At 34.5% G+C, this 72,089-nt stretch overlaps 1 protein-coding gene across 1 annotated transcript; it reads left to right on the forward strand.

The window, feature by feature from the left end:
* The first annotated feature begins 24,347 nt into the window (after nt 1–24,347).
* On the forward strand, nt 24,348–27,636 carry LOC108468829 (rho GTPase-activating protein 3-like). Its single transcript, XM_017769688.2, has 5 exons — nt 24,348–25,137; nt 25,979–26,099; nt 26,188–26,307; nt 26,619–26,849; nt 26,983–27,636. Exons 1-5 carry the CDS (start codon nt 24,692–24,694, stop codon nt 27,292–27,294), a joined length of 1,230 nt encoding a protein of 409 aa, XP_017625177.1. The 5' UTR covers nt 24,348–24,691; the 3' UTR covers nt 27,295–27,636.
* The last annotated feature ends 44,453 nt before the right edge of the window (nt 27,637–72,089 follow it).

Raw genomic sequence — 72,089 nt, forward strand, 5'->3', positions numbered from 1 at the left:
CCTTAAGTGGGAGTGAGAAGCTACGCCTTCGTGAGGTTTTCGCCTCGTGTGCGGATAGTGGATCACTTTCGGGATACATCCGTACCTATGGTTTCGTGAGATTTTCATCTCCATGTAGCCATAGGGAAATGTATTCCCTCGAATCGAACTCGATTCAAATGAGCCTATAATGGGTGAGGATCGAGGAATCTGCTGGTTCGGTACCTCAAACTTTAGAACCAACCCCATGTCGAAGGACCGTATAAGCCCAACTTAGACATCACCCTTATAAGTTATCGTTGAAATTTATTGATATCATGTGATACCGACTATCTCTTTTCTTTTGCTTGCATGTCATTTTGCATTTACAAAGATATCGATTCGTGGTCGGGTTTCTAAGTTAGGAAGTTTTATTATGGAGAACGGACTTCTTGATAAAGTGGAAGGCAACGTTAACGTCCACAAATGGTCCGAGCAAACTCAACTAGAAAAAGGAGACAGATAGCTATAGGATATATGTCTGAGTGCCAGATTATACTCGTATAAGTGTCACAGAATAATCTCCAAGAGCTTAAGGAAATTTGGGATCGATGGGGCAAAGAGACTAAGCAATTATTCTACGGTAACTATGGAGACTTACCTTACTTGCTTGATGTTCAGATAGACGAGCACTTATTGAGAGCCCTTGCTCGCTTTTGGAACCCACGTCAGTTGCTTCACTTTTGGGGAAGTAGACATGGTACCCTCTTGTGGAAGAGTACACTTGCTTTACTTCGTTGTCCCCGGTTTGAAATGATAGGATCTATTCTTGAGCTCCTTGTGTCCCTACCTTTTGGAAGAAATTGATGATTATTACGGGATGAGCGAAGCGTTGGGCCGGCCCAAATTAAAGAAAAGGGTGAGTGCAAGTACATTTCGTGGAATGCTTTGAAAGATTTGATTCTGACACACCCTGATGAGACAAAGAAGATAGATGTTTTTGCCCTAAGTTTATATGGATTGATGGTCTTCCCTAAGGCTTTGGGATATGTGGATGAGGCAACCACGGATCTTTTTCATCGACTCAGTAAAAAGGTCACTTCTGTCCCTGCAATTTTGGCGGAAACATTTAGATCTTTAGGTGCATGTAGGAGGGCTGGTGCTGGCAGGTTTATAGGGTGTGCTCAGTTGCTTTTGGCTTGGTTCTACAGTCATTTTCGGTTGATAGATAGGGTGGTTTGTCGGGTTTACTTTGAGGATTATTCACCGTTGAAAGATATAGTAGCTTCAACCAGGAGAGTTGATGTTCCAAAAGAGAATTGGATAGCGTTACTTCAGAACCTTCAGTCGAAAGATGTCGAGTGGAGAGCTCCGTGGATGATGCCTGGTGAGGTTCTTTACCGATGCGGTAGTTTTGATTGGGTACCCTTATTGGGGATTTGGGGTGCCATTGGCTATGCCCCTTTGCTCATACTGAGGCAGCATAGATTGAGACAGTTCATACCAGCAACTCAGGGGTTGGCTCAAAGTGAGTTTGTATATAGAGGAGCCGATTACAAGAGGAGGGTTAGTGAAGTTTCTAGTGCTTGGAAGAAGACTTGTCGATTGAGAGGAAAAGCTATTAGCCCCGCTATGACACCGGAATACATAGAATGGAGAGGTAGAAGAGTTAATGATAATATCCCTAAGCCAAGTATGGAAGGAGCTCGACCAATGGAGGAATATTTTCAAGTAAGGCCCTCAAAGTTAGAAATTATGAAACAAGAGTTCGAGAGACAAAGCTTGGAGTTCGAGAGGAGGATAGCAAAGCTCGAAGAAGAAAAGATGTACTTGAGTTTGGACATTGATGTTCAAAAGATGGAAGTCGAGAAACAGAGGAAAGAAAAGAGGAAGATCGAGATGATCTAAGGGAGCATTACAAAAGGGCACAAGTAGCCTTGAGGAGGGCGAGAGTAGGAGGATCTTCCAATTAATGGCAGAAGGAGGTTCAAGAAGAAAAGGATAGAGCCGAGTACTGGGAGAGGAAATCTCAAGAAATGCGGGGGCAAAATTTGGCATTAGAGGAAAAGAATAAAGGATTGAAGACCAAGGTAATAGAACTTGGAAAATCCCTGCGTTGGCACCAAAACCATAATTCTACGGTCGAGTTAAAAGAGCTAAGAAGCAAGGTCGAAGATTTGGAGGTGGCATTGTATGACGGTGAACTCCGAGTTGAGCAGCTCAAGGCGCAAGAGGATTATCTGAGGGGAGAGCTATATCAAGCTAAAGAACAGGTCAGAAAAAGGGATCATGTCATTAGTGAAGCCATAGCTCAGATTCGAGAGGTTGCTGAGTATGTGCAAGACTTGGCAATTCGAGCTGACGTATTGAGTCTGATGTATTCATCATCGTCGGATGTAGGACGAAAGTTAGCCCTTTTATTAGATAGAGTTAAAGCTTTGGGCCTTAGGGCGAAATTGTATTTGTAATCCTCTTATATGTAAAGATATTCTTTTTCTAAATAAAATTTTCTAAATGAAGTTGAACCAGAATCGATATTCTTTTTGCATTCATGCATTTTCATCTCATAACATTTCATCACATCATTTGCATTCAAAGTTATAGAAAGACCCTGATTAGTTAAAGTTTACTTTGCATATGCATAAAACAGAGAGGTAGAAAAGAAAATGAAATCACACATCCTTACGGACTTTTCGTACTAAAACTAAGAACATGGATCAAAGGTTTGAGCAATTACAAAAGATATACAAGATCAAATGCAAGAGCAGTTGGCCAAAATACGAGAATGAAATAAGGGAGCGAGATGCTAGAGGCTCGGAGAAACATGATGGTTGAAATGGCTCAATTTCCGAGAGCCACCGATAAAGGAAAAGCTCCCATGGCGATCATCAAGAGGATAATGAAGGTCCTCCGCGGGTTTTACTCGCCTCATGTGCCCCTACAAACCGAGGCACCTCCTAAAAGGCCATCTGTCACAAGAAGGCCTCAATATGAGCCGATGGATACTAGAATCCCCATAAATTTCCCATCCGGGTTGGGAAATAATTTGGGTGATAGCTCGATCAACCCTATTACTCCCGATCCGGATTTAATGGAGAAGGAAAGAATGGCCACGAATCCTCAAAACAATTAGAAGATCGTTGCAGGTGGTTAGAGGAGAAGTTTAGGGTTTTAGAAGGCGCTGGCAATCATCATGGGATTGATGCCAAAGACTTAAGTTTGGTTCCAGATTTGGTGCTTCCTCATAAATTTAAAATGCCAGAGTTTGAAAAATACAATGGGACTACTTGCCAGAGAGGCACACATAACAATGTTTTGTAGAAGAATGACTGGTTATGTGAACAACGATCAACTATTAATCCATTATTTTCAAGACAGCCTGGTGGGAGCGGCGGCTAGGTGGTACAATCAATTGAGCCGTGCAAGAATCAGTTCATGGAGAGATCTTGCACAGGCTTTCATGCAACAATATAACCATGTGACTGATATGACGCCAGATAGGATCACACTTCAAAACATGGAGAAAAAATCTAATGAAAGTTTTAGGCAATATGCACAACGATGGAGGGAGGTGGCAATGCAAGTACAACCACCATTGTTAGAAAAGGAAACCACCATGTTATTTATTAATACTTTAAAGGCGCCATTCATCACACATATGATTGAAAGTACCACAAAAAGTTTCGCGGATATAGTTATAGCGGGTGAGATGATTGAGAATGCCGTGAGAGGTGGTAAAATTGAGGGGGAAGTGGCTAAAAGATCAGCCCCAAGGAGAAAGGATAATGAGGTGAATAGTCTCAACTCGAGGGCAATCACAGTTGGTCAACCCAAAGCAGCTATGGTTGAACAACAAAATACCCAAAGACAGGAATCGAGCATAAGGCAGAATTCGGAAAGAATGCAATTTACGCCTATCCCTGTGACGTATCGTGAGCTTTATCAAAGCTTGTATGATGCACATGCCATTGCTCCATTTCACTTGAAACCACTACAGCCACCATACCCCAGATATTATGATGCAAATGCTAAGTGTGAATATCATACGGGAATACCAGGGCATTTGATCGAAAACTGCACAGGATTCAAGAAGGCCGTGGAGAGGCTTATCAAGATGGGGGTTGTGAAATTCGACAGTACCCCTGATGCTAAAAATCCATTACCGAATCATGGCAATCAAGGAGTGAATGCCATTGATGAAACAAAGATAAGAAAAATCAAGGAAGACATTGTTGAGGTGAAGATACCTAAGAAGGTAATATGGGAGGAGATGGTAAAGAGAGGTATACTGACCTCTAGAAAAGGAGGAGAAGGAATAGAGAACCATTGTGAGTTCCATGGGGAAGTAGGTCATGTAATTCAAAATTGTGAAGAGTTCAAGGTTATGGTACAAGACCTTATAGTTAACAAAGAGTTGCAGGTTTCTGAGGGTAGTTCTTATGAAGGACAAATATGTGTACTGGAGAATGAACGACAAAGAACCAGCCAACCGAGAATTATTATCTCCTTGCTGGGAATAATGAAGAGGGTTACAAACTAGGCCCAAAATAGTCATCCACAAACCCAATCCTTTCCCTTATAAGGATGACGGGAGGGTGCCATGGAGCTATGACGCAATATAACAATACCGAGGGGAGAGTATAGCTAGCGCGTCCAGGGGCACGCAAAATGAAGGTTCTCATACACGAAGTGGGAAACGTTATGACGGGGGGAATATCAGAATAGAGCCCGCAGAGACGAAAGATGCCAAGGCTAAAAAGGAAAAGGAAACTAAAGTACTCATCAATGAGCCAGTAAAGGAGGAAGAGGCTAAAGAATTTCTAAAATTCCTGAAACATAGTGAGTATAGCGTGGTCGAGTAATTGCATAAGCACCGGTAGCATATATCGTTGTTAGCCCTACTCTTGAGCTCTGAGGTGCATCGAGATGCGTTGTTAAAGGTGCTTAACGAAACATATGTTACCCATGACATATCCGTTAACAAGCTAGACCGGTTAGTAAACAACATCAGTGCTGACAATTTCATTTATTTTAACGATGATGAAATTCCACCTGGGGGCATAGGGTCAACCAAAGCCCTACACATCACTACTCGGTGCAAATGATACACACTTCCAAGTGTACTCGTGGATAATGGGTCCGCTTTGAACGTCCTGCCGCTATCCACCTTGAACAGATTGCCCATTGACAGTTCGATATGAAAACGTGTCATAATATGGTAAGAGCCTTTGATGGAACCGAAAGAAAAGTAATGGGCGAATCGACATCCCTTTGGAGATTGGGCCAAATACGTATGAAGTTGATTTCTAGTGATGGATATCAAGCCCTCCTACAATTGTTTATTGGGAGACCATGGATACACTCGGCAAGAGCAGTGCCCTCTTCATTGCACCAAAAATTAAAGTTAGTAATTGATGGTCGTTTAATAACCATCAATGTGGAAGAGGACATCATAGCGGCAGTTACTAGCAAGGCCCCTTATGTTGAGGCAAATGAGGAGGCTATTGAATGTTCTTTCCGCTCTTTAGAGGTCATCAATGCCACCTTTATTTTGGAAGGAAGCAAAGTGCCGGTACCCAAAATGTCTGGAGCCACGAGGATGGCCTTACAAATAATGATGGGGAAAGGAGCATTGCCGGGAAAGGGGCTAGGAAGACGGTTGCAAGGAGAGGTTCAAATCCCAAACCGATTGAGAAGAAGGACCGCTTTGGCTTGGGCTTCACGCCGGACTACAAGCACAAGAGGCGGAAATAGAAAGTGCCAAGCAAGAAGAAAGGCGCGTTTGAATGGAAGAGAAGTGGAGTGGGGACCGATGACATTCCCACCTATATCCAAATCCTTCAAATCGGAGGATTGCCGAGAAAGGAAAGTCATCAAGTTAATCTTGTACACAATGAAGGATCGAGCAAGGAAGCCTCGAGGGCATTCGCCTTACGAACCGAGGAGCTCTCTGAATAATTGGATGCGGAAGACCTTCCTGTAGTCTTTAGGAATTTTTCGAGTAATTCTCAAAACATGTCTCATTACTCTAGGGCCTAGGAGTAATAAGATTATATTCGTGAAATAGGCTTATGTTCATCTATAATTATTTAAATAAAACATAACTTTTATCAATTTAAACGAATATCGTTCTATTTTTATCGACCAATATTCCTCCAAATTCTAGCAATTCTTATTCTTTTATTCATAACACATAAACAATCATTCTTTGATTCATTCATTCTTTGTATATTCTTTTATACCTCCACAGGTCCCTATATATCAATGATATGAGTGCTGATACTACAGCTCTTAATTTCTCTGGCGAGCAAGACATGTGTTTAGAGGAACCTTAGGATTTTGAAGATGTTCAGGATTGTGACGTATCTCTCGATCTGTTAAGAACGGTTAAGCAGGAGGAGAAACAAATCATGCCACATGAGAAAGAGGCAATAGAGAATATAGCCCTAGAGGAAGGGAAGGAGTTGAAAATCGGAACCCTAATTGGCGTGGACACAAGGCATGGTCTAATTGAGTTGCTTCAAGAGTTCAAGGATATCTTTGCCTGGTCATATCAGGATATGCCTGGATTGAGTACTGACATTGTGGTACATCGTCTTCCGATAAGACAAGATTGTAAGCCAGTCCAACAGAAGTTGCGAAGAATGAGGCCAGATATCATCTTGAAGATAAATGATGAAGTCAAGAAGCAGTTTGATGCAGGATTCTTGCAAGAAGTGAAGTACTCTGAATGGGTAGCTAACATTGTGCCCGTCCCCAAGAAGGATGGGAAAGTACGAATGTGTGTTGATTACGAAGACTTGAACAAAGCAAGCCCAAAAGATAATTTTCCTTTACCCCCATTGACACTTTAGTAGATAACACAAGCAGGATATTCATTGTTCTCCTTTATGGATGGTTTCTCAGGATACAACCAGATAAAGATGCATCCAGAGGACATGAATAAAACCACCTTTATAACCTTGTGGGGCACCTTTTGCTACAAAGTAATGCCATTTGGACTAAAAAACGCAGGGGCAACGTACCAAAGGGCCATGGTGAACTTGTTCCACGACATGATGCATAAGGATATCGAGGTATACGTTGATGATATGATTGCCAAGTCGCGTATGGAAAAAGAGCATATTGAGGTCTTGAGAAGATTGTTTGTAAGGTTGAGAAAATTTCAGCTGAAGCTCAATCCAGCAAAGTGTACCTTTGGAGCCAGATCCGAAAAGTTGTTAGGCTTCGTAGTCAGTGAAAAAGGAATTGAAGTCGACTCAGACAAGGTCAAAGCCATACGAGAATTACCCCCACCACGTACTCAGAAAGAAGTTCGAGGATTCCTAGGAAGGTTGAATTACATTGCTCGGTTCATTTCACAACTAACCGAGAAATGTGATCCTATCTTTCGCCTCCTCAGAAAGCACAATCAAGGTATTTGGGATGGGGAATGCGAGTGCTTTTGAAAAGGTCAAGCGATGTTGTTGAATACTCCGGTATTGTCGCCACCCAGCCCAGATAAACCATTAATACTGTACTTATCAGTGTTCAGTAATTCTATGGGATGTGTGCTTGGCCAGCATGATGAGTCAGGGAAAAAGGAGAAGGTAATTTATTATCTCGGTAAGAAGTTCACTGACTATGAGATGAGATATTCACCAATCGAAAAGTTGTGTTGTGTGCTGATTTGGACAACTCGAGATTAAGACAAGACATGCTATACCATACCACTTGGCTCATCTCAAAACTTGATCCGTTGAAATACATGATGGAGTCAACACTCTAAATGGGAGAATGGCGAGATGGCAAATTTTACTTTGAGTTTGATATAGTCTACATAAGTCAGAAGGCTATAAAAGGAAGTGCGGTAGCGGACTTCTTGGCTAGTAGGGCTCTAGAGGATTATGAGCCACTAAACTTCGATTTTCCAAATGAGGAGTTGATGTGTATAGCAATGACTGAAAATTCTTCTTGGAGGCTCAATTTTGATGGGGCTTCTAATGTAGTCGGAAATGGAATTGGGGCAGTCTTGGTATCTCCGAATGGTGATCATTATCCTTTATGTGTAAGTTAGACTTTGATTGCACAAACAATATGGCTGAATATGAAGCATGCATCATGGGACTTCAAGCAGCTATAGAGCGAGGTATAAAAACTCTAGAAGTATACGGGGATTCGGCGTTGGTTGTTTATCAGCTTAGAGGTGAATGGGAGACAAGGGACCCTAAATTGATTAGTTATCGAAAGGTAGTTTTGGGGTTACTTGAGGAATTTGATAGCATCACCTTCAATTATCTCCCACGAGACAAAAATCAGATGACAGATGCTTTAGCAACCTTGGCCTCAATTGTAACACCCCATACCCGAGACCGTTGCCGGAGTCGAACACGAGGTGTTAACGGACTTAATTCATTAATTAAACAGCTCATACAATTCATTTTAAAATTTCCAGACAAGCTGGCTAACTGCATCACAGTCGCTTTAAAAATCATATCTCAAGTTACGAAACTCGAAATCCAATTCCGTAAATTTTTCTGAAACTAGACTCATATATATATCTACTAATTTTTTCTAGAATTTTGGTTGGGCCAATTAGTACAGTTTATTAGTTAAAGTCTCCCTGTTTCAGGGTTCAACTACTCTGACCTCAGTGTATTACGAATCAGATATCTCCTGTACAGAGCTTCAATGACTATGCCGTTTATCTCTAATAAAACTAGACTCAATAAGGAATCTGTACATATAAAGCATGACTTCTAATTATCTTTGTAAAATTTATGGTGAATTTCCAAAGTCAGAACAGGGGATCCAGAAATCGCTCTGGCCCTGTTTCACAAAAATTTAAACATCTCATAAAATATAGCTCATATACCTGTTTCGCTTATTCCATATAAAAATAGACTCATCAAGCTTCGATTCCATAACTTATTCATTATTTAATTCCATTTCTACTATTTTTAGTGATTTTTCAAACTCACGTTACTGCTGCTGTCTGAATCTATTTTATGGTAAATTTTACCTATTTCATGGTTTCCATGGATTAGCTAGCAATTTGACATACATAATACCAAATATGATCATGATTAGCCATTCCAATGGCTAATCATTACCAAACATTTCTATCTCCATACCAATCAATAACCATATCATAAGACCATATATACAAAATGATTATAATGCTATACATGCCATACTCAAAATATACAAGCCATTATGCCAAGATGGTATACGGATAGTGTGGCGTGCCTCCGACCGCTTCCGATTTCGAGCTGGCTTGTCAACACTACAAGGAATGAAAAGGAGGAGTAAGCATAAATGCTTAGTAAGCTCACATGCAAATAGCAAGTAACATAACCATATAAGCAAACATAAAACATCATTTGCATAATCATCACCAAGATATTCATATCACCTTTTCATTTATCATCTTACCATATTGTTGTTATATCGAGTTTTCAACCCGAGGGTTAAGTACATACCTGTTCAAAGTATCCATTTCACAACACTTACCAATACATCCCTTTCATCTTGAGTATTCCTCCATTTGAGTAGAACTTTACCCGTTGAACACATCGGAATATAATTCGGATACATGGAAAGTTTGCACATAAGTGCCACATATGTAGCCAAGCTACCATGTAACCCGCCCATAAGTGAACTCGGACTCAACTCAACGAGCTCGGGCGTTCGCATCCATAAGTGAACTCGGACTCAACTCAACGAGTTCGGATGCCTAGTTACATCTCACGAACTCGGACTCAACTCAACGAGTTGGACGTCGATCCATAAGTGAACTCGGACTCAACTCAACGAGTTCGGATGCCCAAATATCCCAAAGTGACATGTCACTTGTATCCTAATCCATTCCTAAGGTTCAACGGACCTTTTTCCCAATCATGTGTCTCAACCATCTTCTACGGAATGCCGATACCGATACTCGGTAGTATTTCACATTTTCCAATTATATCACATAATTTGACATATTATCAAACAATTATCACAAGTATAATATTTCATAATAATTATCATATCATTTAAAAACATTAAAACATTTAAAATAATAACTATGTTACCAACATTTACATATGAACTTACCTCGTATGCTAAAATGGCTATTTTACCATTTCGTCCACAACTTGGTATTTTCCCCATTTTAGCCAATTTCAGTTTTCCTTGCTCTATCATTTAAAATATAGTCTAATTAGGACTCACATTATTCAAATTGACCCAAAATAATATTTTGGAAAAATTACAATTTTACCCTAAACTTTTGCATATTTACACTTTTGCCCCAAAGCTCGTAAATTAAAATTCAGCCTATTTTCTTATGTTTTATGACATGCTGATCATTTTTCCTTCTATGGCAACATAAAATTCTCACTCTAACATGTACTTATGACTATTAGGTATTTTTACCGATTAAGCCCTTTTGCTCGCTTTCACTTAAAACCGAGTAGCACAAGTTGTCTAACATAATTTAAAACTTCATATTCTATCATAAAACACCAAAATACACAAATTTCACCTATGGGTATTTTTCCAAATATAAACCCTAGGTTAAATTATTGCTAGCATAAGCTAAATCGAGCTAAGGGACTCCAAAACGTAAAAATCATTAAAAGCGAGGCTAGAACGAACTTACAATCGAGCTTGGAAGCTTGAAAACCCTAGCCATGGTTTCTACTTGCTATATTCGGCCATGGGGTTGAAGATGAGCAAAATTGGCTTTTAATTTTGTATTTTAATTCATTTTACCCCTAAATGACCAAAATGCCCTTACTACTAAACTTTCCAAAAATTCCTCCCATGTCCTAATTTTTGTCCATAGACTTAGAAATTGGTAAAATTACTCTTTAAGGACCTCTAATTAATAATCTAATTCAATTTTATGCAAAATACTTCTAGAACACAAGTTTTGCAATTTATTCAATTTAGTCCCAAATTTCAAATTAAGCACTTTATGCATAAAATTTCTTCACGAAATTTTCACACAATCATGCAATCATATCATAGACCTTAAAATAATCATACAATAATTATTTATATCTCGGATTTTGTGGTCACGAAACCACTATTCCGACTAGGCCCAAAATCAGGATATTACATCAATGATCAAGGCAAATAAAAAAGAAGAAATGAAGCCAATTCAAATGAGTATTTACGAGCTCCAGCTCATTGTTGTAACATTGAGAGGGAGGGAAATGACATTAACCCATGGTATCGAGATATATTGCGATACGTGAAAGATCGTAAATACCACTAATGGCCGAAGAAAATGACAAATGAACCTTGAGGAGGTTAGCTTGCGACTATGTTTTAGACGGAGATATCCTATACAAAAGACGAAAAGACCAAGTACTTTTGAGATGTGTCGATGCTGTAGAAGCTAAGTTAATTATAGAAGAAGTTCACGAAGGTATATGCGGGACGCATGCAAATGGGTTCACGATGGAAAGGCAAATCATGAGGTTTGGCTATTATTGGGCCACTATGGAAGGGGATTGCATCAGTTACACCAAGAAATGCCATAAGTGCCAGATTTATGGGGATAAAATTCATGTACCACCTTCACCTTTGCATGTTATGACTTCTCCATGGCCCTTTTCCATGTGGGGCATGGATGTTATTGGACCAATAGCACCGAGAGCTTCGAATGGTCATCGGTTTATCTTTGTAGTAATTGACTACTTCACAAAATGGGTAGAGGTTGCTTCTTATGCGAATGTTACTAAGTCAGCTGTGAGTCGATTCTTGAAGAAGGAGATCATTTGTCGGTATGGAATGCCTGAAAAGATCATATCCGACAATGTATTGAACCTAAACAATAAAACGATAGCAGAAGTTTGTGACCAGTTCAAGATTAAGCATCACAATTCTTCCCCCTATCGTCCAAAAATGAATGGGGCGGTAGAAGCTGCCAACAAGAACATTAAGAAAATAGTGGGGAAGATGACTGAGACCTATAGAGATTGGCATGAGAAGTTACCGTTTGCACTCCTGGCCTATCGAACATCTGTCAAAACTTCTACCGGGGCAACTCCATTCTCGTTAGTTTACGGGATGGAAGCAGTATTACCTATTGAAGTAGAAATACCTTCTCTTCAAATTTTGACAGAAGTAAAGTTAGATGAAGCTGGGTGGGTTCAATCCCGGTATGACCAGTTGAACTTGATTGAAAAAAGAGGCTAAAAGCCATTCGACATGGTCGATGTATCGAGAGCGAATGATGCGAGCTTATGACAAGAAAGTTCGACCAAGAGAATTCTATGAGGGAGACCTTGTATGAAAAAGATCCTTCCTATTCAAAAGGATTTTAGAGGAAAATGGATGCCGAATTGGGAAGGGCCGTATGTCGTAAAGAAAGCTTTCTCCGGTGGTGCATTGATCTTAGCGAAATGGATGGGAAAAGTTTACCTAATCCAGTGAACTCGGACTCGCTTAAAAATACTTTGTCTAAAGAAGAAGAGAATCTAAGGTGAAAACCCGCAAAGGCGCCTTTGAAAAACAAATAAAAAATAAAAGACGGAGAGGCCAAGGTGAAAACCCACAAAAGGCACCTTGTGATCAAAAGGGTTTTGAGTTGAAAACACAGTAAGGGCACTCAAATTTTGAAGAGTACACATAATCTTGTTACAAAGAGCGAAGAATGCTACAAACGGGGCATCAATAGAGTACTTGGGATCTTTTAAACACATTTTGAACTCAAGAAAGACTTCATGGAGCTGGTGTATAGGCACTCAAGCAAAGGATATCTGGAGGATCTAACTTCTATCTTGTTTTCCATCTTTAGATTCTATTCCTTCCTAAAGATAGACCTTGATTAATTTCCTTTGTATTCTTTCTTCTTAATTCATTCAAATCCAATTATTCTTAAGATTTATTCATCTTCCATGTTGCATTTAAATAATGATAGATGAACTAAATATGTTTACAAACAAAGTTTTATGCATTACTCAAATTTCTAGACAATACAAGAAACTAAAACAGGACAATTGTTCGAGAAATTCACGTAAGTAAAAGATGAAGGAACTCGAGAATTTCTTTTATCCAGTCTAAAGGAAAATGAACAAAATCAATGATTCAATTTTAAGAAAAGATTGTTTTACAAACATCCTCGGCGATCGTAGCATTGGAGGAAAGGTACAGCCTACGGGTGGCGTGAATGAAGCTTTGAGAAAAGAAAGGCAAATGAAAGAATGAATGATGACGTCTAGGATAGGGTCATATTCATGACATTTTGCATCATAACATGTTTAATTAGGAACATTTTACTCACTTGAGCATGGCATCCTACTTATCAAGCATAATCATTCTACAGGATGACGCGCCTTAATCCCTTAAGCAGTAGGGTAATAGGCCACACATAGCAGATCTCGCCTTCAGACGATTTCACTGAAGCAGATCCAAGATGGTTTGGCATCCTTGTGTTTACAAGGAACAAATCGAAGACATAGCTGATTTGGCTTTCATGTGATTACGATGAAGCAAATCTAAGATGATTTGTCGCCTCTGATCGTCGAGAACGAATCAAGTTTGGCATCTTCACTTTGATGGAGAGCAGACACATAGCAGATCTCACCTTCAGATGTTTATGCTGAAGCGGATCCAAGATGGTTTGGCATCCTTGTGTTTACAAGGAACAAATCGAAGACATAGCTGATTTGGCTTTCATGTGATTACGATGAAGCAAATCTAAGATGATTTGTCGTCTCTGTATCGTCAGAGAACGAATCGAAGTTTGGCATCTTCACTTTGATGGAGAGCAGACACATAGCAGATCTCACCTTCAGATGTTTATGCTGAAGCGGATCCAAGATGGTTTGGCATCCTTGTGTTTACAAGGAACAAATCGAAGACATAGCTGATTTGGCTTTCATGTGATTACGATGAAGCAAATCTAAGATGATTTGTCGTCTCAGATCGTCGAGAGAACGAATCGAAGTTTGGCATCTTCACTTTGATGGAGAGCAGACACATAGCAGATCTCACCTTCGGATGTTTATGCTGAAGCGGATCCAAGATGGATTGGCATCCTTATGCTTACAAGGAACAAATCGAATCATAGTTGATTTGGCTTTCGCGTGCTTACGTTAAAGCAAATCTAAGATGATTTGGCATCTCTGTATTGTCAGGGATCAAATCGAAGAAATAAATCGACATTCTGTGCTTACAAGTGAAGCGGATCGAAGATTTCAACATGGCATCCTGTGTTTATAAGGAGCAAGTTGAAGACAATGATTTGGCATCCACTGTTTATGGGGAACAGATCGAAGAAGCAGATCAAGAACTCAAGACTCGGCGAGCCCGGGCAAAATTGGTCCTTTTATAGTCTTTGCTCTGTTCTTGTTACACAATAACAAGCAAAGAGGGGCAGCTGTATGGCCCAAATTTTGCCCGGGGCCCAATAAAACCAAACCCAAATAAACATAACTCAACTACCCAATTAAAATCCAATACCAAATCCAAAACTTAGCCCAAAACACTAACCCAACCCAAAAAAAAAAAATCAAAAAAAAATCAAAAAGAAAAACCTAATCTCACCTACTCCACACCATAATTAGCCACCCACCCCATTTTGCTCCATTTGCCTACAAAAGAAAAGGCAAATAAATTAAAAAAGAAGAAGAACAAGTGGTAAAAGCTTATAAAAACCACAATCTCAATGTAAAAAGAGGGGAGGATTGGAGAGAGGAATTGATTGTATTTTGGAGAGAAGAAATTTTTGAGATTCAAGAAGAGATTTTTTTGAGATTCAAGAGGAATTTTTCTTTTTTGAGATTCAAGAACAAAAATCAGTATATCAATAGCAATCAAAAGGTTCAAAGGGTTTCATTATATTCACTCCAATCGTAGTAAGAAATAAGGGATAGAATCAAAGTCTGCGCTTTTGGGTCAAAGGGCTATTGTCCGTTTTAGTCATTCCTGTTATTTGCATGTGCGAATTAATCCCTCTTCTTTTATTTATTACGGATTTGCCCCAAAATATTGCTCTCAGATTCGATTATGTCCTTCCTATTATTTTTTATTTGTTTCATTTACCTTATTTATATTATTATGTTTGCATTTATCTCTTATTTCATTCTAATACTAATATTATTAGCACTTCTATTGTTTTTACTATTAATTAATGTATGTTTATTATATATGTACGTATGTACATTTCTATATATATAAGTATTATTTTTATTACGTCATTTTAATATTACTATTATATCATATTTACTTTCGCATTTTAATATTATTATTATTATTATTATTATTATTATTATTATTATTATTATTAGTGTATATTTTATGTAAATATATGTATGTATATACTTTTATATATAGTAATTGTTTTTAAATTTAATATTTTATTTACTCTTTGTATTTCTATATTATTATTATTATTATTATTATTATTATTATTATTATATGGTAGTGTGTATTTGCATTATATGTATATATATATTGATATATAGTATTATTTTTGTTTACTTTATTTTAATATTATTATTACCTTCATTCCATTATTATTATTACTATTATTATATTTTACTATCATTATTTTTCATACGTATATATGCTCTTGTTTATATTATTATTACTATAACTACTATATTTTTTTACTACATCTATTATGTATTACTAATATATTATTACTACTATTATTACTTGTTATTATCATCACTTGTTATTCTCATCACTATTATTATAATTTATTATTGTTACTTATTATTTTACTATTATTATCTAATATATCATCATTATCATTATTTTCATTATAACTTAATAGATCATCATCATTATTATTATTATTATTATTATTATTATTATTATTAGCACTACTTTTATTACTATTATTTAATATATTATTTTTACTATTATCGTCATATTGTTACTATCACTATTATATTATTATGTTATTATATCTTTTACTATTATTATTGTTGTATTTTTTATTATTGTTATTATATTTTCCTTTATTTTTGTATTTACTTATAAGTTATTATTTTATATTAACTAATTTGATAACTGTATATTTTTAGCATATTTATTTTATTTACATATCATTACTTTTATTATTATTTCATCATCTATTCTATTTATAGTTTTTTTAATAATTTCAAACATTTAGCTTATTCATTATTTCCCTTTCTTATTATTTATTCGACTCATTTATCTTACCTTCGTATTTATCGTTAGTATTCATATTTGTGTTTATGTTTATCCTGTTATGGTTATCAATTTTTATTTGTTATGCATTCTTTATTATCTCGTTTCATTACGAATTTAGGTTTTATCCAACCCGATAGTGATTCTTTCACTAAAGTAAATATTTCGTATTTGGTAATCCGAGACAATCGTTCCCTAACTTCTTTGGATTTCGATTTTTTTTCTCTCACGTTTAATCTAAATAACGACATATTCTTTTAAATCATAATACGAGTGTTAAATAAAATACTTACTCTCGATATTTGAGGTGTTGTGTCATAACTCATTGGATATGACATCTTATTACCTCGAGATAAGATTTTTTTGCAAATAAGGTGATGCTTGGTGTTTGGAAATTTCGAGAAAGTAGTGCCCTAACTTATTGGGTTGCCACTTTTCTCGTTGAATTCAAATAATTAAGCACCCTTCTAAGTTTTTAAAGGTTTTCTAAATGCAAGCTAGTATCTTGGAATTTCAAAGCAATATGTCCTAACTTATTGGATATAGCGTTTTGTTGCTTGAGATAGGAATTTCAAAAAGGGATAACTTAATGTTAATACTTTGACGCTAGTGAATCCCAATTTTCAAAGTTAAAATATTTTAAAGAGGACTACATCTTAAATTTTTTTTCTTTCGACATTAAAGACATTTGATAATCAATTAGGTACCAATTTTTGGGCGTTACGAGGTGCTAATCCTTCCTCGTGACGTAACCGACTCGAACCCGTTCTTTTACTTCGTGGACCAAAACTAATGATTTTAAAACAAAATGTTTTAAAGGTGATCCAATCACACCTAAAAAGATTGGTGGCGACTCCCGTTTTCATTTTTAAAATCGATTCCCATTTTCCAAAGCTCGATTTGAAAATGGTTTCGACAACTTTGTATAAAATAGTTTATTTATCTTTTATTAATTAAGTTGGTAATCCATTGACTCATGACACCAATTCAATCAAGGATTTTAAGTATAGTAAAGATTCACTTTAATAAGTATAAACAATATTTATATTATTTTTAAGTATTTGACTCAATTAGGAAATGATTAAAATTTATTCTTAACAAATATTAATTTGATGGTCTTTTATTTTTTATTTTTGTATTTTATACAAAATCAATAAAAATCAGTTTAAGCTCACACTTGATAAAATTTAAATTTAAGACACTATATTACAGGAGCTAACTAGAGTGAGGCAAGTAGTGTAATCCATTTTACTTATGAGATATTTAATTTATGTTCCTTTTAAACAATTTTTTTCAGCTTTGTCCTCCAAACTTCTAAAATTTTATTTTGCTCCCACCTGCACCATAATAACCAAAACTTCAACTTTATCATTTTAACTACAAATTCTTTCATTTATTCATCAATTGTTTATAAGTATGGTAAAAGTAAAACTAATAGATTGCTTGTTTCCTATAAATTTCAAAATTCATGCAAAAGTGGTAGAAATGAAATAAAAATGGCGGCTTCACCCAGGCTTAGAATGACCACTCCTCAACTTTCTGATTCATAAATAAATCCTTAAAGTAGAAACCACAATCATACATATGCTGCTGCCAAGTAGAAGCTTATTTCCAGTCGGTGGTTTAGCTATGCCGTCGACTACACGATTCCACCCACTTGCTTCAACCATCCCATCCTTTGGAGTAGCTTCAAAGTAACTCCTAATCAAATGGTGAATATCCTAAATTCTCCCTTTGAGTTTCCTATAACCAATTTTGCATGAAACCACGATGCATGATCTGTAGTAACGCTTCTACCACAAACATTCATTCGCCTGCTGTTGGTTGAGGCGTTAGGATCATCCTCACCAACCTTCTATATATTTTCCTCCTGCATGTTTGTTGTCAACCCACAACCACCATGCATATACCATAAACTAAATCCCTATTTCTCGATTTTCGAATTCTAAAATTCCAGTCATTACTCAAACAGTAATGGTACAATTCATTGGCTAAATTCTACAATTAGTACTATTTGTTAAGTTGTATATTTAGTCTAATTCTCTAATTTGATCGTCTTTAGTTCTTGTACTTTTTGAATTATAGAATCCCAATAAATCTATCAATTTGCTTTTTTGTGCGTAATATGTAAACATAACAAATTAATATGTTATTATACATTTTATCATAATAAGTTTGTTACATGAGATTTTAGAAATGCAAACTTTATAAATTTATAGCTACTATTTAGTCAAGTTTGAATTTTTAAATTGGAAAAATACAATAACTAAGAATAATCACATTAACGTTGAAAGACTAAATTCAAAATTTACACATACTACAATGACTAATAGAAAATTTTAACTTTATTTTAAAAAGAATTTGCAAGTATAGGTACAATCACAAATATATCTACATCTAAAGTAAAATAAATATTGACAAGTGTACCCATAATAGAATTTAAGTCCAGAGTAAAATTTGAGCGAGAATCACACATCACATTTATACCTAATGAAGCTCCAAATAGACATATAATTTAATTGAGTAATGAATGATTTATTACTTATTACTTTGTATATTTCATTGAACTTATTGTCAGCACGGGTGATTAACTACAGCAATGGTTTTCCTTAACAAGTATCCACTCTTGTTTATCAAGAGGACATTTAAACAAGATTGTAATCCGACCAGGAACCGTTGATCAACATCAAGCGGTGGTATAGCAACGTCAGCTTAGCTGCATTTTGCATGGTAGATGACGTTCCTGGGTCGTATGTTTTACTGGTAAGTATATCAAATCTGATAATGCCTTTCGATGTATGCCCTAATTTGCCCCTGCTTTCAGATAACTTTGTTCTTACACTTGGACCAAAACAAAAGGACATTCCTTTACTTTTGGTAGATATAAGAAATAATTAATATTTAATCTAATTAAACTCAAACTCAATCCAACCTGAAAAGTTCATTTGTAAGATGGAAATGTTACGCTTAGGTACAAACCAAAAAGAAATTAGGATTTCTGCAGTAAAACAAAGAATTTAAGTGTATTTTCATGTTATGATTTTAATGAAGTTCGGTTGATGGAAAAATTACTTTACAACATTTAATATACATTAAAAGTTCTGATCAAAATCTCAAAAAGTTATATTAATGTGTTTAATACACTCAACACTTTTTGAGAATGTAATAGTACTTTTAAAAAATTATCCTTATTAAATAAAAGATAATATTAATGTATTCTAATATTTTCAATAATTTTATTATTAAAATAATTTAATTAAATATTTAATAATATTTTTCAATAATTTTATTATTAACAACACGTTTTGGTTGTATCTTACATGAATAAATTTGAAAAATAAATTGTATATTAACTAAAGACTGCGAAGATATAAAATTTGCTAGAAAAAGGTACAAATTCAAGCATATTAATACAAATGTATATATGGCTTGAAATTCTCTTGATGCTAATATTGAGCGAAAGTAGCTTTCTCATCAATTATCAAGGGAATCACTTTCCAATGCTTATAGGAAAGCAATTCCCGAGGGAATGTTACATCCTAAGAAAAGTAAATTAATTTTTATATATCAAACAATCGAATCACATCTCAACTAATTAAATTTTATTGTGATAATTTTCCACTGCACCAAACGCCTTCTTAAAGGTGTGCTTCATAAACCAATGAAAATAAAATGTTCCACTTTTAATATTTTTTATTATTAATTTTAATATTTTAAATGTATTTAATAATTATTTCAATTTTTTACTTAATATAGATTTTTTTAAATGTTGAATAAAATAAGTAGATAGATACGATATAATTGGATAAACAATACAAAAGGTAAACAATGAAAAAGAAATAATTTTTTTGGTTTCTTCTATGGGGAAAACTATTTCTCTTGTGAGTTCTTCTCTTGTTTTCTAAATCCTAGCATGGTTTTATCTTATCCTCCTCGATGTTATGGTCTATTGCCTTTTTCCACACTTGTTCATTCCCTCTTTTATTTATCCTCCTTTATTTTCGCATTTCTCCTGATTGTTGGTGGTAATTGCAGGGTCATGACTTGGTGCCGTTTGGACCACCTGTGCAGATGTTTATCCTTGGCCTCCTTTGAATGTCACATTGGTGGTTCTTTGTTTTTGTTTTTTTTTTTCAATTGGCAAAAGAAATCAACACCACCAATTGAATTTGGTTCTTTACCTTGTTTTTGTTTTTTTTTTTCAATTGGCAAAAGAAATCAACACCACCAATTGAATTTGGTTCTTTACCTCAATGGTGCATAGGGATCCAACTTTATTGGATGGTACTAGTTGTTGGTTATAATGGTTTTGTTTTGTAGTGTTGTCCTTTTCCTTTTCCACTAGACCTTTGATTGGAGAACATGCGCGAAGCAGTCAACAATGTTCCCTAGCATTTGAAGTTGTTGTGTGATTGATAAAAGACGAATGGAACAAGATCGTAAGTTTGTCCAAGTCGTGGATATAGTTTAGGGTTCTAAACAAATGAAGAAAAACTCAAAATTTGACACAACTTGAAATGTAAATAAATTCAAGTCATATCTAATAATTAAAAAGAGAAGCAATTAAAACAAGTTACAAAAGATAGAAAAAGAACAAGGAATCCTAATTAACTATTAGAAACAACTGAACAACAACAAAATAGAATAACAAAGAAAGAAACAAGATAGATGGAAAATGATGTGTAGAAATCTTAAAGAGCTTTGGAAACTAGATGAATCTACAACCTCCAAGAAAGAAAACTTAGAAAGAAAAATCTTGAATATAATCCTCACAATGCCCAATATTTAGTAAAACGATTATAACTTGAGTTCCCGAACTTGAAATCAAGATGCGTTTTGAAACTAAGAGAAAAATCTTCGAATATTATGAAGATATATCAACCTAGAAACACCTGGATCTCATCAAAAAAATCGTCACAAGTTGACTGATCTTTCAAACTTGAAAATTAATAATTTTGGTGAATGAAATTTAATCACCTATTTATGTATGTAACAGTGACCTTCTCATGAAGTTACTCAATTGTTGAGATTCACTTGATGAACAGGGTTCAATAGATTGTTAATTAGTATTCGTTGCTAGGCAAGCGAGAACTTGGTAGGAGGCTTTTATGCTACATGACAAGTCTGAGTGCCATAGGTAAACGAATGAGGTTACAAGATGGAGTCACCTATTGGACCCTTGAAAATCGATATAGTTAAGGGTGATGAATGTCTGAACCAGCTTTATGTGTTCCTAACTTGTCTGGACTTGAATCTAGAGTCATTGATCTTGGAGGCTTTGACTTGTATAGGTTATTGGCAGCTCTTTATCTTATATGGGTTTAAATTTGTATTTTTTTAAGGAAATGGATGATAAAAAGAAAGAAAAATATGTAATGAAAAACCTTTTGGGAATAATTTTTACTTGCACTTTAAATTGAAAGGAGTTTGAGGGGACATTAATTATAAATTAGATATATGTGCATCTGTGCATCTATTGTTAATTGGATGATTTTTTAAAATAAAATTATATATGGATACATATTCAAAAAAAAAAGATAAATTTCATTAAAAATTTTGGTCAAATGTATAAAGGATTAAATTATCGATAAATACTAAAAATTTTAAAATTTATTAAATTAGACTATTTTTGAAAGAATTACGGAATAGGTTGATTTTACCAAAAAATTAAGTGTAGCCTTTAATATTATGTTGTTAGTTAAAAGAGTAAGTAATCCCACATTGTCTAGAAACAATCTGCAAATAAATTATGAGAATATATATACACATATCTCAATTCTCATACTACTTAAGAAAATAAGAGAAATGAAACTTGAGGTCTATATAAAGACCTGTTTTGTAAGTTTTATTTATACATTATTAGGTGGCACCAAAAATTAAAAAAAAATTGGTGATGCCACTTTTAGTGCTGATGTAGCAAAAAGCGCTTCCAGCTCGAAGCATTTTTTTTTGGTTTGCAAATCACCTTAAAATGCTTCCACCTGGACTTATGTTTTTCTATATTTCACCTGAAAACGATTTTAGCTAGAAGCGTTTTCGTAAAATTAGCCTATTCCCATAATTCTTCCAAAAAAATGGCCTAATATGGTAAATTTTAAATTTTTACATAAAATTTAATTTTGTACAATTGTATGTATGAAATTTTGATTTAATTCAATTTCATTAACTATTAACACTTTTACCAACCTAACATCATTTTACGTTTGATATTGCATATAATTGAAGTAAATTGACATATTCATACCATAGTCAAAGTTTTACCCTCCGTGCTAGTTTTATCCTCCAATAATGTCATTTTCAAGGTTTAAACCCAAACTCTCTCAATAAGTGTGCAATATACTTACCATTGCATTCAATACTTATGGGTAATGAGTATATAATTTTTAAAATATGTATATAAATTGACATACATAAATACCCTCAACATATCAATATTTAGTTTATAATCGATTTTATTATATTTTTCATAATTGATTTACTGTCACTTGACACATGATACCGAACTCAATCAAGTATTGGGGATGGGGAATGAGATAACATGATATTTAACTCAAACTTTCATGCTTACAATATAGAACTCTTGTTATTAAATCAAGAGATTATTAGCTAAAATAATTAAAATAAATTTTATATATATAAATTATGACTAAAACGATATAGAATATATATAGCATTAAGAATTTTGTTAATCAAAGAATTCAGTCCCTTAATCGTAATCCAACCTAAAAATAAAAATTAAAATTCTTAAATTTTTTTTCAATCATCGATAAAAATTTAACTAGTGATAAAAGAACTAACTGAAAATTCATTTTAATCCACAAATTCGGTTTTAAATAAAATTGGAACACCCCTATACAACTTTGATTTAAATAGGGTAAATTAAAAGGAAGAAACAAGCACTAGACCAAAGCTTAGTTTGGGGACAGGAAAGCAACAATTGGCATGTCAAATATCAGTATAATACGGGGGATTTACATCAACATCCGATTCCCTCTTTCTCTTCAAATCGTTGCTTTTAGTTAATATCTTATTTAATACCTAATTTTTATGCTAATTTTTGACATTAATATGTACTTGAGTTAATTTAATTTAATACTTGATTTTTGTCAACTAAAATTTTAATTTTAACTTTAATATTTGATTTAGTGTCTAAATTTATTTTGTATTCCAATTAAATATATATATATCGTTTTGTGTACTTAAAATATAGATACAAATATTAATATGAATACCAAATTAAATATTAAAATGACATTTATATATTACATTAAGACAAAATAAATTCTGATATTAAAACCAAATTTAAATATTGAAGGATATATTAACCCTAAAGATCTTAACAAACTTAGATATGGAAAAAAAATTACAAACAACACGTATGCATTACCAAATACTAAATACCATATCTCCCGCAAACATTCAAAACCAAACCCTTGACCACTTTATTGTCAACTGTTGATTATGAGAATCCAAATATTTGAGATTTTTTTATCCAAATAAATTTAAATACATAATTATTGTAATTTCAAAATTTAAAACTATGACCTAAATCAAATCCTGTCAACTGATTAAGTCTTACTCTTTCTAAACTTAACTAACTTCTCTTTACTTTTTTTTCCATTTATGGGGTGATGCTCATAATAATTTAGTTTGAATCAGTTCTGAAAATAAATTAAGGTTCATATTTTCTAAAAATAATTTTTATATGATACCTTAACTAATTTAAATATAAAATAAAAATTAATAGTAAATAAAATAAAATATAAAATTGTTAGCGTATTAATTTGGTTGGAATTCTTGTTATCGCAGCAACTTAGACCTTATATGATAATTTATTGAAAAATTAAATTATTTTAAAATTAATTTTTAAGTGATTTTATAAGTTCATAATAAAAGTTCAATGAAAAGGGTAAAAATGATAAATAGATTTATCAGTAGATGTAGATTATTTTTCAATTCTTTTAATTTAATTTAATTTTTAACATTATCATTTAAATGGTTTATCTTTAAATTTTAAAAAGTACATTTATTAAATAACCTAATCATATCTCGTACTTAATATACCAGTATTTATCTTTTGGTTTATCAAACATAAAAGTGAATTTAAATGCTATCAAAAATAAAATTAAAATAGTTTGAGATAATTACATACTTTTAATTTTAAATAAAATTTCAAATAAATGTAAATTAAAAATCAATAAAAAATGAACCCATTTCATCAAAAAAAAGGAATTATTTTTCTTATTTCTGCCTTTCCACCTAACATAACTTCACACACAAAATACGAAAATAAAAAACATAAGCAACAAAAAGGAAATAGAATGTCAGTGTCAAGTCCTTTACCATTATCCAGAATCTGCATTTCTAAGCAACCTCCGCCCCTTCTCTCCTCTTTTTTTCTTTTCAACCAAACCCAACTCTTTTTTATTTTAATTACTTGCTAAATTTCATACCCTCCTTCACTTAACTTCTTCATCTTACTGTTTTTAATTTTTTTCTTATTATAATAATATTTATATGTTCCTTTCCTTCTTCTAGTTGCCTAAGTCCTCCACTTTTCAATTAAAGAAGAGAGAGAGAGGGAGGACTCTGAAAGATGACCGGCTTATTTCGCTCCAAATCTTGTGGACTCGTCGGGCTCACTGAGTTCAACCGTGCTCCGCCCAGTCCCTTCTTCAACCCAACCCAAACCAACAGCGTTGACGCCAATGACGATGAAGAGAAAATGTTTGATGATGAAGACGAAGAAGAAGAAGAAAATGGGTGTTACGGGAACCCCATTGCTACGAGGGCGAGACGCGGGAACAGTGATTCAACGTCGAAAGAAAATAACCAGCTCCCGTTCAGGGATATTTTGACGGCGTTGTTAAGGAAGTCGCTGGTGACTTGTAGCGTGGATACTGGCGACGTTTCTTCCATGGATATTAGCTTGCCAACTGAAGTCAAACATGTTTCTCACGTTACTTTCGACCGCTTTAATGGTTTCCTCGGTTTGCCTATCGATCTACAGCCTGATGTTCCCAGAAGGGTTCCAAGTGCCAGGTTTGGTTCGCAATCTTTTTTTTTGTTCATATTTTTTTATGCCAACTTTTCTTGGGTTTATTATGCTTTGCAAATTTTAGATTTTGAATCTAGTTAAATCTGCTGAATTTGTTGATTTTTTTTGGGGATTATCAGATATTATCTTTAAAAAGAAATGCACTATTATATTGCATTAAATTAACAATCTTTTTCACCATTGCTTATACGTATGAATATGATATTAAATGGCAACAAGAGAGTTTTAATTTTTATTTAATTTCAGCTGTTCTTGTAGGTGTATTTGTATGTTTGAAATATTATGTCGGACTTAATTGAGTCCTTGTCTTGTTTGTTATGGTTTTATGGATGTCATTGAATAAAGCTGTAGAAGAAAGAGACATGGCAACTACTTTTGCTATTTTGGATAAGGAAGTTGTTAATGTTTGCTTTGCAATAAAAAGGTTTTACTTTTTCAGAAAATTTAAGCCTTTTGATTAGGATGCAAATTCAAGGATTCTGCTTTCACCCAATAGGATTTGTTTTATAGTCAAAATCAAATGCTAAGCAATTTTTGATTAAAATGATGCTTCAAATGTCGATTCTGGACATGGATTGTTCTTACATGTATAAGGAATGAATTGATCCTTTGCTATGGCCATTGTTTTCTTTTGATCTAGCATGTTATTCATGGTTTTTGTTTTGTCATGCAACCAACTTATTGAGCAGAGTTGATTTTTTCCAGTGGCATTCCCTTGGTTTTAATTAAAACCGAAAAGCAATTGATGTTTGTAGTATATGGAGCCTGGTAGAACCATTTGATATTTCTTTTAAACATACAAGACGTGTTTTTTTCATTGTCCAGTGCAAGTGTTTTCGGGGTTTCTGCCAAGTCGATGCAGTGTTCTTATGATGCAAGAGGGAACAGTGTGCCCACGATTCTTCTTATGATGCAGAAGCGATTGTACGCCGAAGGAGGCCTCAAGGTAAGTCTCAAATCTATTCTGGGTTTAATGCCTGAATAGTATTCTAAATGTTTAAGGTTTTGAACAAGCTTGATTCTGTTGACTGAAGGCTGAAGGAATATTTCGAATTAATGCCGATAATACTCAAGAAGAGTATGTTCGGAACAAGTTAAACAGAGGTGTAGTACCACGCGGAATCGACGTGCATTGTTTGGCTGGTTTGATAAAGGTACACAACTACAAATTACCTGTGTCTTGTTCCTGATACCGATCTCGGAGTTTCTTGTATCTACATGCATGTGATCTGTTCCTATTTCTAGAGTTCATTTTGCTGTTCTACTTAGATTAAACAATAATAAGAGGATTATATAAGTGGTTTTGGGCCTTGCAAATCCATGCAACCCACATCCTTCGATTTTACTGTCTAGTAATTTGTTGTTTTGACGAGTTCATTTTTGTTTTCATGCATGAGATCTTTACCAGTATTTCTCAGTTGGTTGGCTGTACTTGAATTCTGGAGATGCTTTTTTTTTTTTGTAGGCATGGCTTAGAGAACTTCCAAGCGGAGTTCTTGATTCCCTCACACCAGAGCAGGTGATGCACTGCAACACTGAAGATGACTGCATCCAACTTACAAGGTTAATTCCGTCAACAGAAGCTACCTTACTTGACTGGGCCATCAACTTGATGGCAGATGTTGTGCAACATGAACAATACAACAAAATGGACGCCCGAAATATCGCAATGGTTTTTGCACCAAACATGACTCAGGTTTTCCTACTTTTCTTTCTCCATTTCTTTTTGTCCCAGACCAAAATGAGAGAAAATGTTAGGTGGACATTCCAGTTAAACCAACCATGAACTTGGCAACAATATCTAAATGAGAGTTTCTATATGTTTTCAGATGGCTGATCCCTTGACGGCATTGATTCATGCTGTTCAAGTAATGAATTTCCTAAAAACATTGATCTTGAAGACATTACGAGAAAGGGAGGAGTCGGCTGCCAAGGGCAGATCGCTCCCATCGTACTCGGACTCACCTACTGCCATAACTGGCATTCATACGGAAACCATAAACAGTGGGGTACCTCATGATAAAGCTCTAGATGGAAGTGCATTAAAGGAACCTCATACTGCTAAGTTCTTCCGGTCTGCCACTCTGAGTAGACTCGAATGCAGTGCTTACGATAAACTATGGAGCTTTCAGTACGAGTGACAGATGGGAATTTGAATACATTTCAGGTAACAGCACGCCAAATGCGCACGAAATAGGGATGGGGACTGGTTTAGGTTAAGGAAATGTGTAAGGTGGATGATGCAGGTGCCCTGTAAATAGTAAAGGATGGAGCTGGAGAACGTGGGGCGTGGTATGCCAAAACGTTAAAATGTTGATATGGTGGTTATTGATGATGAGGTGATTGCTGGTATTGTATGATTCATAGTGTTCGAGCAAAATTTGTAGCTTTTGGGATTTGCTTGAAGGCACTAACACGAGCTATAGTTTAGTATTTACTGATTTATGAAACTAAAAAGAAAAAAAAAGAAAAACAGTTCTTAATCTCCTTGTACTAGCTAACGAGTCGCAATAATTGCATTGAAAATTTGACAATAAAACGATTTTTTATGTAATATTTAATTTTACCTATAACTTTTCTCAATGCTTAAATCAAAAGAAAAATATACTTAAACATGTTTAAACTCACATCTTCTTAATTAATATAATAACATAAGTGTTATTTAATTTAAGGTTAAATCAACACAATATAACAAATTTTAAAGAATTTGTATATAGCATAGCATTGTATATTTATGCCTGGTTGGTCAAAGTATTAGGTAGGTCTCTCTAATATTTTTTTGATACAATATTTGGGTAGGAATAGTATAATACGGTCTGAATTTGTGTTAAATAAAACCTACAACCACGGCTTCATGCAAATCCGATTAGCTATTAAATGAATTAATTTAATATTTGTATTTGTTAAAAATAAAAAAGATTAAATTTTAACAAAATTAACTATTATTGTTTGAAAATAACATGAAAATTATTTTATCATTTGCAATTCAATTTTAAACAAAAATTTTTACTTGTAAAACTTTAAAAGCTTCAAATATAATAATTATGTTGAACATTAAATAACATTTTTAAATCATAAATATTAACCTTGTTAAAATTTGACATTATTATTTTCTTTTTAATAGCATACAGATTAGATTAATCCATTTAAATATACTTTTACCCATTTTTGCGCCCATGGTGAATTACAGCAAAACCTTGGGAAGTTATAGGTTTCTATTATCAGGTGATTAAATTTCATAACTAAATTTAGAAGGTTGGCAAGCATAGTATTTATTATTTTATTATTATTATTTAGTGGAAAGAAAATGAAACAATTTAATTATATAAAACTAAGCTAGCCTTTCCAAGGGGAGTCCTCAAACAATCATAGTCTTTCCTTTTTTATTGTGGACCATTGTGGACCATAGACTCCAATGCTCTACCTTTGTCAAAAGCTGATGAATTCTCCTAATCAAAGTAGAATTGGAGCCACTTGAGGAACTGTCCTGAATGGCCTTAATTGCCTTGAGATTATCATTTTAATTAACACACTGTCATACCATCCGTATTCAAACAGGCCAATTGCATGCCAAGGATGGAAATGAATTTGGTCCTAGCAACTTAGGCGGTGTTTGCCCTATTAAGGGAGGCATACTGTTTTGCTCAATTATAAGACATCTCGATAATTTTGCTAACACTCCATGGAATACCCTAAAATGTGAAGAGGTTCCAGTTCTTCCAAATATGCCAAGTAATAATCCCAAAGAGGCACTGCCAATCCACCTCACCCAAGCACATATTTTGTTGATTCTTCAAGTTCGACACAAGCCACCCCTACAAGTCTCTAGAATAAAACTAATTATGCCTTCCTACTAGAATTAACTGATCCTAGATATCTCTTGCTGTAGGACCGTCTCTAATGAAATGTAACAAATCCTCGAAGTCATGTCCGCAAAACCCACAAGCTCTATCATGCCCAATACCTTGATTCGCTCTTTCCACATTGGTAAGTAAATGTTGCTTGAATACAATCCAAATGAAAAACCTAACCCTTGAGAGGCCCTAGAATTTCCATAGAATCTACCATGCCAATTCTTTTGGATTCCACGACCTTTCCTGAAGCTTCTCATAGGGAGTTTTAACAGAGAAGGAACCTATCGAGGTACCACCCCAAGTGGTTCTATTAGATCCTATTACCGGATGAGGCGGAAGAATCCCCATAATCTTCCAGATCACCTCATCCGATAACTATAGTTGAAAGAGGTCAAGATTTTAAAAGCCTTCTTCTGTAATCATATCACTAAGTAAGCAATCCATATCAAGATTAGAATGGGATGGGATCTGATTAAGTAGAGGGCCAACATTCGGAACCCAAGGATCCCGCTAACATTTGATACTACTTTTGTTCCATACTGACCATATTAAATTCTCACGAATAAATGTTTAGGCCTTTGAGAGAGCTCTCTAAAGAAAAGAGCATCTTCCACGCGATAAGGTTTCATGCAATCCGTTCTGAATACCATACTTCGTTCGAAGAAAACAAACCCAAAATGCATTGGTCTTTATCACAATGCTGAAATCAAGTTCCATCATAAAGGAACTATTATGATCCCTCATCTATCTAAAACCTAGCCCACCATGAGATCAAGGTTAGCAAATAGTTTTCCAACTAACCAAGGCCATCTTTTTTCTACCATTTGAAAAGCCCCAAATAATTGTCTAACCATGTGATCATTTTCCTCACAAAGACCTTTAGGATTTATCATTGATTGCATGAAATTACTGGGAATCAGTAATATGATCGACTAAGCCAAAGTGGCCTTACCAACTAAAGACAACTACCTTGCATCCTAACTATGCAATTTATGGTAAACTTTATCTACTACAAATATTAGAGTGCTGTTAGTTATCTTGTCATGAAAGAGAGGCATGCCTAAATAGGAACCAAGATTCTGCACTCTATGAAATCTGAGGATATCACTTATGCGCCTTTTAATTTATCATCCACTCTTTTTGAAAAGAAGATTTTAGTCTTCCTTGCATTGATTTGATGCCCAACTTTCCAATATTCTTTTGATTACCTTGGCTTGATGAGCTTGACAAAAAAAAAAAGGATCAGATCATCTGCAAAGAAGAGATGAAAAAGGGGTGGACCTGATCGAGACAAACGTATAGGGGACCATTGTTCAGATTTAATGATCAATCGAATATTGTGACCTAGCCACTCCATACATAAGAAAAATAGGTAAGGGGATAACAAAAACTCCTGACGAACACCCCTTGTTGGCTGAAATTTCTTTGTTGGAACTCCATTCTACAAAATTTGTATAGTAGAATTCGTAATGACAGACATGATAACATCATGGAGTAAGTTCGGAATACCTGTAGCCTGAAGAGAGGCATCAATGAACTCCCAATGCACTTGAGCATAAACCTTCTTTAGATCAATTTTAATAGCCAACCAGGTCCTATTCTTCTACTTTCTCTTGATGGAATGGATCACGTCCTATGCAATAATAATGTTGTCTATGATATTCTTTCCTACAATGAAGCTCTCATGATTTTGCACAATAATATTCGAAAATATTACTTTAAATCAATTAGCAATAGCCTTCATAACCAATTTATAGAGAACCGAGAAAAAGCTTATAGGTCAAAACTGCAAGAAGCTCTCAAAGTTTTGAACATTGAGGATAAGGACAATTAAGTTGTTGTTCGATACATTCTCCTGTGAAAACCTTTTTAACCCAATCGTAGATAGAGGTACCGGCTTGGTCCCATTAATTTTGATAGAAAAATGCATGAAAACCACCATTGGCCGGTGCTTCCAATGGGGCCATATCAAATAGAGTTGCCTTAATTTACTCACCTAAGTCTGATTTACTTAAAAATTGGACTCTCTCTATAAACCACCCACCTCGTTTTTACTAGAAGGGAGAATATTATTAAAATCCCCGATCACCGGCCAATGAACCTTTTTGCTTGGAATAACTGCTTTTAGTTCTTCCAAGAGGTATCTCTATTTTCGACTGTCAGGACTACCATAAACAAAGATGACAAGAACATGCCGCCTAAAGAGATCTATCAAAAAACCAAATCAAAATGAATTGGGGACGACTCTGGAGTACCTTAACATGAGCCGACTCCTTCCACCCAATCCAAATACCCCCAGAAAAACTAATTGTCTCCACGTAGTGAGAGAATGAAATATGAGATTAGCGATAATCGAATCAACTTTGCCTCCACGAACTCTCGTCTCCAACAGACCCATAATATTAGACTTGTGCTCCTGATTGTACTCATGGAAAATACAAGGGAACTTAATGCTAGCACATCCTTGACAATTCCTGGAAAATTTGGATAAACACATAAATCAAATAAAAAGGAAAAACTAATCTTTAATGATCGGACAAGCACATCTCTTCTTGACGCATCCCATCACTATTTAACACTTTTTTACCATCTTTTGTTCCAAATTGGGATTGATGAGTTTGACCATGGAATTCATTGTGTCCGACAAAGGGACCCTGAACTTCCCTATATTCTTAAATGACCCCACGGTCTTGGATGGTTTTGTTAAGGGTACCACTTCGAACAACACCTCCTTTACCCTCTGAGCCATGATCATTGAAAGCCAAATGGCCTTTGCTAGCCTCAATCAACCTAACAGTCTTGGCAGATTTAACAAATTTTAAGTCGACATTCTCTTTAAAGAAGATAGTTGAATGTCTCTCAAGGTCCAAAACACATGTACTTAGTTCCAACACCAACTCAACCGATCCTTCAAATGTGGGATTGAAGTGTGAAATGGTAATTGATGGTGAATCAATAGGAAAAGTTGAGTCAATAGCCTTTCCAACCAGTGGAACAGGTGAAGCAAGTAAATCGCTAATGCTAGAAGGAGTCGTTGACTCTTTTACACCCAAGTCAGGTTCCATAGGATGATCTGAAAGTACAAGGACCACCAACGCCCGACTGAGATCTACAGGTAAGAAGATAGAATTCTCTAAAGCCAATCCAAGTACTAAACTAGGTTGTTCACCAATGGCCCATTGTGCGTTTCCATTAATCTCTAACCCAGGCCCATTTCCCTCCACAGCTGCAACCCCACAATATTGCTAGAAAAAATCTAATTTGAAAATGTTTTTCTTGCACAGCGGAAAATAAACATTTTGAAAATCAACCTGATTTGTGATATTTATAGTAATAAGCCTTAAATCAAAATTTTACCTATGTTTTTGGATAAATAGATCCTTAATATTTTTCTACTTTCAACCAAACGATCTTCTTTATTATTTTAGTATCAAGAACTGCTTCGAGAGTGGGCTCAAACCAATTGAATCAAAACAGAGAACTAAAAAAAGAGGGTGAAAATGTAAATTTTCTCTTCTATAATAGAAACTGGTAAAATTTTTATTTTGAAAAATATATTTATAAGTTGAGAATAAATTCTCTTTATATTTTGGCAGAAAAAAATCTCTCAAAGTTGTGTTAATAGCTCTATCGGTGCCATCTATTTATAAGAAGAGAAGGTAGAACCTTTGTAGAGCTGTAGAGGTTTATTTTAAATAGATAAACAATATCCTACTTAGAGTAGGAGAGGGCTGAACAACTCACCCTTACATTTCTACTAGGGTTACTGCCCCTTTCATGTTATATGAGGGGTTTTGGGCCTCTTTCACACCGTGTCCAATTACAAGTACTTCTTACGCCTTTTTTACCCAGTATTCTTTAATGTGACCCATCCCAGTTCTGTAACGCCCCGTACCCGAGACCGTCGCCGGAGTCGAACACAAGGTGTTAATAGATTTAATTCATTACTTAAACAGCTCAAACAATTTATTTTTAAAATTTTCAGTCAAGCTAACAATCTGCGTCATAGTCTCTTAAAAATTCATATCTCAAGTTAAAAAACTCGAAATCCAATTCCGTAAATTTTCCATGAAACTAGACTCATATATATATTTACTAATTTTTTTATAGAATTTTTGGTCAAGCAAATTAGTATAGTTTATTAGTTAAAGTCTCCCCTGTTTCAGAGTTTGACTGCTCTGACCTCTGTGTATTACGAATCAAATATCTCCCTGTACAGAGTTCCAATGACTATACCGTTTGCTTCTAATAAAACTAGACTCAATAAGGAATCTGTACATATAAATTATGACTTCTAATTATCTTTTAAAAATTTATGGTGAATTTACAAAGTCAGAAAAAGGGATCCAGAAATTGCTCTGGCCCTGTTTCACAAAAATTTAAACATATCATAAAATATAACTCATATACCTGTTTTGTTCCATCCATATGAAAATAGACTCATAATTCTTCAATTCCATATATTATTCATAATCTAATTGTATCTATACTATTTTTAGTGATTTTTCAAACTCACGTCACTGCTGCTGTCTGAATCTATTTTATGGTAAATTTTACCTATTTCATGGTTTCCATGGATTAGCCATTCCAATGGCTAATCATTACCAAGCATTTTCATACCACTCAATAACCATATCATAAGACCATATACACAAAATGATTATAATGCTATACATGCCATACTCAAAATATACAAGCCATTATGCCAAGATGGTATACGGATAGTGTGAGCATGCCTCCGATCGTTCCCGATTTCCGAGCTGGCTTGTCAACACTACAAGGAATGAAAAGGAGGAAGTAAGCATAAATGCTTAGAAGCTCACATGCAAATAGCAAGTAACACAACTATATAAGGAAACATAAAACATCATTTGCATAATCATCACCGAGACATTCATATCACATTTTCATTTAACATCTTACCATATTGTTGTTATATCGAGTTTTCAACCCGAGGGTTAAGTACATACCTGTTCAAAGTATTCATTTCACAACACTTACCAATACGTCCCTTTCATCTCGAGTATTCCTCCGCTTGAGTAGAATTTTACCCATTGAACACATCGGAATATAATTCGGATACATGAAAAGTTAGCACATAAGTGCCACATATGTAGCCAAGCTACCATGTAACCCACCCATAAGTGAACTCGGACTCAACTCAACGAGCTCGGGCGTTCACATCCATAAGTGAACTCGGACTCAACTCAACGAGCTCGGATGCCTAGTTACATCTCTCGAACTCGGACTCAACTCAACGAGTTCGGATGCCCAAACATCCTAGTGACATGTCACTTGTATCCTAATCTATTCCTAAGGTTCAAACGGGCGTTTTCCTCGATCACACATCTTTGCCATCTTCCACAGAATATCGAAATTGATACTTCGGTGATAGTTCATACTCATCAAGTAATTCACATAATTACATATTATTCAACAATAACCACAAAGCATAATATTTCATGATAATAATCAGCATCATATCATATAAACAACATTAAATTTCTTAAAATGACAATTATGTTACTACATTTACACATGAACTTACCTCGTATGCGAAAATGACTACTTTTACCATTTCGTCCACAACATGGTATTTTCCCCATTTTAGCCTGAATTTTAGTTTTCCTTGCTCTATCATTTAAAATATAGTCTAATTAGGACTCACATTATTCAAATTGACCCAAAATCATATTTTGGCAAAATTACAGTTTTCCCCCTAAACTTTTGCATATTTACACTTTTTCCCCAAAGCTCGTAAATTAAACTTCAGCCTATTTTCTTATGTTTTATGACATGCTGATCATTTTTCCCTTCTATGGCAACATCAAATTCTCACTCTAACATGTACTTATGACTATTAGGTATTTTTACTGATTAAGCCCTTTGCTAGTTTTTACTTAAAACCGAGTAGCACAAGTTGTCTAATATAATTTAAAACCTCATATTCTATCATAAAACACCAAAATACACAAATTTCACCTATGGGTATTTTTCCAAATATGAACCCTAGGTTGAATTATTGCTAGCATAAGCTTAATCGAGCTACCTAACTCCAAAACGTAAAATCATTAAAAACGAGGCTAGAACGGACTTACAATCGAGCTTGGAAGATTGAAAATCCTAGTCATGGTTTCTCCTTGCTATATTCGGCCATGGGGTTGAAGATGAGCAAAATTGGCTTTAATTTTGTATTTTAATTCATTTTACCCTAAATGACCAAAATGCCCTTACTACTAAACTTTCCAAAAATTCCATCCATGTCCAATTTTTGTCCATAGACTTAGAAATTGGTAAAATTTCTATTTAAGACCTCCTAATTAATATTTCAAAACAATTTCATACTAGAAACTTCTAGAATGCAAGTTTTACAAATTATTCGATTTAGTCCCTAATTTCAATTTAAGCACTTTATGCATAAAATTCTTCACGAAATTTTCACACAATCATGCAATCATATCATAGACCTCAAAATAATCATAAAATAATTATTTCTATCTTGGATTTTGTGCTCACGAAACCACTATTTTGACTAGGCCCAAAATCAGGATATTACAAGTTCAATTTTTCTATTTCCTAAAATAAGCTTTAATATTTATATATTAAATAATTTTCTCATCCCAATTTTACTCCAATAAAATTTGATGATTTTACCCCCAGTAAAATTTCGAGAAAATTCATTCAATACGTCACAACTTAACATGTTTATTGTGAGAATAGTTTATTTTCATTTTTGAGCTTCAAAATAGTCCAAAAACATAAACTCATTCTTCCATCAAATTTTAAATAGTCCTATACAGGATTGTAAGTTTTCATTTTCATTTTCATTTTCAGTTCATTTCTATTTTTGGTAACCTACATTTTTTTCCAAATGATTCCATTTCTCCATTTTGGTCTTGAATGTTTCCCATTTCTCTTTTTTTATTCATTCTGTTCATTTTTATTCAAACACGCAATTCGTTTCTAGTTTCAATGAGCTAGCGGAGGGACCAATTGGACATATGTGGTTGAGGCTCAAATGATTTATAATTAAATTCTAGCTTTTCGCCTATTAATTATAAACTCGTTTTGTAATATCCTGAATTAGGGCTTAATCAGAATAGTGGTTTCGTGACCACAAATCCGAGATAGAAATAATTATTTTATAATTATTTTGATGATTATGATAGATTGCATGATTGTGTAAAAATTTCGTGATGAAATTGTATGCCTAAAGTGCTTAAATTGAAAGTAGGGACTAAATCGAATAAGTCGCAAAACTTGCATTCTAGAAGTTTTAGTATGAAATTGTTTTGGAATATTAATGAGGAGGTCTTAAATAGCAATTTGACCAATTTTAAGTTCATGGACAAAATTAGGACATGGAAGGAATTTTGGAAAGTTTAGTAGTAAGGGTATTTTGGTCATTTAGTTATTAAAATGAATTAAAACAAAATTAAAAGCCAATTTTGTCCATCTTATTCATTAGGCCGAAATTTCAAGGGTTCTCCATAGCTAGGGTTTGTTTCAAGCTTCCAAGCTCCATAGTAAGTGATTCCAAGCCCGCTTTTAATGTTCTTTACGTTTTTGGAATCCTTGAGCTCGATTAAGCTTATGTTAGCAATAATTCAACCTAGGGTTTATATTTGGAAAAATACCCATAGGTGAAATTTGTGTATTTTGATTTTTATGATAGAATATGAGGTTTTAAATTATGTTAGACAACTTGTGCTACTCGCTTTTGAGTGAAAACAAGTAAAAGGGCTTAATCAAAAAAATACCTAAAAGTCACAAGTATATGTTAGAGAGAGAATTTGATGTTGCCATAGAAGGAAAAGTGATCAGCATGTTATAAAACATAAGAATAAGGAATAAAGTTTAATTCCAGAGCCTAGGGCAAAAGTGTAATTATGCAAAAGTTTAGGGCAAAAGTGTAATTTTTCCAAAGTTCATATTAAATGCTGTTTTGATGAATGTATGTATTAAATAAGATTAATTTGGCATTATAGATCAAGAGAAACGAGATTCAAGTCGCGATCGAGGAAAAGAAAAGATTGTGGACTAAATTGCAAAATCTTTATATTTTGGTACCAAGGTAAGTTCATGTGTAAATGTAGTAACATAATTGTCATTTTAAGCAATTTAATGTTTTTTATATGATATGATGCTGATTATTATCATGAAATATTATGCTTTGTGGTTATTGTTGAATAATATGTAATTATGTGAATTATTGGATGAGTATGAACTATCACCGAGTATCGGTTCCGATATTCCGTGGAAGACGGCAAAGATGTGAGATCGAGGAAAAAAAGCCCGTTTGAACCTTAGGAATAGATTAGGATACAAGTGACATGTCACTAGGATGGTTGAGCATCCGAACTTGTTGAGTTGAGTCCGAGTTCACTTATGGATGCAAATGTCCGAACTCATTGAGTTGAGTCCGAGTTCGTGAAATGTAACTAGGCATCCGAACTCGTTGAGTTGAGTCCGAGTTCACTTATGGATGCGAACGTCCGAGCTCGTTGAGTTGAGTCTGAGTTCACTTAGGGGCGGGTTACATGATTTCTTGATTACATATGAGGCACTTATGTGCAAATTATCCGTGTATCCGAGTTGTATTCCGATTTGTTCAACGGGTGAAATTTCTAGTGAAATGGAAGAACACTTAAGATGCAAGTAACGTTTTGGTAAGTGTTGTGAAATGGACACTTTGGACAGGTATGTTCTTAACCCTCGGGTTGAAATTAGATAAAACAACGATAAGGTGGTAAGATGATGAATGATGTTTAGAAATGTGATATATGTTTTGGTGATACCATGCTAAAGTTGTTTGGTATATTTGTATTGTTATGTTACTTGTTATTTACATATGAACTTACTAAGCATTTATGCTTACTCCTCCTCTTTATTTACTGTAGTTTTGAACAAGCCGATCGAATCGGACGGTCGAAGGTTCGATCACACTATCCAAAGGACTTTCATCCGGGTAAATGGCTTGTAAAACTTAAGTATGGCATGTATAGCAATATACTTATTTTGTGTAAATAATTTTATGATATGGCCATGTTTGGTTGAGAAAATGTTTGATATTGATAAGTCATGGTGATGGCTAATTTAGATCATGTTTGATATTATGGAAGTTTAATAGGTTATCTAGTTCATAAAAATTCATGGAAAGATGAAACTTGCCTTAAAACAGAATATTACTGCAGCAATGACATGAATTTGAAAAAATCACTAAAAATAGTATAAATGGAACTAAATAATGAGTAAGTTATGAAATTGAAGCTTAATGAGTCTATTTTCATGTGGATTGAACAAAACAGGCATATAAATTATATTTTGTGAGATATTTAAACTTTTGTGAAATAGGGCCAGAGTGATTTCTGGATCCCCTGTTCTGACTTTAACAATTTATAATAAATTTTAAAAAAATAATTAGAAATTTTTATTTATATTTACAGATTCCTTATTGAGTCTAGTTTTAAGAAAAACAAACCTTGTAGTCATTGAAATTCTGTATAGAGAGATATCTGATTCATAATACACAGATGTCAGAGCAGTTGAACCCTAAAATAGGGGAGACTTTAACTAATAAAATGTACTAATTGGCCCAACCAAAAATTCTAGAAAAAAATTAGTTAATAGATATATGAGTCTAGATTTAGGGAAAATTTACGGATCTTGATTTCGAGTTTCTTAACTCGAGATATGATTTTTCTTGTAACTGTAACGCGGGTAGTTAGAAAGCTGTGAATGTAGAAACAAATGATTTGAAGTTCTTAATTTGATAAATTATGTTCGGTAACCCCTCAAGCTCGACTCCGGCAATGGTTTCGGGCGTGGGGCCATTACATTTAATGGTATCAGAGCAGGTTTAGTTAGTTCTCGGACTACGTGTTGTATGTACGGATTTTGCTATACATGCCATATGTATGAATTGTGATAGTGTGACGACTTCTGACCTTTTTAAATGAATTTTATATAGTAAATGGATCCCGATCCAGTGTGGCGAGATGAAGTAGAGAGTAATGCACCAGCTCCGACTGAAGGGGCAGCACGATCGAAAACCCACCTCCTCATGTTGGTCGTGGAGGAGGAGAAAGGATCGGAAGCCTTTCTTCAAATGATGAGTGCATGGTATCTCGAGTTCGTTCGACGAACCCAAATGTACGACCTCCCCACCTCCCCAATTCCTCAACCTATGCCTCCGATGCCTCGTGGAGTGGATATGATAAAATTTCATAGAACCCCGTTGATAGAATTCGTAAACAAGGGGTGAAGAATTTAGAGCAAATATTGATGATGATGCAGAAAGCGAGTTCGGCTTGAAAATTCTATCCGGTATTTGATAAATTATCTTGTACACCAAGAATGTTTGAAATGTGCTACATCTTTGTTGAGAGATTCAGCCTATAATTGGTGGAAGACTTTGATTTGGTGGTACCGAAAAAGAGGGTAACACAGGAATTCTTTCAAGAAGAGTTTCAAAGAAATATATTAGTGAAAGATTTATTGATCGAAATGTAAAGAGTTTCTTGAGTGAAGCAAGGTAATATAACGATCTCGAAATATGAAAGAGAGTTTGTTCGATTGAGTAAGTATGCGGGGAATATGTTCCTACGAAGCCAAGATGTGCCGACGATTTGAAGACGGGCTCAACGAAGACATTAAGGTATTTTTCGGGATCCTTGAACTGAAAGAAATGGTAGTATCTTGGTTGATCGAGCTTGTAAGGTGAAGAACTCATCAAGGAAAAGAAAAGGTAGAATCAAACACGAAATTGGATGAAAAGACCAATGAGTAATGCACCTTCACAGCAACCCGGAAAGTCAAGAAATATGAATCCTTGTTCCCAAGTTTCAGCTGGGCAATCATATGGAAATTTTAAGAAGCAGAATGTGGGTCCTAAATCTCAGACTACTTCTGCGGCTAGTGTTGGAAATATGAAATTTGTTAAACCCGAGTGCCAGCGGTGTGGTAGAAATCATTTTGGTCCGTGTAGAGCAAATGAATGTTTTTGATGTGGTTCTCTGGATCATTTTATTAGAGACTGCCCAGAGAGAGCTGAGAAAGAAAAATTTCAGAATGTAAAATCTAGTGGTGCAGACTCGAGGGGAAGGTATCCGAGAAAAGCTGGAAGTGAAACAAGCAGTAAGAATGTAGCCAGATATGCAACAGTTAGATCTGAAGGAAGAGCTCCAGCTACAACTTATGCTATTAAAGCGCGTGAAGATGCTTCCTCACCCGATGTGATTACCGGTACATTTTCTCTTTATGATACTAATGTTATTGCTTTGATTGATCCTGGTTCTACTCATTCATATGTATGCATGAAACTGATGTCTAGTATGAATATACCTGTTGAGAACACAGAATTTATGATTAGAGTGTCGAATCTACTAGGCAAATGCGTGATAGTTGATAAAGTAAGTAAGAAATGCCCTTTAATGATTCGGGGTCATTATTTTCCGGTCGACTTGATGTTGTTGCCGTTTGATGAATTTGATGTTATTTTGGGTATGGATTGGTTGACATTGCATGATGCTATAGTAAATTGCAAAGAAAAGGTTATAGAATTAAAATGTGAAAGTGGTGAAATCTTGCGGGTTGAACCAGACAAATCAGAGGAAATATTTAGTATGATTTCTTCGATGTCGGCTCAGAGATATTTGAGAAAGGGTTATGAAGCTTATTTGGCGTATGTAATTAATACAAAAGAAGTTGAAAAGAAAGTTGAATCAGTGCCAGTTGTGTGTGAATTTGCGGACGTATTTCCAGAAGAATTACCAGGTTTGCCTCCAGTCAAGGAAGTAGAATTTGGTACAGATTTGATACCAGGAACAACTCCGATCTCGATTGCTCCATATAGAATTGCACCAACAGAGTTGAAAGAATTAAAGTCGCAGTTGCAAGAGTTGACTGATAAAGGCTTTGTGAGACCGAGTTTTTCACCTTGGGGTGCTCCCGTGTTATTTGTGAAAAAGAAGGATGGTTCTATGAGATTATGTGTTGATTATCGGCAGTTAAACAAGGTGATAATCAAAAACAAGTATCCATTGCCAAGAATTGCTGATTTGTTTGATCAGCTAAAAAAAGCGACATGGTTTTCAAAGATTGACTTGAGATCTGGGTATTATCAGCTGCGAGTGAAAGAGTCAGATGTGCCTAAAACGGCTTTTGGAACAAGGTACGGTCATTATGAATTTTTAGTTATGCCATTCGGGTTGACGAATGCTCCTGCTGTGTTTATGGACTTAATGAATCGCATATTTCGGCCATACCTGGACAGATTTGTTGTGGTGTTTATAGATGATATTTTAATTTATTCAAAAGATGAGACGAGCATCTTGAGCATTTGAGGATAGTTTTGCAAACTTTGAGAGATAAGCATTTGTATGCTAAGTTTAGTAAAAGTGAATTTTGGCTCGGGAAGTTGGATTTTGGGTCATATTGTTTCGTGATGGTATACGGGTTGATCCTAGTAAAATTTCAGCCATTGTTGATTGGAAACCACCGAAAAATGTAATTGAAGTTAGGAGTTTCTTGGGGCTAGCTGGGTATTATCGGCGGTTCGTAAATGAATTTTCTATAATTGCTGCTCCTATGACTAGACTACTCGAAAGGATGTTAAATTTGAATGGACGGAAGAATGTCAACAGAGTTTCAAGAATTGAAAAGTTATTAATCAAGCACCGGTGTTGATACAACCCGAATCGTAAAGAATTTGTGGTGTATAGTGATGCTTCTCTAAATGGTTTGGGGTGTGTCCTCATGCAAGAAGGAAAAGTGGTGGCTTATGCTTGAGGCGTTAAAACCTCATGAGAGGAATTATCCTACTCACGATTTGGAATTGGCTGCAGTGATGTTTGCTTTGAAGATTTGGCGACATTATTTGTATGGTGAAAAGTGCCGAGTATATACCGATCACAAAAGTCTTAAATACTTGATGTCACAAAAAGACTTGAATTTGAGACAGCAAAGATGGTTAGAGTTATTGAAAGATTACGAGCTTGTTATTGATTATCATTGGGGAAAAGCGAATGTGGTTGCTGATGCTTTAAGCAGAAAGTTGTTGTTTGCTTTGAGAGTTATGAACACTCAGTTGAAAATGTCAGATGACGGTTCGATTCTAGCAGAGTTAAGAGCAAGACCGTTGTTTTACAAGAGATTTTGAAGCTCGAAAAATGATCAAGATTTTCTAGCCAAAAGAAAAATTAAGTGAAGTCGACACGGATCGATTTGAATCGATTCGATGGTTGCTTGATGTTTAAAATCAGATTTGTGTCCTGAAAAATGATGAGTTGATTCAAAATATTTTGCATGAAGCACATAATAGTTGTTTGGCAGTTCATCCGGGCAGTACGAAGATGTATAATGACTTAAAGAAAATGTACTGGTGGAGTGGAATGAAAAGAGATATTTCCGAGTTTGTATCAAAGTGCTTAGTTTGTCAACAAGTGAAAGCTGAACACCAGGTACCTTCGGGATTACTTCAGCCTATTATGGTTCTTGAATGGAAATGGGATCGGATTACTATGGATTTTATATCAGGGTTGCCGTTAACTCCAGGGAAGAAAAATGCCATCTGGGCAATAGTTGACAGACTGACTAAATCGGTTCATTTTATTCCTAGACGTCATGATTATTCTCTTAATAAGTTGGCTGAATTGTATATCCGAGAGATTGTTAGACTTAATGGGATACCTTTGTCAATCATTTCGGATAGAGATCCGAGGTTTACCTCACGGTTTTGGCAAAAGTTGCAAGAGGCATTAGGTACAAAGTTAAATTTCAGCAATGCCTTTCATCCACAAACTGATGGACAATCAGAGAGAGTAATTCAGATTCTTGAAGACATGCTCAGGTGTTGCGTATTGGAATTTCAAGATAGTTGGGAAAGGTACTTACCATTGGTAGAATTTGCTTATAATAATAGTTATTAGACAAGTTTGAAGATGGCACCTTATGAAGCATTATATGGTCGTAAATGTCGGACGCCATTGTATTGGACTAAACTCAAGGAAAGTTAAATTTATGGAGTTGATTTAATAAAAGAAACCGAAGAAAAGGTGAAAGTGATTTGAGATTGTTTGAAAGCTGCTTCAGATAGACAGAAATCTTATGCGGATTTGAAACGAAAAGAAATGGAGTTTCAAGTTGGTGATAAGGTATTTTTGAAAGTGTCTCCATGGAAGAAAGTCCTTAGATTTGGATGAAAGGGCAAGTTAAGTCCGCGTTTTATTGGACCGTATGAAATAATTGAAAAAGTTGGACCGGTAGCATATCGGCTAGCGTTACCACCCGAATTAGAGAAGATTCATGATGTGTTTCAAGTATCTATGTTACACTGGTATCATTCGGATCCTTCACATATAATTTCACCGACAGAAGTTAAACTACGACCGGATATGACTTATGAAGAAGAACCGATTAAGATTTTAGCTCGAGAAGTCAAACAACTAAGAAATAAAAGTGTTGCACTTGTGAAAGTGTTGTGGAAAAAGCATGGGGTAGAAGAGACTACATGGGAACCTGAAGAAACTATGAGAAACCAATATCCAAACCTGTTAACCGGTAAGATTTTCGAGGACGTAAATCCTTAAAAGGGGGGGAGAGTTGTAATATCTTGAATTAGGGCTTAATCGGAATAGTGGTTTCGTGACCACAAATCCGAGATAGAAATAATTATTTTATAATTATTTTGATGATTATGATATGATTGCATGATTGTGTGAAAATTTCGTGATGAAATTGTATGCCTAAAGTGCTTAAATTGAAAGTAGGGACTAAATCGAATAAGTCGCAAAACTTGCATTCTAGAAGTTTTAGTATGAAATTGTTTTGGAATATTAATGAGGAGGTCTTAAATAGAAATTTGACCAATTTTAAGTTCATGGACAAAATTAGGACATGGAAGGAATTTTGGAAAGTTTAGTAGTAAGGGTATTTTGGTCATTTAGTTATTAAAATGAATTAAAACAAAATTAAAAGCCAATTTTTGTCCATCTTATTCATTAGGCCGAAATTTCAAGGGTTCTCCATATCTAGGGTTTGTTTCAAGCTTCCAAGCTCCATAGTAAGTGATTCCAAGCCCCGTTTTTAATGTTCTTTACGTTTTTGGAATCCCGGTAGCTCGATTAAGCTTATGTTAGCAACAATTCAACCTAGGGTTTATATTTGGAAAAATACCAATAGGTGAAATTTATGTATTTTGATGTTTTATGATAGAATATGAGGTTTTAAATTATGTTAGACAACTTGTGCTACTCGGTTTTGAGTGAAAACGAGTAAAAGGGCTTAATCGGCAAAAATACCTAATAGTCACAAGTATATGTTAGAGAGAGAATTTGATGTTGCCATAGAAGGGAAAAGTGATCAGCATGTTATAAAACATAAGAATAAGGAATAAAGTTTAATTCCCGAGCCTAGGGGCAAAAGTGTAATTATGCAAAAGTTTAGGGGCAAAAGTGTAATTTTTCCAAAGTTCGTATTAAATGCTGTTTTGATGAATATATGTATTAAATAAGATTAATTTGGCATTATAGATCAAAAGAAACAAGATTCAAGTCGCGATCGAGGAAAAGAAAAGATTGTGGACTAAATTGCAAAATCTTTATATTTTGGTACCAAGGTAAGTTCATGTGTAAATGTAGTAACATAATTGTCATTTTAAGCAATTTAATGTTGTTTATATGATATGATGCTGATTATTATCATGAAATATTATGCTTTGTGGTTATTGTTGAATAATATGTAATTATGTGAATTACTGGATGAGTATGAACTATCACCGAGTATCGGTTCCGATATTCTGTGGAAGACGGCAAAGATGTGAGATCGAGGAAAAAAAGCCCGTTTGAACCTTAGGAATAGATTAGGATACAAGTGACATGTCACTAGGATGGTTGAGCATCCGAACTCGTTGAGTTGAGTCCGAGTTCACTTATGGATGCAAATGTCCGAACTCGTTGAGTTGAGTTCGAGTTCGTGAAATGTAACTAGGCATCCGAACTCGTTGAGTTGAGTCCGAGTTCACTTATGGATGCGAACGCCCGAGCTCGTTGAGTTGAGTCCGAATTCACTTAGGGGCGGGTTACATGATTTCTTGATTACATATGAGGCACTTATGTGCAAATTATCCGTGTATCCGAGTTGTATTCCGATGTGTTCAACGGGTGAAATTTCTAGTGAAATGGAAGAACACTTAAGATGCAAGTGACGTTTTGGTAAGTGTTGTGAAATTGACACTTTGGACAGGTATGTTCTTAACCCTCGGGTTGAAACTAGATACAACAACGATAAGGTGGTAAGATGATGAATGATGTTTAGAAATGTGATATATGTTTTGGTGATACCATGCTAAAGTTGTTTGGTATATTTGTATTGTTATGTTACTTGTTATTTACATATGAACTTACTAAGCATTTATGCTTACTCCCTCCTCTTTATTTACTGTAGTTTTGAACAAGCCAGCTCGGGAATCGGGACGAGTCGAAGGTTCGATCACACTATCCAAAGGACTTTCATCTGGGTAAATGGCTTGTAAAACTTAAGTATGGCATGTATAGCAATATACTTATTTTGTGTAAATAATTTTATGATATGGCCATGTTTGGTTGAGAAAATGTTTGATATTGATAAGTCATGGTGATGGCTAATTTAGATCATGTTTGATATTATGGAAGTTTAATAGGTTATCTAGTTCATAAAAATTCATGGAAAGATGAAACTTGCCTTAAAATAGAATATTGCTGCAGCAATGACATGAATTTGAAAAAAATCTCTAAAAATAGTATAAATGGAACTAAATAATGAGTAAGTTATGAAATTGAAGCTTAATGAGTCTATTTTCATGTGGATTGAACAAAACAGGCATATAAATTATATTTTATGAGATATTTAAACTTTTGTGAAACAGGGCCAGAGTGATTTCTGGATCACCTGTTTTGACTTTAAAAATTCATAATAAATTTTAAAAAATAAATTAGAAGTTTTTCTTTATATGTACAGATTCCTTATTGAGTCTAGTTTTAAGAAAAACAAACCTCGTAGTCATTGAAATTCTGTATAGAGAGATATCTGATTCGTAATACACAGATGTCAGAGCAGTCGAACCCTGAAACAAGGGAGACTTTAACTAATAAACTGTACTAATTGGCCCAACCAAAAATTCTATAAAAAAATTAGTAAATAGATATATGAGTTTAGATTTAGGAAAAATTTACGGATCTTGATTTTGAGTTTCGTAACTTGAGATATAATTTTTCTTGTAACTGTAACGCGGGTAGTTAGAAAGCTGTGAATGTAGAAACAAATGATTTGAAGTTCTTAATTTGATAAATTATGTTCGGTAACCCCTCAAGCTCGACTCCGGCGACGGTTTTGGCCTGGGGGCGTTACACGTTTAGTCATGAATTCGTTCCACTATAGTATCATGATTGAGCACTTCCCAATGACATACCATTATGAAAACAACTACTCAGTGCTCATCCAATGAACTTGTCATAAATGTGTTAACCTCATAGGATACCATTGATGTTTTTGGTATAATATCTGTTCTCCCAATTTGATCCTATTTTATCTCAAGGTAACCATTACATCTTCTTTCATAAAAAGTCAATCACTATCAAAAAGTGATCAAGTCATCCATCACAAAGATGGACGACCTGTGGCCATGTTTAGTTTTCATCAACCATGTGATGCCAAATAGAGGATATTATTTACCCATGTTTTGGGCTATGAATTCCACTTTTGCGAATGATACTAAATGCTACAGAAGTCATACAGCTAACGCACCAACTTTCGGTTCCTTATTTATATGAACTCAGGCTTTTACTTATATCAAAGTGTACGAGTCACGCATATATAGCCTGCCATCCACTCGGGGTTTAGGTATGTCACATTATGAATGTCACAAGTGAATAAATCCATAAATGGATTCAAGATCTATTTTGCTTGGGTCCTGTCTGATGTACTATCAGTCTAATCAGTCATATCTATGTCTTTATCTTTTGGGAGTCATCTACTTCGATGCCCTAGACAAGGTATCTCCTTAACTGGACTTGATAGATGACATATTAGTCTTTCAATTAGTTTGCTCATTTTCGATTAGAATAAGGACATGTTTAGGTTCGTCTACTAATACAAGCTGTCTTTTTGTACTACGATTCAACCACGTAATACCATTTAGTATTTGTTAAAAATTTAAGCAACCAATGAACAACATGTGCTTCTATTTTTCTTTGCATGCAAAAACCATATGAGGACAATAATACAATGTATATTAATTTAATTCACGAATAATTTTATTAATCACTCTATTTGAAAAAATTACAAATGTATTTAGACAAAAATATTACACTTAGGGCACCAAATCCAAAAAATATACCCCAAGCCCAACCGCATTCTCTTGACCCACCACACTTAAAAGTTTAGTTACCTTCACAAAAGGCCGACCTATTGATTCAGTTAACCCTATTAACATGCCTCGTGACCTTCCTCTCAAAAATTCCCCTTGCTAGAAATTCACTGTTGATAAATCAACTGATGCCACACTATCCACCTCTCTCTTGCCCAAAGAAGACAAAGCATTAGATCTAGAGCCCACCGACTCATTAGCTGGAAATTTAGCTTTCTAATTTCTATTTTCTCTTGGGTTGTGAAGGATTTTCTCTTAACAAGCATCAATGGCCTAAAAGCCTTCACCGTCTCCACCGTTCTCTCTCCTGTGGGCAAAGACATAGGTGCTGCCTCTATTTTTATAGCACGGTCCAGCACTGCCATGGCTGTAAGGCACAAGTCTTTCATGTACCTATATGAGCCACAAGTAGACTGCCGGCAAAGACTCATAGTCAACCCACTGGATCATGCCACTAACCATGATTTGCTAGACTAGTGGCTTCACTAAGCTGATGTACACTGCATTCGGGCAAACCAGCCTCTCGACTCAATGTCTATCTTAAAATCAAGCTTTGCCACCTTACCAACCAATCTGTTAATTTCCTCCAAAATTCGCTACTTGTAGAAGAACCCTGGCAAACTAGGGAACTAGACCCAAACCATAACAACATTTGGAAAAAAGGCTACAATGGGTTAAAATCTAAAGTCCACGGCTGAACCATAAGGTACTACCCAAAAATAACCCACGAACCCTGAGTAAACACCATATCGTAATCCTCTCTACTATGAAATTTTATCAGAAAGTAGCCGTTCTTAACATTCATGAGTTGGAACGGATGAGAGGGCCTCTGCAAGCTAAAAATCCTATTATGGAGAGTGGCATACTCTATGTTCCACCCTAACAGTTTCACCACTATCGTGGTCGCCATATCCTTCACTAGAATTTGTTGGATCCTCTCAAAAAATCTATCATCGACATTCCATTAACTGTGGATTTCATGATATCCTCCTCCATGAAATCAAGATCCTTCTCATTGATAGTACTTGAAGAGGTAAAAGAATCCTTAGATTCGATAACGCGTCTCCCAAGTAATTTATCTTTCCAAGATAAGACTGGTGTTAGTGACAAGTCCACGGCCATGTTAACACTCGTATTTTCTTCTAATCCTTTGAAAGAAACTTTCTTAGTGGTGCGGTCTGTATTCAAATAGTCCCCCCACCCTCCAGAAAACACCATTATAACTTATTTTTGGAATTTGCTTTTATTTTTTTTACACTTTAAACGCATGTCCTAAACTCGATTATGAAGATATTTTTCTCCCTTATTTGCCTTGGACGTGATAATAATCTTCAGTGCTATGTATGAAAATTTTAATGTAAAAAAATGAATAGTGTCTTTATGATTTATGAAACTAATTATTTTATCTTTAATTATATATTTTAAGTTTTTAAAGATTAAATATTTGTTGATGTAAACCTTTTAAACCATATTATTTATATTAAATACTGATTAATGAAAGAATATCACAAAGAAATACAAGAACACACACTTTGATTTTTAAATACTGTAATGAGAAAATCACTTGCTTATTTCTCATTCTAATGAAAACATTTATACAAAACTAGAAGAAGCAAACTGCAGTTAACAACATAACAGAATCTTTAACAGAATAATTGATTTTGTTTAGCTAATTCTAGTATTCACCCATTAGCTACAACTTTTGTGACTCGGAGTCTCTTCTTTAACAGACAAAAATAAAACGATGATAAAGGTTTGGTAAGAATGTCAACCACTTGTTCATATGCTGGAACTTCACCAACAATCAACTTTCTAGCCTCAACTTTCTCACGAACAAAGAAAAATCAAGTTGAACATGTTTGAATTTAGAGTAGAGAACTAGATTGGCAACAACAGTTATCACACTAGAATTATCACACTAAAGAGTAGTTTTGTCAACTGGGGCTAAATGAAGTTCACTTAATAAGGACTCAAGCCATGTGATGTCTATTGCAGCAGCTACTGGTATCGATATTTAGCTTCATCCGTCGAATGAGAGACAACTTGTTATTTCTTAGAACACCAGGAAACTGGATTCCTACCAAGGTAGACACAATACCCAGTGGTTGAGCAATGATCATCAAAATCCAAACCCCAAATTGCTTCAGCATACCCAACTAGAGATAATCATTTAAATGGTCGAATATGTAACCCATAGTCAATAGTGCCATACAGGTAGTGCAAAATTCGCTTAACAATAACAAAATGAACATCAGTCGGGGAGCGTATAAACTGAAATATACAATTAATAACATAGGCAATGTCAAGTCTAGTAAGAACCATGTATTGTAATGCTCCAGCAATGCTATGATACTCATGTGGATCGACAAGTGGTGTACATACGTGTTTGGACAACGGAAAAAAACTAATCATGGGTGTAGTTACTCCTTTAGCTTGTCTATATGACAACGTTCTAACAAATCAAGAATATACTTTTGTTGACAAAGATGAAGTCCACCATTCTTAAGTTGAGTCACCTCAATGCCTAAGAAATAATGAAGAAAACCCATATCCTTGAGTGAAAACTCAGTGTGGAGTCAGTTAACAAAAGCATCGATCTCTATACTTGAGTCATTAGTAATAATTGTGTCATCCACGTAAATCAACACATATAGATGAAACATATTGGTAATGCAAGTAAATAATGAGCATCAGATCTGGGGAAATCTCAAGATTACCTTTAATGTTGCGACACAGCTTAAGGGTGTCACGACATACCCCTAAAGATAGCTTAAGAAGAGTATACTGATTGCTATGTAGCGACACAAGTCATGGTGTGTTGTGACATCGACTTTAGATGGGAGATAAACACAAAACATAGGTGTTTTGGTCTGAAAAATCAAACTTAAAGATCAAGAACATCAACTAACCTAGGGTTAAGGATGACCACCACTTAGAATCTATAAATAGACTCATTTGGCACATGTTATGGACATCATTCAATTAGCCTAGATTCTCTCTTTTAAATTTTGTTTAGTTTTCTTTCTTTCTTAGGTTTTTAGAATTTATTTTCAGTTGTTCTTTTTTTTCAAGAAATCTGATTTGTGGAGATCGTCAAACTCTGTGGATTCGTTTCCATCTTTAATATAAATCGGGCATTTTCTTAAACTCTACATTTTAATCCATTTACCACGTTTTCTATTTTCATCTATTCCTTATTATTTATGAAAGCCATGAGGAGCTAATCCTCTTATAAGAGATTAGGAAGTGGAGGTATGATCTATTAAATGTTTTGTAGGGTTACTCAACGGATCAACTACTTAGAAAAGGAAGAATGTGAAACAAACACTAGGCCTGACAACCCTAGGACGTCATCAAGGTGGGTTAACCCAAAATTGGTATTGCCCATCCGTGAGCACCTTCACCCCAGGCCAGTTTGGACTGTAAGGTCGGAAGATAAGTAGTCCTTATTGACTTGTTATGTTAGTGGAAGAGCAGAAGATCCTACAAGGGTGACGGCTAGTTGATTGATCAGGAACCCGAAACAACAGTTGATGGGGATTATGGAAGTGAGCTAATAACCCATAATCAAGATTTTATTCATTCTACTCTTTGGTCTCTTGAATTTTATTTTATCATTATAGAAACATTAAAACCCTTTTATTATGTTCTCGTACTATTACTGATTTAGATTACTAATTAGATCTTTTAGTGTTTAGGTTAGAATTGGTCTAACACTCACCTCCCTTGGGTATGATCCTCGGAGTACTCACCGATTTATTGTAAAACTATATTACAACTTGACCCGTATAGCTGCATATACCACCTCGTATTTTTATATTATTGCAATATTCAAGGTTTTATTCAATCGACATACAAGAGGTTGCCCATTTTCATTTGTCTGAACATAATCGAGAGGTTGTTCCATGTACACTTCCTTGGTCAAATCACCATTCAAGAATGCATTGTTGACATCTACCTATGGCAAATGCCAACTTTTAGTTATGATAACAATAAAATTGTGCGAATTGTAACAAGTTTGACCATCGGATTGAACGTTTCACAAAATCACACACAGGAACCTAAGAACATCCTTTTCCAACAATCTCCCTTTTCAACGAGCCATTGTACCATCAGGATTCCATTTTATCTTAAAAATCCACTTGCAACCAATCTCCTATCGACTCGAAGGTAAGGAAACTAAATTCTAAGTGTTGTTACAAAACAAGACATCATACTACTCTTGAGTAGCCGTCCTCCACTCAACACTAGCAAAAGCTTCTTCAATATTGCAAGGTTTTTGGTTAGGAAGTTCAACTGTTAGGACTTTCAGTTTAAAAACACTAGCATTCGACCAAGTGACCATAGAATGAGTATTGATGGAATGAGAAGAGTATCATCAATAAGAACAGGAACTTCTAGTGTAGGAGAGGAAGTACCGGAGCCACTGTCAAAACAAACACTAGCATTCCCTTTAGCAAATTCAAGTCTTGAAACGGAGATGTCAAAACATTAGTAGGCTCAGAAAAAAGGAGCCTCCGGGTTGACCAAAAGAGCAACTACCGGGATAGAAGATAACTTGTGCATTGAACTAGAACGAAGGATTGGGACGAAGGTAGTGATACAGTCCGATTCTAGGGGCACACACTGAGCATTTGATGAAGGTGTAAACAAAAACTGATCCTTGTCAAACACCATGTGACGAGGAAAAAAACACCAAACCATCCGGAGCAAGACATTGATAACCTTTACATTGGGAGCTATATCCAAGAAAAGTAAAAGGTTGAGCCCGAAACTCCAATATATGTAGATTAAACGGGTGAAGATATGGATAACGACAACACCCAAAAATCCGAAGATAATCATAATCTAGAGGAGTGCTATAAAGATTCAGAGTAGGTAACCGATTTATCAAATGGACAGCACATGAAAAGGCATACCCTGAATACTTCATTGTTAAATGTGCTTAAGCAAGTAACGTAAGCCCAACTTCCACCGTATGGCGATGCCTTCTTTCGAAAATTGTAAAACCCCTAACTCGTCTCTATCATCGGATAAGGGTTACAGAGCATTACAGTGTAAAACAAAACCTTAATCATCGAAACATGGATCAACAGGCAAATCACATATTTATTTTCAATAATGTAATTTAAATATGATAAAAATACTTTTACAGGCCTTAAATTGAGTTTGTTTGGCTCTAAAAAAATAGTTTGGAAACAATCAGGGACTTATTCGAAGTAAATAAAAAATTTCAGGCAAAACATGAAAATTTTGTGAAACAGGGGTCACACGGCCATGTGACATAGCCTAGACTGTGTGGACATTCGAAATAGGGCTACATAACCATATGCCAAATCGTGTGCATTTTCAAAGTTGGGTCACACGGTCATGTAACAAGCTGTGTGCCATACCGTATAACTAATTATTTTGGGAGACATGGCCATGTTGCAGATCGTGTGAAACTTGCATTTAAAAACAATAAGGACACATGACCATGCGAACAGCCCATGTGTGACACACGACCATATGACATCTCGTGTCTTAAGCCGTGTGTACCAAAATGTGCCTTGAAAAACAAAGTTTACCAAAAATGCTTTCTTGAGCTACAAACATACCATTTGCTAATCTTTTTAACCTAATTAAAGCACACTTAAATGAGACCAAATCATGCTAAAATCATCATATATGCAACACATTTCCATCATTCAGCCAATGTACCCTCATTGGTACCAAAAAATATACATCCTAATAAATTCATCTAATTGACATGGACTAAGCTTAAAATCTACACCATATACCTATCATTCATCCATTTCAACTTAAAATAAACACAAATCAAGTCAAGAATAATTCAACATATACCTACCAATATGCCAATCAATGGCACCATATTTCACACGCCAAATTTAGATCCATTCCATATCTCAAAGTTCTAGTTTGAAACTATGTCAACCATGCCAAATAGCCATTCCAAAACATGTCATTATACCTTATAATACCTAATATATATAAAGCATGCATAAAGTTTATCCACACATACTTGTACCTATTATTCACATGCCATCATTTAACATCATTAATCACAACCAACTGAGCACAAACTAAACAATCCAAATCACTGGAAAAACCTTTTTAACCCTATTACATGCCATTTATAACCATTAACCAAGACAACCATAACTACCAATATGACGAATGGATAGTGTGATGATGCTCCAACAATATTCCAATTGGTCGAGCTTTTTCGCTGATTTACAAAATAGAGAAAACAACTATGTAAGCAATTAGTGCTTAGTAAGTTCGTATAAAGGAAACTTAAACTTACAGAATATATTAAACTAAACAACCAATCACACTTTCATCATGTCATATGCCAAATTTCCTTTCCAATACACATCGCCTCATAAGGTTAGTAAGTATAATATTACATGTAAATACCAAGTAAATCATGGCATATAGAGAATAAGCATTTAGACTGTATATATCATCCATCACATCTATATCCACTACACATTCTATAACACCCTTAACTCGAATCTGTCTCTGAAACAAGGTTACGGAGCATTACTAGAGTTTACAAATCAAATAGAAAGAAAATGCAAACATTTCATATCATATTGCATTCATGTCAAAAACCAATCAAAATCACACATATTGTCCCTTATATGAGCCCTCGAGGCCAAAAATATGCATTAGAAACAAATCGGGACTAAATCAAAAACTCAAAATTTTTTGGAAACATTTAAAATTTTCAAAAGTATAAGGGTCACACAGCCATGTAGCCAGGCCGTGTGGCTCACACGGGCGTGTCCACGGCTAAGAGACACGCCCATGTCTTAGGCTGTGTAGGCATTCTAAATAGGGACACACGGCCTGTGCCCATGCCCGTGTGAGTATACTAACTTGGGTCACACGGCCGTGTCACCTGGTCGTGTGTCACACACGGTTGAGACACACACCCATGTCTCTGCTCGTGTGGACGAAAATATGCTATTTTACAAGCCATTTTTCTCACCCAACAAGGCATACACCTACAGTAAAAAATGCATATGTATACCAGCCATAGCAAGGCACAAATATCATGCATAATATCGCTTTATACATATAGTATAACCACACTCAACCAATATGCATATAGACATCTCAAATAACAACTTATAAACATGTATAACCAAGTACTCCATTTGGTCAAAATAAACAACTAACTTCTAATTTGATTTGCATCCATACATTCCATAAATCTTACTTACCAAAACACAAACCATTTAGTACCAAAATGCCATTCTTTAGCTAATATCAATTAACCAAATACCTATACATAACAAGGTTCCAAATCACAACATATACCACATATCATAAAGCACATATACCGTATGCATATTCAACTATCATTTCAACTTCTGTCATTCAAAAAACATTAACCATAATAAGGCCACTCACATACATGCCAAACTTTGTCATTATACCATCAATATACCAAAACTCAACCAAGTCAAATGGCCATTTCAACATTCAAATACAGAGGCTAACATTAATCAGAATACCTATACATGCCATTATAACCAAAATCAAAACATCCGAAAGTGCCAATAGAACTGGTGATATAACTTCGACGAGCTTCCAACTCGATCGAGCTTCTGATAATCTGAAAAGTAAATAAAACTACGTAAGCAATGATTGCTTAGTAAGCTCATATAAACTTTAATCATAACAATCTATTTCCAATATGAAATTTATACATATCAAGAATAATCATATACCAATACCACAAGATTCAAGAAACCAAATTCAACAACTCACAAAAGAGTAAATCCATAGCATCACCTATCCATATTATCCATAACATTGTAGGATTTTAAACAACTTTAAACTCTTCCAAATTTCTTTATTTTCATTTACATTTCATTACAGTCCACACCCATTCCATATGCATAACACACAAGTTATAAGCATATCATTCAACCATAGCCACAAGCTAGTGCATTGAACATAGCCCTTTTTGAATTAATCACATGATAAGCCATTTCATAAGAAATTGCATAATTTAAACCTTACCACTTTTTCATGAGTACAAGCATATTTTCATTTGAGCACTTACCATTTAAATGCAACTTATAAGTAAACAGAATACCATTCAACCAACAGCTTGGCACTTGCCTAAGCATCAAACAACAACACATGTTAGCATACTTGAACATATTTCATATAAATTCATCATTGATAACCTTATTTTCTCAACATGTCACACTTGAGTTTATTATTCGTCTCAACTTACATAATTTCCATGTATCAACATATCATAGATATTCATATATATACATGTCATGATACATATCATTCTCTTACCATTTCTTCATATACATATATCATCCATTTCAATATATCAATATATCATGTACCATCATGTCCATGTATTTCATATATATACATGTATTAGTTCGTATTGAACTCATATTGTCTCGTACTGTTGAACTGTAACACCCCTCACCCGTATTCAACGCCAGAATAGGGTTTATGGAGCATTACCAAACTGATAACACATTTAAACTTATAGTACTCATATAAATATTCAATTCAAATACAATTCAATCATAACTAATCATTTTGTCCCTAATACGAGCCTACAAGGTTTGAAACATGCATTGGAAGTGGTTCGGGACTAAACCGATAACTTTGGAAAATCTTAAAACACTTAAGAAATTTTTCTCAAAACAAGGGACACATGCCCGTGTGGCCTGGCCATGTGTCTCACTTGGGTCACATGGCCAACACACATGCCAGTGTGGATAGCCCGTGTGCCCTAAAAATTGCCATACACGCTCGTGTGCCAGGCCGTGCCAATCCTGTAGGGTATATTGACTTATACCATACGGCCAAGTCACACGCTCGTGTGTGAGGCCGTGTGGAGCATACTAACTTAATTTTAATTTCAACACCAGGGGATACATAGCCGTGTAACATGATCGTGTGTCACACACGGCTGAGACACATGCGCACACCTACACAACTCATATGGCACAAAACATAGCATCAATAGACATATAATTCAATTCCAAACCAAGCATAGTTTATACCATTTCCAACACCAACTATTACAAAACATAATTATCACATTATGCCATCGAAGTTCATACCAATCTTTATCTTCTCAAATCATCAAAATGACCATTGAAAAATATGCATCATTTAACCTAATTTTCCAAGCAAACCAATATCCACAAATCAACCATTTGATACACATAATTCCTAATACCATTAAGCATAACACAACTATCATATACCTATCCATGAACTCACAAACCAAGCCATATATATATACATGATTCAAACATATCCAAACAACCCAAAATGAGCCATCATTCATGGCTATATATGTACAAAACAAAACATATACATTTACAAGCCAATTCAAATGGCTAAATTCACTTCCAACACATAACCAAAATGACCAAAGTTCCTATACATGCCATATACTTAAAACATAAGCTCAAAAGTACCCAAGTTGATAGTTGGATAGTGTGACGATGTCTCCAACAATCCCTGAGTTCGAGCTAGCTTTAAAGTCACTATAAAACACGAAGAATTAAACAAAGTAAGCTATATAGCTTAGTAAACTCATATGAAATAAACTCAATCTTAATATGAATATACAAATCATCAATTTGAACACATCAATATGTAATTCATGTAACTAACAAACCTTTCCTATTTTCAATCATAATCTTATATATGAACTTCACAACTTCTTCGATTTAGGCTTATACGGTTCATGTACATACCTATACCATATCGTATCAATCTTATACATAATCACATCTTTCCTTTACCCACTGAACCATTCAAAATACTATCGAATACTTGAAAATCTCGCACACTAAGTGCCAATATCATGGCCCGAAGCCAACTCAATCTCATATTACATATACTGCTCACACTAGAGCTATCAATGGGCCTACTTACACAAGCTGTCAGTCAAGACATAGCTACACGATGTTGCTCACACAAACTGTCAAGTATCCGTAACACATGCCGGTATACTCAACCACTGGTAGGTTGTACAGGACCAGCACCCGGATCACATAATCACATTAATCCCCTAATGACATGTCACTAGTATCCAAATCTATTCCTAAGGTTCAACTAGGATTTCAAATGCTGAATCATTGTCGAATCATTATCGAATGTGTCCATAGTATCATATTCATAGTTTATGCAATATAAAAGCATTTAAAATATAATTATAATAATGCTTTTAACATACGAACTTACCTCGGATGTAACATCGACAAAACGAATCGATCAATCAAGTACTTCATTTTTCCCCCATTTTAAATTCGAATTTCATTTTTCTTGACCTATATAGTATCAAATTTAGCTTATTAAATCATCTCTCTATTCAATTTAGTCCAAAATTCACTTTAAGATATTTTTACACAATTACCCCTAATGTTTCACATATTTTACAATTTAGTTCGTATTTTATTAAAACACAAATTCAAGAAATTTAAGACTAATCCATGCTAGCCGAATTTCTCTAGTACTCATATTAGCGCATATTTCTCATTTATTTCACATTTTAACCACAAAGTTTTCATGTTTCACAATTTAATCCCTAATTTGGATTTTCACTAAAAATCACTTTATAAAACTTGTATAATTCACAACAAGCATTCATAATCTATCATCAAACATCAAAACACACATGTATTCATCAATGGAAGCATTCAAAATCTTTAACAATTTTACAAAATAGTCCTTGGGCTAGCTAGACCTAGTTGCAACGAACTAAAAAATATAGAAATCATTAAAAACGAGACAAACACCGTACCTTAATTAGCTATCCAAGCATGGCCGAATGAAAACCTAAATTTTGACTTTCTATTCTTCAATATTAGGCTAGGGAAGAAGATGAAAGCACCAAATTGTTTTATTTATTTTATTTTATTAATATTGATACACAAATTACTAAATTGACCTTGCACATTAACCTTTAAAACTATTAAAATGATGTCTATCTTTGTCCCCTCATGTTTCAAATGGACAACATAAGGACCTTCACTTAAAAGTTTCATAACTAATAAACCTTTTTAGCTTGTAGAACTCCAACTTTTTACTTTACGCGATTTAGTCCTTTTTATCAAATTAACTAATCAAACGATAAAATTTCTAAACGAAACTTTCACTCAATAATATTATCATGCTGTAAACCATAAAATAATAATAAAATAAATATTTTTACTTTGGATTTATGATCCCGAAATCACTGTTCCAATTTGACTAAAAACGAGCTATTACATGAACCATTTAGAATATCGTTGGATACTCGGGTGGCACACACGAGGTGTGCTGAACTGTAATCTGTCAATTCTTGTACTTGTATGCTCATTAGAGCTTTAAATCGGTATGCTCTTACGAGTTGTAAATGGTAATCTCCTCCGAGCTGAATAAAGGTAAGCTCATCCGAGCTGAATAACGGGAAGCTCATGCGAGCTGAATAACGGGAAGCTCATACGAGCTGGAATCAGTAAGCCTAATGACATGCCATTTTTATCCTACGAATTCCTAAGGTTCAAATGGGAACCGGTAATCGTCGTACGTCGTTGGATTTGCATCGTTTTATAACACGATAAATTGCATACTAACATATATATAGATTGATTTAATCACAATATAATAACCTATTAACATTCAATTTAATCAAAATTATACAGAATACAGTTCATACGAATTTACCTGGCTAAATCGCAGAAATACCAAGGCTTAGGGGCATTTTAGTAATTTTCTATTTTTCGTGATTTTCCACCCGATCTTGATCTAAATTAATAATTTCATTCAATATATTAATTTAGACAATAAAAAAAATTAATTTCATGCAATTTGGTCATTTTTGACATTTTTACAAAATTGCCCCTAAAGTTTTACTTTTATTCAATTTAGTTCCTGAACCCCAAAACATGCAAATAAACCATTTTTTCCCAAAATTGATCATAGTAGAATGTTCATGGTATCCATAATATCCCATTTATGCAACAATTTCACATTAAATCCTTTTACTTTTTTAATTTAACAAATTAGTCCCTAATTGTTAAATTCATCAAAAATCACTTAACAAAATACTTTTAAATATCAATTAACATTCCAAATTCATCTTCTAACATAAAAAATTCACAAGATTCATCAACGACAACATTCAAAATCTTTAACAATTTCAAAATTGAAGGTACGAGCTAACTGGACCTAGTTGCAACGATCTCAAAAACATAAAAGTTATTGAAAACAGGGTTAGATTGAACTTACCTGCATCATATGAAGTTTGGCCGAAGCTTTAAGGTTTATCAATGGCTTCCTTCTATCTTAAATTTGGGAAAACAATCCAATGTAAAAGATGATATCTTTAATGAATTTTATTATCATTTAATATGTTTTATTTTAATTAATAAAACACACATATTTTCATAATAAGACAAAGTCCACTGCCCACTCCTATATGATATGGTATATTTACCATATTAGTCCATATACATTCATTCATTAAGCCATTTAATCACTAAAATTAAATAGTGATTAAATTTTACATCTTTTACAATTTAGTCCTTTTCAATTAATTAACCATTGAAACGTTAAAATTTTTCAACTAAACTTTAATACCACCTTAATGACACTCTGTAAATAATTTTAAAAATATTTACGGCTCGATTTATAAAAACGAGGTCTCGATACCTTGTTTTTTAAAACCACTTGACCTTAGGGTCTTACCACTTAAACTTAATTATTATCGCTTATAAATCATAATTTATCAAATCAAAAGCCTTTTTAAAAACCATATTTAACTCGAAAATATTAAATAATAATATTTACAAACTTTCTCGTCAGATTTGGTGGCCTCAAAACCACGGTTTTTGACTCTACTAAAAAACGGGCTGTTACACATTCTTCTCAATTGAATCCTCATAGTTAGTAGATAATAAGTAAACATAACATCTATGAAACCAAGCATATACTAATAAATGAATTCCATGTGTATTTCATCTATCACATGATAAATTCTCATCCTTTCATTTCATATGTGCATATCTATCTTTTCATTTCATATAAACACTAGTAACATTAAGTTTAATACATGCATTTCCGATAACCTTCACTTACCCGTTGAACCATATAAAATCATGTCGAATACTCAGTAATGCTCACACATAGTGTGCCTTTCATAGTGTGCCTTTTCATATAACCATAACATTTCCAATAGTGCTCACACGAGCTGTGGGTCAGGATGTTAGCTACATGATGCTGCTCACATGAGCTGTGGAGAATCCACAACAAATGCAAGACCTCAGCCATCGGTAGGACATCTAGGACTAGTACCCAAAACTGTATAATCCCTAATGACATGTCATTTGTATCCTTAGTATTCACAAAGTTCAAACGGGACCTTTGTACATATCCAATTCTTTAAATTTCATTATAATATATCATTTCGCACATGCTTCATGAAATACACAATTTCAATATACACATCCAAACTCTTTCCTTTCATTCCATAGTACCATTCCATTACACATTAAATGAAGTTCATATTTTTCATATATAGACTTTAATTTTAATTATCTTCACAACTTAATCCATTATACCAAAATTAATACACAACTATCAATCTAATTATGCATATCACAAATATTAATTAATATTCCATCTAAAACATCAATAACAAATTTAATCCTTATCTGAACTTACGTCAATTAGAACAGTTGCTAAAACAAAGTCAACAACTAGTTCAAAACCTTAAATTTTTCCTTGATTTAAATCCAATTGTAGTGCTTCTTGATCTAAATAATATAAATTCATTTAATTAAACAATCCAAATAGCTTAAAATAATTAATTCAAGCCTATAACACATTCTAATGTAAATTTATAAAATTGCCCCAACATTTTTCCTTTTATTTAATTTAGTCTTTAGACCCATAACTTGCAAATTTACCATTATTAAAAGAAAATCCATGTTAGCGATTTTCTTAGAGGTCCAAAATAGCCCACATCTTTAACAAATTCACATTATTTCCCTTGAATTTTACTATTTAAATAATTTAATCCCTAGCATTCAAAATCACTAAAAACCACTTAACAAAATACTTATATCTAGCTATGAACTTTTTTTTTTTGGTGAAATATCTAACTATCAACTTTAATAATTCATCCCTTAAAATAATAAAAGCCTCAAAATCATTCATGGAAAATCCCTAAACCTTTAACAGTTTTACAAATTGACTCCCATTCTAGCTAGATTAAGTTAATACGAGCTCAAAAACATAAAAATCACTAAAAATGGGGCTCGAAAACATACCATGCATGAGATTTAAGCTTTGGCCGAAAGCTTTTTTCACCCAACAATGGTTTTTGGTTTGCAAAATAGCAAATTGAAAAAGATGATAGCCTTTTTGTCTTTTAGTTTGTTTTAACATTATAATTTAATTATCAAATTACAAAATTAACCATTTTAAACTATTAAAATTACACCTAAAACCAACTAATAGCATCCACTAACCATAAATATGGTATAATTACCATCCAAGTCCATTAATTAACCTTTTCATAACTATTTGATCTATTTAAGTAATAGAAATAAACTTTTGCAGCTTTTACAATTTAGTCATTTTCAATTAATTAACTATCTAAATATTAAAACTTCTTAACCAAGTTTTAATATGACCCTAATAACACTCCGTAAATATTTAAAAAAATATTTATGGGCTCGGTTTATAAAAATAAGGTCTTGATACCTCATTTTCTAAAACCACTTGACTTTATGGATTTACCACTTGAACCTAATTATTCATTCAAATAACATAAATTATCAAATCAAAATTTATAATAATATTATATTTGACTCGTAAATATTAAATAATAAATATTTACGAACTTGCTCGTTGGATTTGTGGCCCCGAAAATACTATTTCTGATGCCATTGAAAAACAGACTGTTACAACAATCCTATTTCGCTCAGATATGTGTGGACATGTACACGATGACTGATGCCATGCTTAGTAAAAAATAAAGTGAACGAACGAAATTCACCACCCTAGTCATTTTGAAACTGCTTTATGTCGCTGTCAAACTGCACTTCAACCAATTCCTGTAATTGCATAAAACAATCAATAACTTGATATTTCTTTTGAATGAGATACAACCAAGTAAATCGACTATGAACACCTACAAATGAAACATAATACCAATTGGACCCGAAATTAAAAAGAGACGGACCCTATAAATCAAAATCAATAAGATCAAATGAATGGTGATAAATAGAAGCAAAAGCCGAAAACTGAAGCTTATGTGACTTTCCTTGTTGACAGACATAACATACATATTGCATTTTATTACTATTAATTGAAACATTACAAGATTTTGAAACCAAACTTAGAATATTAGAAGACAGATGCCCAAGTTGGTGATGCCACAATTCAAATGAATTACATTTAGTAACATCCTTAACCCGCACCTGTCACCGAATTAGGGTTATAGAGTATTACTGTACAAATGGAATACATTTCATACATTATCAAAAACATACATTCACAAACATATTGTCCCTAAATCGAGCCCTTAAGACCCTAGAAACACTTTAGAAAGAATTTGAGACCAATTTGAAATCGTTTGGAAAGTTTATGAAAAGGTTACAAAATTTGGAAAATAGGGGTTACATGACCATGTGCCTCACACGGTGAGACAGATGCTTGTGTCTCAGGCCATGTAACCTTCGAACTAGGGACACACAGTTGTGTCCCAACCCATGTCCTTACCCATGTAATTCACTACGTAAGGTCACAAGGCCGTGTGCCAGGCCATGTGCTAGGCCGTGTATCTTATTAACTTGTATGCAAAGGAGCCTACAGGGGATACACAACTGAGTTACACGCTAATGTCTCAGGCTGTGTTGACGTAGAATTTGCCCAAAATCAAGCCATTTCTAGGACCAACTCATGTATAAACCTCAGGGCCTTTTGTGCACAAAATTAAGGCATCAAAACCCTATTAAAACATAAACATAATGACCAATTCAAGAGTCCTAAAGTCAACTAACCAATATGCCATTCAAGGCACATCAAACGCAATTATCAAGGCTTACCTAAACATGCATATTTGACCACTTTTCACTCATCAATTACTAGCTTCAAAACTTACCATACATGCCTTAATTTGACCATTACCATTCCATTACAAAAACATGCCGTTTGAACCATTCAAAACATACAACATGAGATAGTTCAATGACACAAACCATCAAAACATCTAATGTACCAAACGAAGATAACATTTACAATTTATACAAGCCAATCAACCAATTAAACCTTCATCACAATGACATTACAATTCAACCTATACATGCCACTATAACCTTGGCTAAAACATTAAAAAACTACCGATATTTATGCTTGATAATGTGATAGATCTATTACGAGCTTTTGGTAATCTATAAAACATAAGAAAGAAACTACGAAACACATAATGCTTAGTAAGTTCATAGAAAATGAAACATAACTTACGATTTCATTTACATAATAATAGGTATAAGCATAATATAACCCAACCACAAGCTTGGCACAAGCCTATGCATCATCATCAATACACAAGTCAGTGCATTTATACATAATTCACTTGAATTAAACTTATGATAATTCATTTCGATATGAAAATACATCATTTAATTCATTCATCCTTTTTTTTCCATTTGAAAACTTACCATTTCAATCCATTTTCTTGCCCGTTGAACCATCTAAAATATCATCGAGTACTCGAGAAAGCTCACATGGAGTATGCTTAAACATATAACCGTAACCTTTATTTTACATCATTGTTCACATGAGCTGTGGGTTGGAATGTGAGCTACACGATGCTGCTCACATGAGCTATAGAGTATTCGTAACAAATGCAAGATGTCAGCCATCGATAGGAAATTCAAGACCAGCACCCGAAACATGAAATTCCTAATGACATGCCATTTGTATCCTACGAATTCCTGAGGTTCAACCGAGACTCAATAATTGTCATGGAACTAATTTGTGCATTTATCGATCAATTCACATGATAAATAACATAATAGAATACTACTTGAAATAGCATTAAAATGATAACTATTCATACGAACTTACCTCGACGGTTAGGGCGTAGAAATAAAGTCAAACTAATCCGAGGCTTTAGCTTTTCCCCTATCTAAATTCGTACATGGTTTATCCTGATCTAAATAAAAAAAATCCAATCCATTTAATACCTCTGGCATTCAATTTAGTTCACATTTCATATTTATAAAAATTACTATTTTTGCCCCTAACATTTTAACTTTTTACAATTTAGTCCTCAAGCTCATAAATTGAAATTTAAGCATTTTAATCCTTCTCTCAAGCTAACCAAATTCTCTAGGGACCTAAACCAGCCCATACCAATCATTATTTCATAAATTTAACATGAAATTTTATAATTTTTACAAACAAGTCCCTAAATGGAATTTTCATCACAACTCACTTTACAAAACTTGTTTATTTACCAACAAGGACCCATAATCTATCATTAAACATCAAGAATCATACAATAGCATTCATGGAATAACCCTTTATCTTTAATAGTTTTACAAATTGATCCTTGTGTAGCTAGGTTAAGCTAAAACGACCTAGAAAACATAGAAATCATAAAAAGTGCTGCTCAAAAACACTTACATGCACCAATCTAAGCTTGGCCGAACAAGCTATCAACAATGGAGTCTCTCTTCTCCAACAGTAGGTCAAACATGAAGCAAAAATAAAAGATGATATCTTTTCTTTACTTTTGTTTTAACTTTAAGTACTGAATTACCAAATTAACCTTTGAAAACTTTAATAATTTCAACAAAACCATGTCCATAAAAATCCACTATCAACCCAATTGGTCTATTTACCATCCAAGTCCCTTAGATTAAAATTTCATAGCTATTTGACACCTTTAACTAATAGAACTTTACTTTTGTACCTTTTACGATTTAGTCATTTTCACTTAATTAATCATGCAAACATTAAAATTTGTTAACGAAATTTTAATACAAACTTACTAACATCCCATAGACATTAAAATAATAATTTACTTGTCAGATTTGTGGTCTAAAAAACCACTGTTCCGATTTCACTGAAAACAGGTTATTTTAGTTGTGTAAGGAGCCATCGGACCTGTGAACAGGACCCAAATTATTGAAGGAGGGCACTGGAGAAAATTGATACAACCCTTCATATGTGCGGCCTGGAAGCATAACTTCCTTGGTCTGAATATCCTTTACAAGACAATGAAAAGGATGAAAATTGAAAAACACATTATTATCTCGAGCAAACTGAGTAATCAATAGCAAATTCTAACGAATAGTAGGAACATGTAACACATTTTTTAAATGAAAAAGTTTGCTTGAAATATATATGACCCTATGCCCTAAATGAGCAATAGGAGTACATGTACCATCACCCAAAAGTAGAGGTGTTTTACCTGAATACTCTCTTGAATCATGCAACATGGAGGCCTTATGACAAATATAATTTGTAGCACTAGAATTGGGATACCAAGTAGATGTCTCTATAGAAGCAATCAACATTGAAACTGGTGGGCTAGATGAAGTAACAGACAGGGCAGTAGGAGGAGCCAAACATGATCCAATGGAACTGGGCAAATTTAGGCCTACGCAGATTGCTGCATTAGTAGAGCTAAAAAATGCAGGCCTGTATGACACTAGCCTATATGTCTACTGATAGTAGACGTGTTTTGCTTGGGCCTAAGGTCTAGAAGGAGACATTGGGCCAAGTGAAAAAATAGGTGGGACAAAAAATAAGAATGTGATTGGGACCCAACATAGGGAGAAGGTTCGAAAAGCCTATCAATCGCCTAAAAACCCTTAAAAGATCGATTAAACCAATAGTAAACTGTTGGGCAACATGCCCTATACGACCACACAACTGGCACTACAGACGACTATGACCACTCTAGCCACGATCGCGGTAAGCACCATGTCCATCATGATGCAAAAAGTTTATCAATCGAGATTTAGCCATGGTACCAGTCTAATTAGCAAAAGATGACTTCTACGGAGTAGTGGGTTTTTGAATCAGATTCGAGTAAATAGGAACCTCAGAGGTGAACTATTTCTGTCAATTTTTATATTCAAGAAGCATATTAACAAGTTGATCCAAATGCAATGACTCAGATGCAAAAGGGGTGACAGTTAGAACAGACTCAAACTCCATAAAAAATCTAGCAAGAATGATGTTGACCTATTCATCATTGGAAATAGTATGGCCAGAAGCATAATAAAGATCACAAATACCTTTGATTTTAGCCAAACAATCCTTCACCAAAAGATACCCTTTCTTCAGAGAATGCAATGTATGTTTTAGCTGAGAGACCTTAGCGCCAAAAGCAGTGGTGAATAGGAGGCACGCTTATAACAACCCATTTTTAGTGATATCGAAACAGTGGTTTCAGGACCACAAGTTTGACGAGTAAATTAATATTTTATTATTTATTTAATGTCTATAGGAATATATTAAGTTCTTATTGAAATTTTGTTAAAAAATTTTGATGTTTAAGTAGTTAATTAAGTAAAAAGGACTAAATCGTAAAAAGTATAAAAGTTGAGTTCCATGAGTTAAAAGGATCAAATGGCTTTAGAAATTAAAGTTAATAGACTTGAATGGTAATTGTACGATATATGATGATAGTGGATGTACATGGATAGGTTTTTAATGTAATTATGATAATTTTGAAAGGTTAATTAAGTAATTTGATAATTAAGTTAAATGTTAATTAAACAAAAGATGAAAAGAAGCTATCATCTTTTTCATTTTCTTCTTCCTTGGTTGAAATCACCATTAAAGGTGGGGAAGCTTTGGTTTTGATTTTCGTCATGCATGGTATGTAGTTTTGTCCAGTTTTTATTGAAATCATTGCAACTAGGTCTAGCTAGCCTGTACTTTCACTTTTGAATCTGTTAAAAATCATGAAATTTACAAAATCTTGATTGTTTGTGTCGATAATTATATATTTGAAGCTTTGATTATGATTTTTGGTTGTTTTGTAAAGTGATTTTTGTTAGATTTTGATTGCAGAATTAAATTGTTAAAATGTCAAAATTTTAAGGTTTTATAGTAAATTTGATGAATGATAGGGACTGTTTAAGGGCCTAAAACATTTGACTGTAGTTTGATTCTCGGAAAAATGGTCAATTTGATGATTTTTGGGTTAAAGTACAAAGTGAAAAAGTTATAAAAGTTTAGGAAAAATGTGTAATTAATGGAAATTTAAGGGTTATATACATTGAATGGAATGTGAAATATGTATGAGATTAAAATATTTTATTTAATTATTATATAGATAAAGAATTGGATCAAAAAGACAATAACCGAGGAAAAGGGAAAGTAGTGGATTAGTCCCTACATGTTGATCAACATTAAATAGTTGGTAAGTTTATAGTATTTTAATACGTAAATGAATTTATACTTGTATTTTTATATTATGATTCTTTAAATAATATGTTCATAGAAAATTATTGTATGAATGCACATACATGCCTCTGTTTGTACTTTAGTACCCTTGAATGCACATACGTGCCTCTGTTTGTATTTGGTACCCCTGAATGCACATACATGCCCTTGTTTATACTTCAGTACCCCTGAATGCACATACGTGCCTCTGTTTCTACTTTAGTACCCCTGAATGCACATACATGCCCCTGTTTCTACTTCAGTACCCCTGAATTCACTTTCACGGCCTTGTTTAAACTCTAGTAACTTTGAACCAAATATTATATGTACTGTATTTAAGTGTGTTTAGATTAATTGTTATATTATGTCCTTACTTTGTAAGCTTACTAGTTCTTGTGAATTGTTGTGTAGATAACTATTGCTGAAGTTTTGGAAGGATCAATCAATCAGCTCACACTATCCATTGAAGTTGGTAGTTTTTGTGTCTCTTAGGGTAGTGGCATGTATATGTGGCTAGATGTGTTAGTTTGATATACTTTGACACTTTATTAAACTATGTCATTAGGTACTTTAACATACTTGTAAATAGGTTCTCTTTTGCTGTAATTAGAATAGTATGAAAATGAGTATTTGTAGTATGTTTTGGTATATGTTTGAACTAGGTTACTATGCATGAAATGAAGCAAGATTGATATGTTTTGATAGTTGATGTTTTGATATAATTGTGGTGTCTTTGAATGACACATTGGTTAGTTGAATTAGGTTTTAAAATGGCATTTTGATGCAAGTTTCAATGATGCTTAAGTACGTCGAATGTGTGCTTAAATAGGTTGAATGTATATGCATGAAATGGTATTGTAATGGTTTGATTTTAGGTACATTTTGGGTTTACAGGGTTTGAGACGAGCGTTATACTCCACCGTGTAAGACACACGCCTGACCACACAATCGTGTGTCATTTGGGGTTTTCAAAGGGCACAAGTCAGTGAGTTACATGGCCTGGTACACCAACGTGTGACACGGCCATTTGACCCTACTCAGAGAGTTACACGAGTGAGGACACGAGCTGGGACACGGTCGTGTGTCCCTAGTTCAAAGGTTACACGGGTGTGTGTCTCAGCCGTGTGAGGCACACGGCTTGGCCACACAACCGTATGACCCCTGTTTCAAATTTTTGTGACTTTTTCCTAGACTTTCTAAATGATTTCAGATTGGTCCCGAATTGTTTCTAAGCTATTTTTAGGGCCTCGAGGGTTTTATTTAGGGACGATATGTATGAATGTGATTTGTTTATGTTATTGAATGAGGTTAAGTTTAAAAGTTTCTAATTGTATGGTAATGCTCTGTAACCCTAAATCGATAACAAGTATGGGTTAGGGGTGTTACACGTGCTACTTTAGATCACGTGAGTAGAGTTTGCACTTGTAAAACACGAGAACATATCACTACTAACTATTGATAAGAGCCAAGAAGCCAAAAGTTTGTCCTGTTGATGATAAGAGGCAAAATCAGGGTTAGAAATCAACTTCCCTTCTTGATCCAACACAAATTGAGGAGGAATAGTGAGGGTTCCAGTGACAATCTGTGAGCCTATATCCATTGATATTGAGTATGTAACACCCCTAACCCGTATCCGTCGCTGGGAACAGGGTTATGGAGCATTACCAGAATTTTTCAGAACATTTGCAGATAATTTAAAGATTTACTATTCATTCCTCAAGATTTATTCATAACGTCTCTTAAATGGACCCCTGAGGCCTAAAACGAGCATTAGAATTGAGTCGGGACTAAATTGGAAACTCTAAGAATTTTTCACGAAATTTCAAAAGTTTTCCAAGTTACAAGGCTCACACACCCATGTGGTCCAAGAGATACGCTTGTGCTACAGGCCGTGTTCGACCCCGTGTAACTCTCTGACTTACGTATGCGGCCATGCCACATGCCCGTGTGTTAGGTCGTTTGGTTAATTAAATTCTTTCGAAATTAGGTATAGGTTTCACACGGCCAAGACACACGCCCGTGTTCTGGGCCTTGTAGCACACACGGCTAAGACACACACCCGTATCTCTGCTTGTGTGCTCAATTATGAGCATTCTGTTTTCTCAAATTCAAGGTGCAAGGGATACACGGCGTAACTACACACCCATGTGGCCGGTCGTGTGTTACACACGGTCTAGACACATGCCCGTGTGTCTGCCCATGTGGACAAAATAAAGTCATTTCTAGCTTCATTTCTCACCCAAAACCACACCCATATCCTGCACTAAAACTCACATCTATAAACCAACCAATCAAAGTATTCAATTCAAGTAATTTATAACATCTAACATGATATATTGTTACATGCATTTATGCTTGAATCTTACCTTTCTCAATCAATCAATAATAAACACTTATGTTATATCTATAAACCTAAATACATATATATACATGTACCAAAACACAATTATCACTACCCATTCCAATGGCTAGATTACAATAATCATTTACATGCCAATATGACCAATATGACCAATACATGCCATTGTAACCATAATTGCTTTACCATATTGTACCGACAAGGGACAATGGATAGTGTGAGTGATCTCCGTCAAGTTTCCAGACCAACGAGCTTTCGATTTACTCTAAAATAGGGAAATAAAAACTAAGTAAGCATAAAATGCTTAGTAAGTTCGTATAACATGGTACTTAACTTACTATTCATTCTATTTTGAGGTAACTATGTAAGGCATATTCAATCAATTTGACCTCAAGCCCTACACACATCCTAATTGCCCTTGTTAGTCATATATTCCATAATAACATCAAAACATATATGGGCTCAACAACAATCAAGTTTCCAAACACATATGCTTTCCACAACATGTATTCATTTAACATGTATAAATCATCTCTTTATATTACAAGTATAATTTCATAATAGTTCATCTCGAGTTTAGATTATTTCATGTCAGAACTTTACTCATATCATTTGAAATATCAAGGTCACACAAGTAGTAGTACACTCAAGGTGTACAAGTCTATAATCAAGGATGAACATTCTCATTAAATAATTTCCATGTACAAATATCATCATCTCATACTTTCATATATCACTTGTCATGTATCATCATTTTCTTGTATTTCAGATGGATACATGTAATTGTAACACCCCTTGCCCGTATCCAAAGTTAGGACAGGGTTCGAGGCATTATCAGACTTAAAATGTAAATAAACATATAAAATCGAGCCATCAAGTTTCATCTACATTTAAAAATTTTCAATCACATGCAAATTGCCTTTATAAGTGTCTACAAGACCCGAAACATATATCGGAAGCAGTTCAGGACTAAACTGAGAACTTTCAGAACCTTTTTAACACTTAAAAAATTTTCTTGTTTTGGAGAGTTACACATCAGTGTGGGTAGGCCATGTGGTCACACACGCCCGTGTCCTCAACCCATGTAACTCTTTGACTATGACGTCACAAAGCAAATAAGGTCACACGAGCAAGTCACACGCCCGTGTGCTGAGGCCATGTGGCGAATTAAGTTCTAAAAAAATTAAGTGCAGACTACACACGGCCTAGGCACACGCCCATGTCCAATGGCCGTGTCCTTCACACAGTTGAGACGCACGGCCGTGTCTCTGTCGGTGTGTTTACTACTGGGCATTCTGTTTTGCATAATTAGGGTGCAGGGGACACACGGCCGAATCACACGCCTATGGGGCAGACCATGTGTCATACACGGCCTAGATACATGCCCTTGTGTCTAACCATGTGGACAATTTCTAGGCTATTTTCCAAGCCATTTGCGACCCTTAAGCACTCACAGACTTAGATCCACTTCATGACATGCAACATGACACCTTTAATCACTTAAGCAAACACATTCATGGGTAAATTATGACTTGACAATGTTAACATATCACCTATCCAAATTTTTATACTTTCATATGGCATCTCACACCAATTTCATTTTTGACTATTATCATTACTAACCTATTTTCAAGTTATACATTTGCACCACATTTATCGTCAAACATATTAATCATATTTCATACACCCAACATACATGCCATCCATCACACTCATTAACCATAAACAACTACAACCACATTAAAACATAAGCACATTTGCATGCATGCATCAATAATTAGGGTTACAACCCAAAATAATCAATATGAGCCACTTCTCATGGCCATATACAAAATAATCATAATAACATCATGA

The sequence above is a fragment of the Gossypium arboreum genome, chromosome 8 (assembly GCF_025698485.1).
Source record: "Gossypium arboreum isolate Shixiya-1 chromosome 8, ASM2569848v2, whole genome shotgun sequence".
Taxonomy (NCBI): domain Eukaryota; kingdom Viridiplantae; phylum Streptophyta; class Magnoliopsida; order Malvales; family Malvaceae; genus Gossypium; species Gossypium arboreum.

What these genes read in the sequence shown, in the direction of transcription:
- LOC108468829 (XM_017769688.2), top strand. Translation starts at nt 24,692, where the DNA reads ATGACCGGCTTATTTCGCTCCAAATCTTGTGGACTCGTCGGGCTCACT. An exon ending in AGAAGGGTTCCAAGTGCCAG is followed by an intron (nt 25,138 to 25,978) that starts GTTTGGTTCGCA and finishes TTCATTGTCCAG; the next exon opens with TGCAAGTGTTTTCGGGGTTT. An exon ending in TTGCACCAAACATGACTCAG is followed by an intron (nt 26,850 to 26,982) that starts GTTTTCCTACTT and finishes ATATGTTTTCAG; the next exon opens with ATGGCTGATCCCTTGACGGC.